The 60,948-nt window shown below is 40.6% G+C and overlaps 2 protein-coding genes, 1 long non-coding RNA gene and 1 pseudogene across 3 annotated transcripts; all 4 read right to left on the reverse strand.

Annotated features, from left to right (window-relative positions):
* Window positions 1-32,063: 32,063 nt before the first annotated feature.
* On the reverse strand, window positions 32,064-32,175 carry LOC149667032 (U2 spliceosomal RNA; annotated as a pseudogene).
* Window positions 32,176-35,322: 3,147 nt separating this feature from the next.
* On the reverse strand, window positions 35,323-36,921 carry LOC149667033 (uncharacterized). The gene is made up of 4 exons (XM_089841673.1): window positions 36,672-36,921; window positions 36,065-36,465; window positions 35,741-35,873; window positions 35,323-35,549 (listed from the first exon to the last, which is right to left on the reverse strand). Exons 1-4 carry the CDS (start codon window positions 36,919-36,921, stop codon window positions 35,323-35,325), a joined length of 1,011 nt encoding a protein of 336 aa, XP_089697799.1.
* A 16,780-nt stretch (window positions 36,922-53,701) lies between these two features.
* On the reverse strand, window positions 53,702-55,981 carry LOC149667034 (uncharacterized). The gene is made up of 3 exons (XR_016368256.1): window positions 55,506-55,981; window positions 55,311-55,416; window positions 53,702-54,010 (listed from the first exon to the last, which is right to left on the reverse strand). It is a non-coding gene; the product is annotated as an uncharacterized LOC149667034 (long non-coding RNA).
* Window positions 55,982-58,906: 2,925 nt separating this feature from the next.
* On the reverse strand, window positions 58,907-59,651 carry LOC149667035 (zinc finger and SCAN domain-containing protein 29-like). Its single transcript, XM_089841742.1, has 2 exons — window positions 59,166-59,651; window positions 58,907-59,081 (listed from the first exon to the last, which is right to left on the reverse strand). The coding sequence occupies exons 1-2, from the start codon at window positions 59,453-59,455 to the stop codon at window positions 58,943-58,945; spliced, it is 429 nt and encodes a 142-aa protein (XP_089697868.1). The 5' UTR covers window positions 59,456-59,651; the 3' UTR covers window positions 58,907-58,942.
* Between the last annotated feature and the right edge of the window lie 1,297 nt (window positions 59,652-60,948).

Below are 60,948 nucleotides of genomic sequence, written 5' to 3' on the forward strand. Positions count from 1 at the left end.
CTGCTTACATCACCATTTTATGAAAAACTAACTGATACCAAAATAGGAAATGCTCCTTTGTATTAACATAGCAGAGCGTGGTTTCGATCCACGGACCTCTGGGTTATGGGCCCAGCACGCTTCCACTGCGCCACTCTGCTTACATGATCATGGTATGAACAAACTAACTTATATCAGAATAGCAAGTGCTATTTTGCATTAATTTAGCAGAGCGTGGTTTCGATCCACGGACCTCTGGGTTATGGGCCCAGCACGCTTCCACTGCGCCACTCTGCTTACATCACCATTTTATGAAAAACTAACTGATACCAAAATAGCAAATGCTCCTTTGTATTAACATAGCAGAGCGTGGTTTCGATCCACGGACCTCTGGGTTATGGGCCCAGCACGCTTCCACTGCGCGACTCTGCTTACATCACCATTATTTGAAAAACTAACTGATACTAAAATAGCAAATGCTACTTTGCATTAACATAGCAGAGCGTGGTTTCGATCCACGGACCTCTGCGTTATGGGCCCAGCACGCTTCCACTGCGTCACTCGTCTTACATCACCATTTTATGAAAAACTAACTGATACCAAAATAGCAAAGGCTACTTCACATTAACATAGCAGAGCGTGGTTTCGATCCACGGACCCCTGGGTTATGGGCCCAGCACGCTTCCATTACGCCACTCTGCTTACATGATCATAGCATGAAAAACTAACTGATACCAAAATAGCAAATGCTACTTTGCATTAACATAGCAGAGCGTGGTTTCGATCCACGGACCTCTGGCTTATGGGCCCAGCACGCTTCCACTGCGCCACTCTGCTTACATGATCATGGTATAAACAAACTAAGTTATATCAATATAGCAAGTGCTATTTTGCATTAATTTAGCAGAGCGTGGTTTCGATCCACAGACCTCTGGGTTATGGGCCCAGCACGCTTCCACTGCGCCACTCTGCTTACATGATCATTGTATGAACAAACTAACTTATATCAGAATAGCAAGTGCTATTTTGCATTAATTTAGCAGAGCGTGGTTTCGATCCACGGACCTCTGGGTTATGGGCCCAACACGCTTCCACTGCGTCACTCTGCTTACATCACCATTATATGAAAATCTAACTGATACCAAAATAGCAAATGCTACTTTGCATTAACATAGCAGAGCGTGGTTTCGATCCACGGACCTCTGGTTTATGGGCCCAGCACGCTTCCCCTGCGGCACTCTGCTTACAAGATCATAGTATGAACAAACTAACTTTTATCAAAATAGCAAGTGCTATTTTGCATTAACATAGCAGAGCGTGGTTTCGATCCACGGACCTCTGGGTTATGGGCCCAGCACGCTTCCACTGCGCCACTCTGCTTACATGATCATAGCATGAAAAACTAACTGATACCAAAATAGCAAATGCTACTTTGCATTAATTTAGCATAGCGTGGTTTCGATCCACGGACCTCTAGAATATGGGCCCAGCACGCTTCCACTGCGCCACTCTGCTTACATCACCATTATATGAAAAACTAACTGATACCAAAATAGCAAATGCTACTTTGCATTAACATAGCAGAGCGTGGTTTCGATCCATGGACCTCTGGGTTATGGGCCCAGCACGCTTCCACTACGCCACTCTGCTTACATGATCATAGCATGAAAAACTAACTGATACCAAAATAGCAAATGCTACTTTGCATTAACATAGCAGGTCGTGGTTTCGATCCACTTTCCTCTGGGTTATGGGCCCAGCACGCTTCCACTGCGCCACTCTTCTTACATAATCATAGTATGAACAAACTAACTTATATCAAAATAGCAAGTGCTATTTTGCATTAATTTAGCATAGCGTGGTTTCGAACCACGGACCTCTGGGTTATGGGCCCAGCACGCTTCCACTGCGCCACTCTGCTTACATCACCATTATATGAAAAACTAACTGATACCAAAATAGCAAATGCTACTTTGCAATAACATAGCAGAGCGTGGTTTCGATCCACGGACCTCTGGGTTATGGGCCCAGCACGCTTCCACTGCGCCACTCTCCTTAACCCACCTTTATATGATAAACTAACTGATACCAAAATAGTAAATGCTACTTTGCATTAACATAGCAGAGCGTGGTTTCGATCCATGTACCTCTGGGTTATGGGCCCAGCACGCTTCCACTACGCCACTCTGCTTACATGATCATAGCATGAAAAACTAACTGATACCAAAATAGCAAATGCTACTTTGCATTAACATAACAGGGCGTGGTTTCGATCCACGGACCTCTGGGTTATGGGCCCAGCACGCTTCCACTGCGCCACTCTGCTTACATAATCATAGTATGAACAAACTAACTTACATCAAAATAGCAAGTGCTGTTTTGCATTAATTTAGCAGAGCGTGGTTTCGATCCACGGACCTCTGGGTTATGGGCCCAGCACGCTTCCACTGCGCCACTCTGCTTACATCACCATTATATGAAAAACTAACTGATACCAAAATAGCAAGTGCTATTTTGCATTAATTTAGCAGAGCGTGGTTTCGATCCACGGACCTCTGGGTTATGGGCCCAGCACGCTTCCACTGCGCCACTCTGCTTACATGACCATGGTATGAACAAACTAACTTATATCAGAATAGCAAGTGCTATTTTGCATTAATTTAGCAGAGCGTGGTTTCGATCCACAGACCTCTAGGTTATGGGCCCAGCACGCTTCCACTGCGCCACTCTGCTTACATGACCATTGTATGAACAAACTTTCTTATATCAGAATAGCAAGTGCTATTTTGCATTAATTTAGCAGAGCGTGGTTTCGATCCACGGACCTCTGGGTTATGGGCCCAGCACGCTTCCACTGCGCCACTCTGCTTACATCACCATTTTATGAAAAACTAACTGATACCAAAATAGCAAATGCTCCTTTGTATTAACATAGCAGAGCGTGGTTTCGATCCACGGACCTCTGGCTTATGGGCCCAGCACGCTTCCACTGCGCCACTCTGCTTACATCACCATTATATGAAAATCTAACTGATACCAAAATAGCAAATGCTACTTTGCGTTAACATAGCAGAGCGTGGTTTCTATCCACGGACCTCTGGGTTATGGGCCCAGCACGCTTCCACTGCGCCACTCTGCTTACATGACTATTGTATGAACAAACTATCTTATATCAGAATAGCAAGTGCTATTTTGCATTAATTTGGCAGAGCGTGGTTTCGATCCACGGACCTCTGGGTTATGGGCCCAGCACGCTTCCACTGCGCCACTCTGCTTACATCACCATTATTTGAAAAACTAACTGATACTAAAATAGCAAATGCTACTTTGCATTAACATAGCAGAGCGTGGTTTCGATCCACGGACCTCTGGGTTATGGGCACAGCACGCTTCCACTGCGCCACTCTGCTTACATCACCATTATGTGAAAAACTAACTGAAAGCAATATAGCAAATGCTACTTTGCATTCACATAGCAGAGCGTCTTTTCGATCCACGGACCTCTGGGTTATGGGTCCAGCACGTTTCCACTGCGCCACTCTGCTTACATGTTCATTGTATGAAGAAACTAACTTATATCAAAATAGCAAGTGTTATTTTGCATTAATTTAGCATAGCGTTGTTTCGATCCACGGACCTCTGGGTTATAGATCCAGCACGCTTCCTCAACGCCACTCTGCTTATATGATCATAGCATGAAAAACTAACTGATACCAAAATAGAAAATGCTATTTGCATTAACATAGCAGAGCGTGGTTTCGATCTACGGACCTCTGGGTTATGGGCCCAGCACGCTTCCACTGCGCCACTCTGCTTACATGACCATTGTATGAACAAACTATCTTATATCAGAATAGCAAGTGCTATTTTGCATTAATTTAGCAGAGCGTGGTTTCGATCCACGGACCTCTGGGTTATGGGCCCAGCACGCTTCCACTGCGCGACTCTGCTTACATCACCATTAGTTGAAAAACTAACTGATACTAAAATAGCAAATGCTACTTTGCATTAACATAGCAGAGCGTGGTTTCGATCCACGGACCTCTGCGTTATGGGCCCAGCACGCTTCCACTGCGTCACTCGTCTTACATCACCATTTTATGAAAAACTAACTGATACCAGAATAGCAAATGCTACTTTGCATTAACATAGCAGAGCGTGGTTTCGATCCACGGACCTCTGGCTTATGGGCCCAGCACGCTTCCACTGCGCCACTCTGCTTACATGATCATGGTATGAACAAACTAATTTATATCAATATAGCAAGTGCTATTTTGCATTAATTTAGCAGAGCGTGGTTTCGATCCACAGACCTCTGGGTTATGGGCCCAGCACGCTTCCCCTGCGGCACTCTGCTTACAAGATTATAGTATGAACAAACTAACTTTTATCAAAATAGCAAGTGCTATTTTGCATTAATTTAGCAGAGCGTGGTTTCGATCTACGGACCTTTGGGTTATGGGCCCAGCACGCTTCCACTGCGCCACTCTGCTTACATCACCATTATATGAAAAACTAACTGATACCAAAATAACAAATGCTACTTTGCATTAACATAGCAGAGCGTGGTTTCGATCCACGGACCTCTGGGTTATGGGCCCAGCACGCTTCCACTGCGCCACTCTGCTTACATGATCATAGCATGAAAAACTAACTGATACCAAAATAGCAAATGCTACTTTGCATTAATTTAGCATAGCGTGGTTTCGATCCACGGACCTCTAGAATATGGGCCCAGCACGCTTCCACTGCGCCACTCTGCTTACATCACCATTATATGAAAAACTAACTGATACCAAAATAGCAAATGCTACTTTGCATTAACATAGCAGAGCGTGGTTTCGATCCATGGACCTCTGGGTTATGGGCCCAGCACGCTTCCACTACGCCACTCTGCTTACACGATCATAGCATGAAAAACTAACTGATACCAAAATAGCAAATCTACTTTGCATTAACATAGCAGGGCGTGGTTTCGATCCACTGACCTCTGGGTTATGGGCCCAGCACGCTTCCACTGCGCCACTCTTCTTACATAATCATAGTATGAACAAACTAACTTATATCAAAATAGCAAGTGCTATTTTGCATTAATTTAGCATAGCGTGGTTTCGATCCACGGACCTCTGGGTTATGGGCCCAGCACGCTTCCACTGCGCCACTCTGCTTTCATCACCATAATATGAAAAACTAACTGATACCAAAATAGCAAATGCTACTTTGCAATAACATAGCAGAGCGTGGTTTCGATCCACGGACCTCTGGGTTATGGGCCCAGCACGCTTCCACTGCGCCACTCGGCTTACATTACCGTTTTATGAAAAACTAACTTATATCAAAATAGCAAGTGCTATTTTGCATTAATTTAGCATAGCGTGGTTTCGATCCACGGACCTCTGGGTTATGGATCCAGCACGCTTCCACTACGCCACTATGCTTACATAATCATAGCATGAAAAACTAACTGATACCAAAATAGCAAATGCTATTTGCATTAACATACCAGAGCGTGGTTTCGATCCACGGACCTCTGGGTTATGGGCCCAGCACGCTTCCACTGCGCCACTCTGCTTACATCACCATTTTATGAAAAACTAACTTATATCAATATAGCAAGTGCTATTTTGCATTAATTTAGCATAGCGTGGTTTCGATCCACGGACCTCTGGGTTATGGATCCAGCACGCTTCCACTACGCCACTATGCTTACATGATCATAGCATGAAAAATTAACTGATACCAAAATAGCAAATGCTATTTGCATTAACATACCAGAGTGTGGTTTCGATCCACGGACCTCTGGGTTATGGGCCCAGCACGCTTCCACTGCGCCACTCTGCTTACATCATCATTTTATGAAAAACTAACTTATATCAATATAGCAAGTGCTATTTTGCATTAATTTAGCAGTGCGTGGTTTCGATCCACAGACCTCTGGGTTATGGGCCCAGCACGCTTCCACTGCGCCACTCTGCTTACATGATCATTGTATGAACAAAGTAACTTATATCAGAATAGCAAGTGCTATTTTGCATTAATTTAGCAGAGCGTGGTTTCGATCCACGCTCCTCTGGGTTTTGGGCCCAGCACGCTTCCACTGCGCCACTCTGCTTACATGATCATAGTATGAACAAACTAACTGATACCAAAATAGCAAATGCTACTTTGCGTTAACATAGCAGAGCGTGGTTTCGAGCCACGGACCTCTGGGTTATGGGCCCAGCACGCTTCCACTGCGCCACTCTGCTTACATGATCATGGTATGAACAAACTGACTTATATCAATATAGCAAGTGCTATTTTGCATTAATTTAGCAGAGCGTGGTTTCGATCCACGGACCTCTGGGTTATGGGCCCAGCACGCTTCCACTGCGCCACTCTGCTTACATCACCATTTTATGAAAAACTAACTGATACCAAAATAGCAAATGCTCCTTTGTATTAACATAGCAGAGCGTGGTTTCGATCCACGGACCTCTGGGTTATGGGCCCAGCACGCTTCCACTGCGCCACTCTGCTTACATCACCATTTTATGAAAAACTAACTTATATCAATATAGCAAGTGCTATTTTGCATTAATTTAGCAGAGCGTGGTTTCGATCCACAGACCTCTGGGTTATGGGCCCAGCACGCTTCCACTGCGCCACTCTGCTTACATGATCATTGTATGAACAAACTAACTTATATCAGAATAGCAAGTGCTATTTTGCATTAATTTAGCAGAGCGTGGTTTCGATCCACGCTCCTCTGGGTTTTGGGCCCAACACGCTTCCACTGCGCCACTCTGCTTACATGATCATAGTATGAACAAACTAACTGATACCAAAATAGCAAATGCTACTTTGCGTTAACATAGCAGAGCGTGGTTTCGATCCACGGACCTCTGGGTTATGGGCCCAGCACGCTTCCACTGCGCCACTCTGCTTACATGATCATGGTATGAACAAACTGACTTATATCAATATAGCAAGTGCTATTTTGCATTAATTTAGCAGAGCGTGGTTTCGATCCACGGACCTCTGGGTTATGGGCCCAGCACGCTTCCACTGCGCCACTCTGCTTACATCACCATTTTATGAAAAACTAACTGATACCAAAATAGCAAATGCTCCTTTGTATTAACATAGCAGAGCGTGGTTTCGATCCACGGACCTCTGGGTTATGGCCCCAGCACGCTTCCACTGCGCGACTCTGCTTACATCACCATTATTTGAAAAACTAACTGATACTAAAATAGCAAATGCTACTTCACATTAACATAGCAGAGCGTGGTTTCGATCCACGGACCTCTGGGTTATGGGCCCAGCACGCTTCCATTACGCCACTCTGCTTACATGATCATAGCATGAAAAACTAACTGATACCAAAATAGCAAATGCTACTTTGCATTAACATAGCAGAGCGTGGTTTCGATCCACGGACCTCTGGCTTATGGGCCCAGCACGCTTCCACTGCGCCACTCTGCTTACATGATCATGGTATGAACAAACTAATTTATATCAATATAGCAAGTGCTATTTTGCATTAATTTAGCAGAGCGTGGTTTCGATCCACAGACCTCTGGGTTATGGGCCCAGCACGCTTCCCCTGCGGCACTCTGCTTACAAGATTATAGTATGAACAAACTAACTTTTATCAAAATAGCAAGTGCTATTTTGCATTAATTTAGCAGAGCGTGGTTTCGATCTACGGACCTTTGGGTTATGGGCCCAGCACGCTTCCACTGCGCCACTCTGCTTACATCACCGTTATATGAAAAACTAACTGATACCAAAATAACAAATGCTACTTTGTATTAACATAGCAGAGCGTGGTTTCGATCCACGGACCTCTGGGTTATGGGCCCAGCACGCTTCCACTGCGCCACTCTGCTTACATGATCATAGCATGAAAAACTAACTGATACCAAAATAGCAAATGCTACTTTGCATTAATTTAGCATAGCGTGGTTTCGATCCACGGACCTCTAGAATATGGGCCCAGCACGCTTCCACTGCGCCACTCTGCTTACATCACCATTATATGAAAAACTAACTGATACCAAAATAGCAAATGCTACTTTGCATTAACATAGCAGAGCGTGGTTTCGATCCATGGACCTCTGGGTTATGGGCCCAGCACGCTTCCACTACGCCACTCTGCTTACACGATCATAGCATGAAAAACTAACTGATACCAAAATAGCAAATGCTACTTTGCATTAACATAGCAGGGCGTGGTTTCGATCCACTGACCTCTGGGTTATGGGCCCAGCACGCTTCCACTGCGCCACTCTTCTTACATAATCATAGTATGAACAAACTAACTTATATCAAAATAGCAAGTGCTATTTTGCATTAATTTAGCATAGCGTGGTTTCGATCCACGGACCTCTGGGTTATGGGCCCAGCACGCTTCCACTGCGCCACTCTGCTTTCATCACCATAATATGAAAAACTAACTGATACCAAAATAGCAAATGCTACTTTGCAATAACATAGCAGAGCGTGGTTTCGATCCACGGACCTCTGGGTTATGGGCCCAGCACGCTTCCACTGCGCCACTCGGCTTACATTACCGTTTTATGAAAAACTAACTTATATCAAAATAGCAAGTGCTATTTTGCATTAATTTAGCATAGCGTGGTTTCGATCCACGGACCTCTGGGTTATGGATCCAGCACGCTTCCACTACGCCACTATGCTTACATAATCATAGCATGAAAAACTAACTGATACCAAAATAGCAAATGCTATTTGCATTAACATACCAGAGCGTGGTTTCGATCCACGGACCTCTGGGTTATGGGCCCAGCACGCTTCCACTGCGCCACTCTGCTTACATCACCATTTTATGAAAAACTAACTTATATCAATATAGCAAGTGCTATTTTGCATTAATTTAGCATAGCGTGGTTTCGATCCACGGACCTCTGGGTTATGGATCCAGCACGCTTCCACTACGCCACTATGCTTACATGATCATAGCATGAAAAATTAACTGATACCAAAATAGCAAATGCTATTTGCATTAACATACCAGAGTGTGGTTTCGATCCACGGACCTCTGGGTTATGGGCCCAGCACGCTTCCACTGCGCCACTCTGCTTACATCATCATTTTATGAAAAACTAACTTATATCAATATAGCAAGTGCTATTTTGCATTAATTTAGCAGTGCGTGGTTTCGATCCACAGACCTCTGGGTTATGGGCCCAGCACGCTTCCACTGCGCCACTCTGCTTACATGATCATTGTATGAACAAAGTAACTTATATCAGAATAGCAAGTGCTATTTTGCATTAATTTAGCAGAGCGTGGTTTCGATCCACGCTCCTCTGGGTTTTGGGCCCAGCACGCTTCCACTGCGCCACTCTGCTTACATGATCATAGTATGAACAAACTAACTGATACCAAAATAGCAAATGCTACTTTGCGTTAACATAGCAGAGCGTGGTTTCGAGCCACGGACCTCTGGGTTATGGGCCCAGCACGCTTCCACTGCGCCACTCTGCTTACATGATCATGGTATGAACAAACTGACTTATATCAATATAGCAAGTGCTATTTTGCATTAATTTAGCAGAGCGTGGTTTCGATCCACGGACCTCTGGGTTATGGGCCCAGCACGCTTCCACTGCGCCACTCTGCTTACATCACCATTTTATGAAAAACTAACTGATACCAAAATAGCAAATGCTCCTTTGTATTAACATAGCAGAGCGTGGTTTCGATCCACGGACCTCTGGGTTATGGGCCCAGCACGCTTCCACTGCGCCACTCTGCTTACATCACCATTTTATGAAAAACTAACTTATATCAATATAGCAAGTGCTATTTTGCATTAATTTAGCAGAGCGTGGTTTCGATCCACAGACCTCTGGGTTATGGGCCCAGCACGCTTCCACTGCGCCACTCTGCTTACATGATCATTGTATGAACAAACTAACTTATATCAGAATAGCAAGTGCTATTTTGCATTAATTTAGCAGAGCGTGGTTTCGATCCACGCTCCTCTGGGTTTTGGGCCCAACACGCTTCCACTGCGCCACTCTGCTTACATGATCATAGTATGAACAAACTAACTGATACCAAAATAGCAAATGCTCCTTTGTATTAACATAGCAGAGCGTGGTTTCGATCCACGGACCTCTGGGTTATGGCCCCAGCACGCTTCCACTGCGCGACTCTGCTTACATCACCATTATTTGAAAAACTAACTGATACTAAAATAGCAAATGCTACTTTGCATTAACATAGCAGAGCGTGGTTTCGATCCACGGACCTCTGGGTTATGGCCCCAGCACGCTTCCACTGCGCGACTCTGCTTACATCACCATTATTTGAAAAACTAACTGATACTAAAATAGCAAATGCTACTTTGCATTCAGATAGCAGAGCGTCTTTCGATCCACGGACCTCTGGGTTATGGGCCCAGCACGTTTCCACTGCGCCACTCTGCTTACATGTTCATTGTATGAAGAAACTAACTTATATCAAAATAGCAAGTGTTATTTTGCATTAATTTAGCATAGCGTTGTTTCGATCCACGGACCTCTGGGTTATAGATCCAGCACGCTTCCACAACGCCACTCTGCTTACATGATCATAGCATGAAAAACTAACTGATACCAAAATAGAAAATGCTATTTGCATTAACATAGCAGAGCGTGGTTTCGATCCACGGACCTCTGGTTTATGGGCCCAGCACGCTTCCCCTGCGGCACTCTGCTTACAAGATCATAGTATGAACAAACTAACTTTTATCAAAATAGCAAGTGCTATTTTGCATTAATTTAGCAGAGCGTGGTTTCGATCTACGGACCTCTGGGTTATGGGCCCAGCACGCTTCCACTGCGCCACTCTGCTTACATGACCATTGTATGAACAAACTATCTTATATCAGAATAGCAAGTGCTATTTTGCATTAATTTAGCAGAGCGTGGTTTCGATCCACGGACCTCTGGGTTATGGGCCCAGCACGCTTCCACTGCGCGACTCTGCTTACATCACCATTATTTGAAAAACTAACTGATACTAAAATAGCAAATGCTACTTTACATTAACATAGCAGAGCGTGGTTTCGATCCACGGACCTCTGGGTTATGGGCCCAGCACGCTTCCCCTGCGGCACTCTGCTTACAAGATCATAGTATGAACAAACTAACTTTTATCAAAATAGCAAGTGCTATTTTGCATTAATTTAGCAGAGCGTGGTTTCGATCTACGGACCTTTGGGTTATGGGCCCAGCACGCTTCCACTGCGCCACTCTGCTTACATCACCATTATATGAAAAACTAACTGATACCAAAATAACAAATGCTACTTTGCATTAACATAGCAGAGCGTGGTTTCGATCCACGGACCTCTGGGTTATGGGCCCAGCACGCTTCCACTGCGCCACTCTGCTTACATGATCATAGCATGAAAAACTAACTGATACCAAAATAGCAAATGCTACTTTGCATTAACATAACAGGGCGTGGTTTCGATCCACGGACCTCTGGGTTATGGGCCCAGCACGCTTCCACTGCGCCACTCTGCTTACATAATCATAGTATGAACAAACTAACTTACATCAAAATAGCAAGTGCTGTTTTGCATTAATTTAGCAGAGCGTGGTTTCGATCCACGGACCTCTGGGTTATGGGCCCAGCACGCTTCCACTGCGCCACTCTGCTTACATCACCATTATATGAAAAACTAACTGATACCAAAATAGCAAGTGCTATTTTGCATTAATTTAGCAGAGCGTGGTTTCGATCCACGGACCTCTGGGTTATGGGCCCAGCACGCTTCCACTGCGCCACTCTGCTTACATCACCATTACATGAAAATCTAACTGATACCAAAATAGCAAATGCTACTTTGCATTAACATAGCAGAGCGTGGTTTCGATCCACGGACCTCTGGGTTATGGGCCCAGCACGCTTCCACTGCGCCACTCTGCTTACATCACCGTTTTATGAAAAACTAACTGATACCAAAATAGCAAATGCTACTTTACATTAATTTAGCAGAGCGTGGTTTCGATCCACGGACCTCTGGGTTATGGGCCCAGCACGCTTCCACTGCGCCAATCTGCTTACATCACCATTACATGAAAAACTAACTGATACCAAAATAGCAAATGCTACTTTGCATTAACATAGCAGAGCGTGGTTTCGATCCACGGACCTCTGGGTTATGGGCCCAGCACGCTTCCACTGCGCCACTCTGCTTACATCACCGTTTTATGAAAAACTAACTTATATCAAAATAGCAAGTGCTATTTTGCATTAATTTAGCATAGCGTGGTTTCGATCCACGGACCTCTGGGTTATGGATCCAGCACGCTTCCACTACGCCACTATGCTTACATTATCATAGCATGAAAAACTAACTGATACCAAAATAGCAAATGCTCCTTTGTATTAACATAGCAGAGCGAGGTTTCGATCCACGGACCTCTGGGTTATGGGCCAAGCACGCTTCCACTGCGCGACTCTGCTTACATCACCATTATCTGAAAAACTAACTGATACTAAAATAGCAAATGCTACTTTGCATTAACATAGCTGAGCGTGGTTTCGATCCACGGACCTCTGGGTTATGGGCCCAGCACCCTTCCACTGCGCCACTCTGCTTACATCACCATTATGTGAAAAACTAACTGAAAGCAATATAGCAAATGCTACTTTGCATTCACATAGCAGAGCGTCTTTTCGATCCACGGACCTCTGGGTTATGGGCCCAGCACGTTTCCACTGCGCCACTCTGCTTACATGTTCATTGTATGAAGAAACTAACTTTTATCAAAATAGCAAGTGTTATTTTGCATTAATTTAGCATAGCGTTGTTTCGATCCACGGACCTCTGGGTTATAGATCCAGCACGCTTCCACAACGCCACTCTGCTTACATGATCATAGCATGAAAAACTAACTGATACCAAAATAGAAAATGCTATTTGCATTAACATAGCAGAGCGTGGTTTCGATCCACGGACCTCTGGTTTATGGGCCCAGCACGCTTCCCCTGCGGCACTCTGCTTACAAGATCATAGTATGAACAAACTAACTTTTATCAAAATAGCAAGTGCTATTTTGCATTAATTTAGCAGAGCGTGGTTTCGATCTACGGACCTTTGGGTTATGGGCCCAGCACGCTTCCACTGCGCCACTCTGCTTACATCACCATTATATGAAAAACTAACTGATACCAAAATAACAAATGCTACTTTGCATTAACATAGCAGAGCGTGGTTTCGATCCATGTACCTCTGGGTTATGGGCCCAGCACGCTTCCACTACGCCACTCTGCTTACATGATCATAGCATGAAAAACTAACTGATACCAAAATAGCAAATGCTACTTTGCATTAACATAACAGGGCGTGGTTTCGATCCACGGACCTCTGGGTTATGGGCCCAGCACGCTTCCACTGCGCCACTCTGCTTACATAATCATAGTATGAACAAACTAACTTACATCAAAATAGCAAGTGCTGTTTTGCATTAATTTAGCAGAGCGTGGTTTCGATCCACGGACCTCTGGGTTATGGGCCCAGCACCCTTCCACTGCGCCACTCTGCTTACATCACTATTATGTGAAAAACTAACTGAAAGCAATATAGCAAATGCTACTTTGCATTCACATAGCAGAGCGTCTTTTCGATCCACGGACCTCTGGGTTATGGGCCCAGCACGTTTCCACTGCGCCACTCTGCTTACATGTTCATTGTATGAAGAAACTAACTTTTATCAAAATAGCAAGTGTTATTTTGCATTAATTTAGCATAGCGTTGTTTCGATCCACGGACCTCTGGGTTATAGATCCAGCACGCTTCCACAACGCCACTCTGCTTACATGATCATAGCATGAAAAACTAACTGATACCAAAATAGAAAATGCTATTTGCATTAACATAGCAGAGCGTGGTTTCGATCCACGGACCTCTGGTTTATGGGCCCAGCACGCTTCCCCTGCGGCACTCTGCTTACAAGATCATAGTATGAACAAACTAACTTTTATCAAAATAGCAAGTGCTATTTTGCATTAATTTAGCAGAGCGTGGTTTCGATCTACGGACCTTTGGGTTATGGGCCCAGCACGCTTCCACTGCGCCACTCTGCTTACATCACTATTATATGAAAAACTAACTGATACCAAAATAACAAATGCTACTTTGCATTAACATAGCAGAGCGTGGTTTCGATCCATGTACCTCTGGGTTATGGGCCCAGCACGCTTCCACTACGCCACTCTGCTTACATGATCATAGCATGAAAAACTAACTGATACCAAAATAGCAAATGCTACTTTGCATTAACATAACAGGGCGTGGTTTCGATCCACGGACCTCTGGGTTATGGGCCCAGCACGCTTCCACTGCGCCACTCTGCTTACATAATCATAGTATGAACAAACTAACTTACATCAAAATAGCAAGTGCTGTTTTGCATTAATTTAGCAGAGCGTGGTTTCGATCCACGGACCTCTGGGTTATGGGCCCAGCACCCTTCCACTGCGCCACTCTGCTTACATCACCATTATGTGAAAAACTAACTGAAAGCAATATAGCAAATGCTACTTTGCATTCACATAGCAGAGCGTCTTTTCGATCCACGGACCTCTGGGTTATGGGCCCAGCACGTTTCCACTGCGCCACTCTTCTTACATGTTCATTGTATGAAGAAACTAACTTTTATCAAAATAGCAAGTGTTATTTTGCATTAATTTAGCATAGCGTTGTTTCGATCCACGGACCTCTGGGTTATAGATCCAGCACGCTTCCACAACGCCACTCTGCTTACATGATCATAGCATGAAAAACTAACTGATACCAAAATAGAAAATGCTATTTGCATTAACATAGCAGAGCGTGGTTTCGATCCACGGACCTCTGGTTTATGGGCCCAGCACGCTTCCCCTGCGGCACTCTGCTTACAAGATCATAGTATGAACAAACTAACTTTTATCAAAATAGCAAGTGCTATTTTGCATTAATTTAGCAGAGCGTGGTTTCGATCTACGGACCTTTGGGTTATGGGCCCAGCACGCTTCCACTGCGCCACTCTGCTTACATCACTATTATATGAAAAACTAACTGATACCAAAATAACAAATGCTACTTTGCATTAACAAAGCAGAGCGTGGTTTCGATCCATGTACCTCTGGGTTATGGGCCCAGCACGCTTCCACTACGCCACTCTGCTTACATGATCATAGCATGAAAAACTAACTGATACCAAAATAGCAAATGCTACTTTGCATTAACATAACAGGGCGTGGTTTCGATCCACGGACCTCTGGGTTATGGGCCCAGCACGCTTCCACTGCGCCACTCTGCTTACATAATCATAGTATGAACAAACTAACTTACATCAAAATAGCAAGTGCTGTTTTGCATTAATTTAGCAGAGCGTGGTTTCGATCCACGGACCTCTGGGTTATGGGCCCAGCACCCTTCCACTGCGCCACTCTGCTTACATCACCATTATGTGAAAAACTAACTGAAAGCAATATAGCAAATGCTACTTTGCATTCACATAGCAGAGCGTCTTTTCGATCCACGGACCTCTGGGTTATGGGCCCAGCACGTTTCCACTGCGCCACTCTTCTTACATGTTCATTGTATGAAGAAACTAACTTTTATCAAAATAGCAAGTGTTATTTTGCATTAATTTAGCATAGCGTTGTTTCGATCCACGGACCTCTGGGTTATAGATCCAGCATGCTTCCACAACGCCACTCTGCTTACATGATCATAGCATGAAAAACTAACTGATACCAAAATAGAAAATGCTATTTGCATTAACATAGCAGAGCGTGGTTTCGATCCACGGACCTCTGGTTTATGGGCCCAGCACGCTTCCCCTGCGGCACTCTGCTTACAAGATCATAGTATGAAGAAACTAACTTTTATCAAAATAGCAAGTGCTATTTTGCATTAATTTAGCAGAGCGTGGTTTCGATCTACGGACCTTTGGGTTATGGGCCCAGCACGCTTCCACTGCGCCACTCTGCTTACATCACTATTATATGAAAAACTAACTGATACCAAAATAACAAATGCTACTTTGCATTAACATAGCAGAGCGTGGTTTCGATCCATGTACCTCTGGGTTATGGGCCCAGCACGCTTCCACTACGCCACTCTGCTTACATGATCATAGCATGAAAAACTAACTGATACCAAAATAGCAAATGCTACTTTGCATTAACATAACAGGGCGTGGTTTCGATCCACGGACCTCTGGGTTATGGGCCCAGCACGCTTCCACTGCGCCACTCTGCTTACATAATCATAGTATGAACAAACTAACTTACATCAAAATAGCAAGTGCTGTTTTGCATTAATTTAGCAGAGCGTGGTTTCGATCCACGGACCTCTGGGTTATGGGCCCAGCACGCTTCCACTGCGCCACTCTGCTTACATCACCATTATATGAAAAACTAACTGATACCAAAATAGCAAGTGCTATTTTGCATTAATTTAGCAGAGCGTGGTTTCGATCCACGGACCTCTGGGTTATGGGCCCAGCACGCTTCCACTGCGCCACTCTGCTTACATCACCATTACATGAAAAACTAACTGATACCAAAATAGCAAATGCTACTTTGCATTAACATAGCAGAGCGTGGTTTCGATCCACGGACCTCTGGGTTATGGGCCCAGCACGCTTCCACTGCGCCACTCTGCTTACATGATCATTGTATGAACAAACTAACTTATATCAGAATAGCAAGTGCTATTTTGCATTAATTTAGCAGAGCGTGGTTTCGATCCACGCTCCTCTGGGTTTTGGGCCCAGCACGCTTCCACTGCGCCACTCTGCTTACATCACCGTTTTATGAAAAACTAACTTATATCAAAATAGCAAGTGCTATTTTGCATTAATTTAGCATAGCGTGGTTTCGATCCACGGACCTCTGGGTTATGGATCCAGCACGCTTCCACTACGCCACTATGCTTACATGATCATAGCATGAAAAACTAACTGATACCAAAATAGCAAATGCTATTTGCATTAACATACCAGAGCGTGGTTTCGATCCACGGACCTCTGGGTTATGGGCCCAGCACGCTTCCACTGCGCCACTCTGCTTACATGATCATTGTATGAACAAACTAACTTATATCAGAATAGCAAGTGCTATTTTGCATTAATTTAGCAGAGCGTGGTTTCGATCCACAGACCTCTGGGTTATGGGTCCAGCACGCTTCCACTGCGCCACTCTGCTTACATGATCATTGTATGAACAAACTAACTTATATCAGAATAGCAAGTGCTATTTTGCATTATTTTAGCAGAGCGTGGTTTCGATCCACGCTCCTCTGGGTTATGGGCCCAGCACGCTTCCACTGCGCCACTCTGCTTACATGATCATAGTATGAACAAACTAACTTATATCAAAATAGCACGTGCTATTTTGCATAAACGTAGCAGAGCGTGTTTTCGATCCACGGACCTCTGGGTTATGGGCCCAACACGCTTCCACTGCGCCACTCTGCTTGCATCACCATGATATGAAAAACTAACTGATACCAAAATAGCAAATGCTACTTTGCATTAACATAGCAGAGCATGGTTTCGATCCACGGACCTCTGCGTTATGGGCCCAGCACGCTTCCAATGCGCCACTCTGCTTACATCACCATTATATGAAAAACTAACTGATACTAAAATAGCAAATGCTACTTTGCATTAATTTAGCAGAGCGTGGTTTCGATCCACAGACCTCTGGGTTATGGGCCCAGCACGCTTCTACTGCGCCACTCTGCTTACATGATTATTGTATGAACAAACTAACTTATATCAGAATAGCAAGTGCTATTTTGCATTAATTTAGCAGAGCGTGGTTTCGATCCACGGACCTCTGGGTTATGGGCCCAACACGCTTCCACTGCACCACTCTGCTTACATCACCAATTTATGAAAAACTAACTGATACCAAAATAGCAAATGCTATTTTGCATTAACATAGCAGAGCGTGGTTTCGATCCACGGACCTCTGGGTTATGGGCCCAGCACGCTTCCACTGCGCCACTCTGCTTACATCACCACTATGTGAAAAACTAACTGAAAGCAATATAGCAAATGCTACTTTGCATTCAGATAGCAGAGCGTCTTTTCGATCCACGGACCTCTGGGTTATGGGCCCAGCACGTTTCCACTGCGCCACTCTGCTTACATGTTCATTGTATGAAGAAACTAACTTATATCAAAATAGCAAGTGCTATTTTGCATTAATTTAGCAGAGCGTGGTTTCGATCTACGGACCCTTGGGTTATGGGCCCAGCACGCTTCCACTGCGCCACTCTGCTTACATCACCATTATATGAAAAACTAACTGATACCAAAATAACAAATGCTATTTGCATTAACATAGCAGAGCGTGGTTTCGATCCACGGACCTCTGGTTTATGGGCCCATCACGCTTCCCCTGCGGCACTCTGCTTACAAGATCATAGTATGAACAAACTAACTTTTATCAAAATAGCAAGTGCTATTTTGCATTAATTTAGCAGAGCGTGGTTTCGATCTACGGACCTCTGGGTTATGGGCCCAGCACGCTTCCACTGCGCCACTCTGCTTACATGACCATTGTATGAACAAACTATCTTATATCAGAATAGCAAGTGCTATTTTGCATTACTTTAGCAGAGCGTGGTTTCGATCCACGGACCTCTGGGTTATGGGCCCAGCACGCTTCCACTGCGCGACTCTGCTTACATCACCATTATTTGAAAAACTAACTGATACTAAAATAGCAAATGCTACTTTGCATTAACATAGCAGAGCGTGGTTTCGATCCACGGACCTCTGGGTTATGGGCCCAGCACGCTTCCACTGCGCCACTCGTCTTACATCACCATTTTATGAAAAACTAACTGATACCAAAATAGCAAATGCTACTTTACATTAACATAGCAGAGCGTGGTTTCGATCCACGGACCTCTGGGTTATGGGCCCAGCACGCTTCCACTACGCCACTCTGCTTACATGATCATAGCATGAAAAACTAACTGATACCAAAATAGCAAATGCTACTTTGCATTAACATAGCAGAGCGTGGTTTCGATCCACGGACCTCTGGCTTATGGGCCCAGCACGCTTCCACTGCGCCACTCTGCTTACATGATCATGGTATGAACAAACTAATTTATATCAATATAGCAAGTGCTATTTTGCATTAATTTAGCAGAGCGTGGTTTCGATCCACAGACCTCTGGGTTATGGGCCCAGCACGCTTCCACTGCGCCACTCTGCTTACATGATCATTGTATGAACAAACTAACTTATATCAGAATAGCAAGTGCTATTTTGCATTAATTTAGCAGAGCGTGGTTTCGATCTACGGACCTCTGGGTTATGGGCCCAGCACGCTTCCACTGCGCCACTCTGCTTACATGACCATTGTATGAACAAACTATCTTATATCAGAATAGCAAGTGCTATTTTGCATTAATTTAGCAGAGCGTGGTTTCGATCCACGGACCTCTGGGTTATGGGCCCAGCACGCTTCCACTGCGCGACTCTGCTTACATCACCATTATTTGAAAAACTAACTGATACTAAAATAGCAAATGCTACTTTGCATTAACATAGCAGAGCGTGGTTTCGATCCACGGACCTCTGGGTTATGGGCCCAGCACGCTTCCACTGCGCCACTCGTCTTACATCACCATTTTATGAAAAACTAACTGATACCAAAATAGCAAATGCTACTTTACATTAACATAGCAGAGCGTGGTTTCGATCCACGGACCTCTGGGTTATGGGCCCAGCACGCTTCCACTACGCCACTCTGCTTACATGATCATAGCATGAAAAACTAACTGATACCAAAATAGCAAATGCTACTTTGCATTAACATAGCAGAGCGTGGTTTCGATCCACGGACCTCTGGCTTATGGGCCCAGCACGCTTCCACTGCGCCACTCTGCTTACATGATCATGGTATGAACAAACTAATTTATATCAATATAGCAAGTGCTATTTTGCATTAATTTAGCAGAGCGTGGTTTCGATCCACAGACCTCTGGGTTATGGGCCAAGCACGCTTCCACTGCGCCACTCTGCTTACATGATCATTGTATGAACAAACTAACTTATATCAGAATAGCAAGTGCTATTTTGCATTAATTTAGCAGAGCGTGGTTTCGATCTACGGACCTCTGGGTTATGGGCCCAGCACGCTTCCACTGCGCCACTCTGCTTACATGACCATTGTATGAACAAACTATCTTATATCAGAATAGCAAGTGCTATTTTGCATTAATTTAGCAGAGCGTGGTTTCGATCCACGGACCTCTGGGTTATGGGCCCAGCACGCTTCCACTGCGCGACTCTGCTTACATCACCATTATTTGAAAAACTAACTGATACTAAAATAGCAAATGCTACTTTGCATTAACATAGCAGAGCGTGGTTTCGATCCACGGACCTCTGGCTTATGGGCCCAGCACGCTTCCACTGCGCCACTCTGCTTACATGATCATTGTATGAACAAACTAACTTATATCAGAATAGCAAGTGCTATTTTGCATTAATTTAGCAGAGCGTGGTTTCGATCCACGGACCTCTGGGTTATGGGCCCAACACGCTTCCACTGCGCCACTCTGCTTACATCACCATTATATGAAAATCTAACTGATACCAAAATAGCAAATGCTACTTTGCATTAACATAGCAGAGCGTGGTTTCGATCCACGGACCTCTGGGTTATGGGCCCAGCACGCTTCCACTGCGCCACTCTGCTTACATGATCATGGTATGAACAAACTAACTTATATCAGAATAGCAAGTGCTATTTTGCATTAATTTAGCAGAGCGTGGTTTCGATCCACAGACCTCTGGGTTATGGGCCCAGCACGCTTCCACTGCGCCACTCTGCTTACATGACCATTGTATGAACAAACTATCTTATATCAGAATAGCAAGTGCTATTTTGCATTAATTTAGCAGAGCGTGGTTTCGATCCACGGACCTCTGGGTTATGGGGCCAGCACGCTTCCACTGCGCCACTCTGCTTACATGACCATTGTATGAACAAACTATCTTATATCAGAATAGCAAGTGCTATTTTGCATTAATTTAGCAGAGCGTGGTTTCGATCCACGGACCTCTGGGTTATGGGCCCAGCACGCTTCCACTGCGCGACTCTGCTTACATCACCATTATTTGAAAAACTAACTGATACTAAAATAGCAAATGCTACTTTGCATTAACATAGCAGAGCGTGGTTTCGATCCACGGACCTCTGGGTTATGGGCCCAGCACGCTTCCACTGCGCCACTCTGCTTACATGATCATGGTATGAACAAACTAACTTATATCAGAATAGCAAGTGCTATTTTGCATTAATTTAGCAGAGCGTGGTTTCGATCCACAGACCTCTGGGTTATGGGCCCAGCACGCTTCCACTGCGCCACTCTGCTTACATGACCATTGTATGAACAAACTAACTTATATCAGAATAGCAAGTGCTATTTTGCATTAATTTAGCAGAGCGTGGTTTCGATCTACGGACCTCTGGGTTATGGGCCCAGCACGCTTCCACTGCGCCACTCTGCTTACATGACCATTGTATGAACAAACTATCTTATATCAGAATAGCAAGTGCTATTTTAAATTAATTTAGCAGAGCGTGGTTTCGATCCACGGACCTCTGGGTTATGGGCCCAGCACGCTTCCACTGCGCGACTCTGCTTACATCACCATTATTTGAAAAACTAACTGATACTAAAATAGCAAATGCTACTTTGCATTAACATAGCAGAGCGTGGTTTCGATCCACGGACCTCTGGCTTATGGGCCCAGCACGCTTCCACTGCGCCACTCTGCTTACATGATCATTGTATGAACAAACTAACTTATATCAGAATAGCAAGTGCTATTTTGCATTAATTTAGCAGAGCGTGGTTTCGATCCACGGACCTCTGGGTTATGGGCCCAACACGCTTCCACTGCGCCACTCTGCTTACATCACCATTATATGAAAATCTAACTGATACCAAAATAGCAAATGCTACTTTGCATTAACATAGCAGAGCGTGGTTTCGATCCACGGACCTCTGGGTTATGGGCCCAGCACGCTTCCACTGCGCCACTCTGCTTACATGATCATGGTATGAACAAACTAACTTATATCAGAATAGCAAGTGCTATTTTGCATTAATTTAGCAGAGCGTGGTTCCGATCCACAGACCTCTGGGTTATGGGCCCAGCACGCTTCCACTGCGCCACTCTGCTTACATGACCATTGTATGAACAAACTATCTTATATCAGAATAGCAAGTGCTATTTTGCATTAATTTAGCAGAGCGTGGTTTCGATCCACGGACCTCTGGGTTATGGGCCCAGCACGCTTCCACTGCGCGACTCTGCTTACATCACCATTATTTGAAAAACTAACTGATACTAAAATAGCAAATGCTACTTTGCATTAACATAGCAGAGCGTGGTTTCGATCCACGGACCTCTGGGTTATGGGCCCAGCACGCTTCCACTGCGCCACTCGTCTTACATCACCATTTTATGAAAAACTAACTGATACCAAAATAGCAAATGCTACTTTACATTAACATAGCAGAGCGTGGTTTCGATCCACGGACCTCTGGGTTATGGGCCCAGCACGCTTCCACTACGCCACTCTGCTTACATGATCATAGCATGAAAAACTAACTGATACCAAAATAGCAAATGCTACTTTGCATTAACATAGCAGAGCGTGGTTTCGATCCACGGACCTCTGGCTTATGGGCCCAGCACGCTTCCACTGCGCCACTCTGCTTACATGATCATGGTATGAACAAACTAATTTATATCAATATAGCAAGTGCTATTTTGCATTAATTTAGCAGAGCGTGGTTTCGATCCACAGACCTCTGGGTTATGGGCCCAGCACGCTTCCACTGCGCCACTCTGCTTACATGATCATTGTATGAACAAACTAACTTATATCAGAATAGCAAGTGCTATTTTGCATTAATTTAGCAGAGCGTGGTTTCGATCTACGGACCTCTGGGTTATGGGCCCAGCACGCTTCCACTGCGCCACTCTGCTTACATGACCATTGTATGAACAAACTATCTTATATCAGAATAGCAAGTGCTATTTTGCATTAATTTAGCAGAGCGTGGTTTCGATCCACGGACCTCTGGGTTATGGGCCCAGCACGCTTCCACTGCGCGACTCTGCTTACATCACCATTATTTGAAAAACTAACTGATACTAAAATAGCAAATGCTACTTTGCATTAACATAGCAGAGCGTGGTTTCGATCCACGGACCTCTGGCTTATGGGCCCAGCACGCTTCCACTGCGCCACTTTGCTTACATGATCATTGTATGAACAAACTAACTTATATCAGAATAGCAAGTGCTATTTTGCATTAATTTAGCAGAGCGTGGTTTCGATCCACGGACCTCTGGGTTATGGGCCCAACACGCTTCCACTGCGCCACTCTGCTTACATCACCATTATATAAAAATCTAACTGATACCAAAATAGCAAATGCTACTTTGCATTAACATAGCAGAGCGTGGTTTCGATCCACGGACCTCTGGCTTATGGGCCCAGCACGCTTCCACTGCGCCACTCTGCTTACATGATCATGGTATGAACAAACTAACTTATATCAGAATAGCAAGTGCTATTTTGCATTAATTTAGCAGAGCGTGGTTTCGATCCACAGACCTCTGGGTTATGGGCCCAGCACGCTTCCACTGCGCCACTCTGCTTACATGACCATTGTATGAACAAACTATCTTATATCAGAATAGCAAGTTCTATTTTGCATTAATTTAGCAGAGCGTGGTTTCGATCCACGGACCTCTGGGTTATGGGCCCAGCACGCTTCCACTGCGCCACTCTGCTTACATCACCATTTTATGAAAAACTAACTGATACCAAAATAGCAAATGCTCCTTTGTATTAACATAGCAGAGCGAGGTTTCGATCCACGGACCTCTGGGTTATGGGCCCAGCACGCTTCCACTGCGCGACTCTGCTTACATCACCATTATTTGAAAAACTAACTGATACTAAAATAGCAAATGCTACTTTGCATTAACATAGCAGAGCGTGGTTTCGATCCACGGACCTCTGGGTTATGGGCCCAGCACGCTTCCACTGCGCCACTCTGCTTACATCACCATTATGTGAAAAACTAACTGAAAGCAATATAGCAAATGCTACTTTGCATTCACATAGCAGAGCGTCTTTTCGATCCACGCACCTCTGGGTTATGGGCCCAGCACGTTTCCACTGCGCCACTCTAGTAGGGGTGTTTTGCCATTTCTGCGGCAGTGGAATCGATGGAATCGATGGAATCAATGAAGTCGACTTCATTCGCCATTTCTGCGGCAGTGGAATCGATGGAATCAATGAAGTCGACGGTATCACTCCTCCTTATCTATATCAGTGGAATCAATGGAGTCGTTTTTATCAGTGAAGAGTTAAAACTCTTATCACTACGTCTCCTATCATATCCTCATTTTTTTTGTTCTTGAGCTTATCGATTATTTTGGAGTGAAATGCAGCATTATCCAAAACTTGTTGACTGCGTAGTGTTCAAATTCCCCGCCAAAGATCAGATGGTCTATGTCATATATATTTCTTTGTTCTGTAGCGAGTAAAAGCAAATATTACATTCCATTTATTCAGCAGTGGAATCAACGACCAACAAATTCAATTCGAGGATGATTCCATTATCACTTTCACCCATATCTTGTGTACTTTATATTACTCCAAACATAGGTCATTAACCTCTAGTCGAGGATGTTGAAGATTGTCCTATCAGATCGATATATCTCATTTATTTTTAATTTAGTGATTAAGAAATACAAATTTATCAACACTGTAATTGTATCTAAAACCCACGATTCTGATATTAGATGTTAGTTATCGGATATGTTGAAAACCAATTGATTTGTTTAAGACTCTGAAATATTCAAACGCGAACTGCATTCCTCCATTCAAAATATCACTACCATACCACAAGTTTTCCATCAATTTAATTTGATTGAATGTAATCGGAATTATAAGCTTCCAATGAAAAACCGGAGAACCAATCAAAGTGCACACATTCAGTCGCGTGTTTAATCAATAAACAAATAATGGAATCAAGTTTAGTAAGATAACGATTAGTATAACAGAGACTGACATGAGTTTCATCATTTCATTCTTCAATTTCTCTCGAATTGAACAGTACTGGAACAATTTACTACCATCATTGTGCAAGTATAAAGCTTTATAATATAGAAAACAGCCTCTAACTAGTTACAATGTTTACGTGTGAGGTATGCAATTCTGCATACACCAAGAAATATAACCTTCTAAGACATGTTCGCGAAAAACATGGGAAAATTAGTTTCCCGTGTACAGAATGTGGTAAAGTTTATATAAGGCGCGACGCACTAAAACTACATTTACGTCTTCACAATGGAAACGACGGTAACACCGACAATGTACCACAACCTTCGCACTCAAAACGGTGTGCTACCGATGAACCCACACCGTCTAAGAAGACCAAAGCCATGCATCACCCCGACCAGCCTACGTCTTCCACTTCATCCCACGGCACCGAAGGAATGCAAGACCCCATAATGGAGAGTGATAACTCGATGGACAGTCTGTCCGACCGAGAAAACTCTATGCTACATGAACTCATGGATCAGGAGGAAAACACTACCAAAACCATTTCCGAACCAGAGGTGTCATCCACCCCGGATTTCCATAACCAAGACGAGTTGGAAGAACTGAATGCGTTGGGAAATGTAATATTTTGTGCGCGTTTCACGGCAGGATCTATAGTTACTGACGTGGAAGAATACGTTAATCGTCACAGGTGCGCGATAGAAAAGTATTTAAGCAACAAACTAACCGAGAAAAGTGGTATTAAATGGTACAGACTGTTAAAAAAGTCTTTGCGCGTTGCAGTTTTCGCACATATTTCACTATATTTCAAAAACTATTCAAGCTAGCGCTCTGGAATAAAGTGCGTTATAAAGGTTTTGCATTTCTCTTTCATATTTTACCCGTTCCACAGTTGCCCTTTGCATACTTATACCGGAAACCGGAAATGTCAAAATTATCAACTTTGAAAATATTGGATTCTCGAGGATATAAATGCGATTTTCGGATTCCTTGGGGTCGATTCATATTTGATAAGTTTTCACCAAATTCAATTCGGATGAATAGGTCACGAGTAATCAGCCTTTATTCAAAATCTGGCAACTTCGATTTAAATGGCGATAATACATAATCGAGTATCGAATCTTTGTCGTAATAATGCTTGTTAGATGTTATGGCACTTTATGCATATATATATGATTGGTCTTGTGGCGCGATACTTTGAAACAATTCATACGCTCGTTAAAGGGATGGTGAAGTGGAAAATTAAGTAATTTTTTATTGATTCTTCTATAAGACCAATCTGCATAGTGAATTATCCAGGAAATAACACCGAACGATTTTTATACGTCAATTAGTTTGAAATTTCATGGATACTTTTAAATAAGGATCTCCGACCAATCGCGTAGAGCCCTGTCCTTTTATAAACAATTTTCTCGTGGCACGTTCCGTGTTGAATCAATTTATTGCGAGATTTGAAACAATTTGCGTAATGTGATAATTGTGGCGCGAGACATGGAGCGTGCCACGAGAATATTGTTAACAAAAAGGCACGGCGTTACGCGATTGGTCGGAGGTCCTTATTTAAAATTATTCTTAAAATCTAAGCCTAATTTGAATATTAAAATCAATGGAAGGTATTTGCTAAATTTTTCATTATGCAGACTGGTCTTATAAGAACCGATAAAAAATCACTTTAATTTCCACTTCCCCCTCCCTTTAAGAGAAAACTCGCGTCTTTTGAAGAGGAGAAGCGGTTTGAAAATATTGTTATTTGGGCCATGATATCATAATATTTAGAACTCATATTAATTACGTCTAGGTCTTCAGCCCGACTCATTGCAGCCTAGTGAAAATCTCATTCATGATGGCATATGCGCTTCACGAGATCCCTACAAATAGACATATTCAACTACTCCATTAAGAAACAACTTCAGAGGAGATGGCTTCTATGCTAGGAAGGTTCGCTACGCGATTGAGCTTCGCTAAACGGAGCCTGGGGTTGCCTATAGCCTCCCGCGTATAGAGCAAATGTCAGGCCATTGAAAGATTTTATTTTAGAGGTAGGAATAGGGAACAGAGTAATCTAGGCGCGCGTCAAAGTCCCGGACCCCCTTCGTCGGGACGGTGGGATATGAAAGAAGAGGCGGGTCATAGCGACAGAGGTAAAAAGGAATTACGTATTTTTCGCCGTCCCAGTCAGTAACGTCATAAAAACCTAGTTTAAGTGAGCCAATCTGAAATTTTAAACTTTTAATTACGTGTTGGAGGGAGGGGCTCTATACTGGGCTATGAGTCGGACTGAATTAAACACTAACCGTTCTCTATTCCTACTTCTAAAATTAAATATATCTCTGGTGAGGCTTAATAATAAAGACGACCGCAACCAAAGCATGGGAAAGGCGTATTTCAAAACTGACGTTCAAAGCTACCGATGGAAAAGCCAAAAAATTAAATGAAAAAAAAATGAAAGCCGGTAACAATGATCACAACTGAAAATAACAGCTAACAGCTAAAACGAGCCCGAACGGTAAAAACTTGAAGTTAGTCTCAACGCTGTTGGTCTGCTACTCCTTTCGTTTAGTTTCTATGGCAAGATCACTAGCTTTGAGAGGTATTGGGATATTAGGCCATTTTGTGTTTTAAGACTTTTATTGTGAAGGATAGAAAACAAACCTGTTTAAAGATATTTCGAATAACTTTTAATATCTTTATAAGTTTAAAATTATCCATAAAATTATTTGGACGAAAATTTTCAAATAACAAGATTTCCTTCGAGTTTCAAAGTGAAGAATGTTCGTGTGCTTTATTGAACTATTCTTTTACAAACAAGGCAGTCACTTTCAGTTTTAAATGTTGCTTGATTTTTTATTGGACCTACCCTAGCCCTTAAAGGGAGGATGAAGAGGAAAACAAAGTGATTTTTAATCGATTCTTCTTCTAATTATAAGTTCATTTTGCATAGTGAAACCTCCAGGAAATAAAGTCTCCAAATGATATTAAAATTCCAATTAGGCTCAGATTTTATAGATAATTTGAAATAAGCAAGTCTTACCAATCGCTTAACACCCTGCCATCCTGTTAACAAAATTTCCGTTGCCCGCTCTATATCACACACCACGATTGTCACATCGTGAGAAACTTTTATTAAATCTCGCGATAAATTCCATTGGGCATGGAGCGTTCCACGAGAATTTTGTAAACAGGTAGGCAGGGCGTTACGCGATCGGTCGGAGGTTATTACTTTAAATTATCCATAAAATCCAAACCGAATTTGAATTTTAAAATCATTCTGAGATATTTCCTGGATGTTTCACTATGCAGAATAGTCTCATAATTAGTAGAAGAATCGATAAAAACACATGTTTTTCACTTCACCCTCAATTTAAAAACATTCTTAGTCTTATTCTTAAAGACAGAAATAAAGTCTAATGAAATTAGGAGGTAAAGCATTGTAATATTCAACAGATCCGCCCGGTTCGCTGGTATTCTTTTCTGCGTAAGATTAACCAGCCCTAATCGTGACCGGTATTAATATAATTAATAAGCTAACAATTATTCTTATCTAACATGAAAAATAGTTTTAGTGTATGGTTTCAGGCTCTGAAGGACAATTGGCCAGCCCATGCGTCCCGACTCGTTGCAAGATTTCGGGCGAACGAAGAAAGTGACGCTTTTCACGGGGCCGTTCTTTCGCCCGACTTGAACCCTATTTAGCGTTTATGTCTCTCATTAAATAAAAAAAAGTGTTTAAGGGCTAGGGGAGGTTAAGTAAAAAATTAAGCAACAATTGAAACTGAAAGTGACAGTCTTGTTTGTAATAAATAGTTCAATAAAGCAAACGAACTATCTTTAATTTAAAACTCGAAGGAAGTCTTGTAATTTGAAACTCGTAGGAAGTATTGTTATTTGAAAATTTTTCTCCAAATTTTATTAATATTTGTCAGCTTTTTACTAATTATTAATAAAGATAATAAAAGTTTTCGAAAAATTCTTCAAAAAAGGCATGTTTTCTTTCCCTCATAATAAAAGTCTTAAAACACAAAATTCCCTAATATCCCCATTACTCCCTAACCGCATTTATCACGCCCGAAGTAATATATTTATATAAATGATCGAGCAAGTAACTGCATTGATGTTTTTTTTTTCACTACCCCTCGATGCCCAATAATAGTATTTTTGCCTTGAAAATAAACAAAAGGAGTGGCAGGACTAGGGTAGGTCCAATAAAAAATCAAGCAACATTTAAAACTGAAAGTGACTGCCTTGTTTGTAAAAGAATAGTTCAATTAAGCACACGAACATTCTACAATTTGAAACTCGAAGGCAATCTTGTTATTTGAAAATTTTCGTCCAAATAATTTTATAGATAATTTTAAACTTATAAAGATATTAAAAGTTAGGTAAAATAGCAGTATTCCCCCTCCACGGATTTTTAAAAGTTTGTACTCATTTCTGATAGTAAATGAGGTGAGGAACACGATGCCGTTAAAAATTTCCACCGCAAATGATTTCGAATTTTTTTTTATGAAAATTGCAATATATTGGAAAAGGAGAAATCTAATAGAAACTGAACCTAACCTAACCTAACCTGAACCTAACATGAATCTAACCTAACCTGAACCTAACCTAACCTAACCTAACCTAACCTAACCTAACCTGAACCTAACCTAACCTGAACCTAAAATATCCCAAACATAATCTAAACAAGTGTATGCGCCCCAAATATCAAATATACAAACAACCATAAGTAATATGTGCTACCTTTTTTTTTAAAAAAAAATCATTTGCGGTGAAAAATTTTGATGGCATCGTGTTCCCCACCTCATTTACTATCAGAAATGAGTACAAACTTTTAAAAATCCGTGGAGGGGGAATACTACCATTTGGCCAAAAGTTATTCGAAATATCTTTAAACAGGTTTGTTTTCTTTCCTTCACAATAAAAGTCTTAAAACACAAAATGGCCTAATATCCCAATACCTCTCAAAGCTAGTGATCTTGCCATAGAAACTAAACGAAAGGAGTAGCAGACCAGCAGCGCAGAGACTAACTTCAAGTTTTTACCGTTCGGGCTCGTTTTAGCTGTTAGCTGTTATTTTCAGTTGTGATCATTGTTACCGGCTTTCATTTTTTTTTCATTTAATTTTTTGGCTTTTCCATCGGTAGCTTTGAACGTCAGTTTTGAAATACGCCTTTCCCATGCTTTGGTTGCGGTCGGCTTTATTATTAAGCCTCACCAGAGATATATTTAATTTTAGAAGTAGGAATAGAGAACGGTTAGTGTTTAATTCAGTCCGACTCATAGCCCAGTATACAGCTCCTACCTCCAACACGTAATTAGAAGTTTAAAATTTCAGATTGGCTCACTTAAACTAGGTTTTTATGACGTAACTGACTGGGACGGCGAAAAATACGTAATTCCTTTTTAGGGGGGTCCGGGACTTAGACGCGTGCCTAGATTACTCTGTTCCCTATTCCTATCTCTAAAATAAAATCTTTCAATGGCCTGACATTTGCTCTATACGCGGGAGGCTATAGGCAACCCCAGGCTCCGTTTAGCGAAGCTCAATCGCATAGCGAACCTTCCTAGCATAGAAGCCATCTCCTCTGAAGTTGTTTCTTAATGGAGTAGTTGAATATGTCTATTTGTAGGGATCTCGTGAAGCGCATATGCCATCATGAATGAGATTTTCACTAGGCTGCAATGAGTCGGGCTGAAGACCTAGACGTAATTAATATGAGTTCTAAATATTATGATATCATGGCCCAAATAACAATATTTTCAAACCGCTTCTCCTCTTCAAAAGACGCGAGTTTTCTCTTAAAGGGAGGGGGAAGTGGAAATTAAAGTGATTTTTTATCGGTTCTTATAAGACCAGTCTGCATAATGAAAAATTTAGCAAATACCTTCCATTGATTTTAATATTCAAATTAGGCTAAGATTTTAAGAATAATTTTAAATAAGGACCTCCGACCAATCCCTTAACGCCGTGCCTTTTTGTTAACAATATTCTCGTGGCACGCTCCATGTCTCGCGCCACAATTATCACATTACGCAAATTGTTTCAAATCTCGCAATAAATTGATTCAACACGGAACGTGCCACGAGAAAATTGTTTATAAAAGGACAGGGCTCTACGCGATTGGTCGGAGATCCTTATTTAAAATTATCCATGAAATTTCAAACTAATTGACGTATAAAAATCGTTCGGTGTTATTTCCTGGATAATTCACTATGCAGATTGGTCTTATAGAAGAATCAATAAAAAATTACTTAATTTTCCACTTCACCATCCCTTTAACGAGCGTCTGAATTGTTTCAAAGTATCGCGCCACAAGACCAATCATATTATATATGCATAAAGTGCCATAACATCTAACAAGCATTATTACGACAAAGATTCGATACTCGATTATGAATTATCGCCATTTAAATCGAAGTTGCCAGATTTTGAATAAAGGCTGATTACTCGTGACCCATTCATCCGAATTGAATTTGGTGAAAACTTTTCAAATATGAATCGACCCCAAGGAATCCGAAAATCGCATTTATATCCTCGAGAATCCAATATTTTCAAAGTTGATAATTTTGACATTTCCGGTTTCCGGTATAAGTATGCAAAGGGCAACTGTGGAACGGGTAAAATATGAAAGAGAAATGCAAAACTTTTATAACGCACTTTATTCCAGAGCGCTAGCTTGAATAGTTTTTGAAATATAGTGAAATATGTGCGAAAACTGCAACGCGCAAAGACTTTTTTAACAGTCTGTACGGCGTTAAGCCTAAAGGGCGGGGGATGTTCGGTTCGACTCAGGGCTCGGTCTTTTCGACCGTAGTCTCTCTGAGCTTTACTGGGAGGGAGCTTGGCTTTTTCAGCCAGTGTCTACCCTCTATTAGCGGTGGCTAAGAACGACCCTCGTTCCTTCTCTACGGCGAGCTTTTATACTCTCCGGGTATGGCAGAGACACCAGCGCCTTCTAGACTACCCGGCCGTGACAATATCGAAGTGTCCCAATGGAACCCGATCAGATATTAAGCTGATCAGAACAGATACTACACGTGATCTTAGCCAAAAGGCCGAGAAGCGATACTAATTGCACGGTTAATTAAGCTTAAATATTTCATTAATTAACGCTAATTAATTAATTAAATTAAGAACCTAATTACTCGAAATTATACAAAAAAAGCTATTTATTGGATGAAAAATTGCTCTAGAATAGTCTATGCACTGCGGACAGAAGTACCACATACCCAATCTTAATTATTTATCAACCCTATATTGATTAATTTAATAATATTACATCAATTAGTTTTAATTGCTGCCTTAGTGGACACATTTCCTTGAACATCTGTGTTCGGCAGAGTAAACATCTTTACAGGCGCTCAATGAAAACCACTGGGATTTCAAAAGCATATAGGATGGCTAGATTTATCTTGATTTCCCAATACACCATTTTCAAAAGTCTGGATGTAAAATAGAGTCTGATGTCTTGAGTACCTTGTTTTCTTACGCGGACAACAAATTAATTAAGATTTAATTGAGACAAGTCTTCTTACAATACGTAACAAATTTTGACTGGTGACATTTAAGCCCTATTTAACGTCTTTGCGTCCACATAAATATTCAATGTTTCGTCTAAACTCTATATATAAGCAGACGACACTGCGATCGACTTCGCCCCATTTTGAAAACAGTAGACCTATTTGATATCGTCGGATTAATCAACTTTTGTTGGGTAATGCATAAAGGGTATCGAGGAAGTGGGCTTATGAAGGAATAAAAGGCTTGTCAATAAGTGTATCTAGGCTTCTCTGCACGCGCTCTGCCATATTTCGAAGTTGGGTAATCTGCAGCTGGTAACCAATGGCAACCGAAGCGACCGGTTCGGAAGGTCCTTGAAAACAGCTTTCAGCTCTCTTTCTCTATTTTTTAACCCCGAATCAGCCTTTTGGTTCGGCCTTCCTTGGTTCTCAGGACTGTTATTGTTTGAAAATTTAATGACTCCATTAGGGCTTTTCTCTCCCCTAAGTAACTATAGTTTTTTTGATTTCATTTCCAAGAAGAATTCGTCATCCCTCCCAAAGTTCATCACATTTAATCACAGATTTATCAACTTGTAATCTTATTTCAGATTGTTTTTTCTTCATGACCTACACAGTTGCAATTGGTTACAGAATATAATTGGTCAAACTGTATCAAGGACAACCATAAGTTCATAACATATGTTCCATAATAAGTTTTCAAACTCCTGGTTACAAACTGGAGTTTGACATGAAGTGATTGAAGTAGGTCATAGATTGGAGGTAAAGCAACATACGCCTGATGAGGCGCTGTCAAAGGCTTAGCAATTCAGACTAAATAGGAAGATGGAAGTCCTGCAAAATAAACCACCGAATGTAGGACTGCAATACTCGCTTCTGTCGTTCTCGAACTAGCTCGAGCTGTACGCCTGTAGCACTACGAAGTATGGGTAGTCTCATACTTTTGGAACATATCTTATTAACTTATGATATCAGTAACACTAGGGAAATCAAGTTCATTAGAAGTAGTTTGGTTCAGTTCTTTACAAGGGTTGGGACTTGTGCTAACACCTAGCCATTAAGCCTATTAAGAACTTCTTATTGTTACAGAGCTGTGCTAATTAGCTGACAACTAATTGAATTAGAATTAGCAATTAGGGAAATATTTATGAACTAATTAATTAGCCAATTAGCAATTAGACATAGAAACTAATTCAATTCAATTAGAAATTAGGCATTTATTTATCAAACTAATTAATTAGAATTACTAATTTCTAATTAATTACTTGTCTAATTAAGGTAAAAAAGAGACCATAAGTAAACATAAAAGTTTAAAAGTGCCCATGGATTTAGTACTTTGGTAATGCAAAGTTTAATGTTTTAATGTCATTGAAAAACGGGTACGGAAGCCATGAATTATTCTCGAAAAATGAGACAAGCCTCGAGCCTTCCGTCATGTTAAAATTTGTCTCATTTCTTCATTTTCTTCCCACAGTTCCTATAATGGACCCCTGAGTAGTAAATACATGCGCACTGCTATTAATTCGAGTAGGTAAAACAGTCGAAATTTCGAAATGGGGCAGTTGCGAACTACGAAATTTTCTACTAGTACTAGTATTCTCTCATGCTTGAGGAGCTGAAAAATTTAGAGTAGCACTAAGGTTTCCTCATCGATATAATAAGGCTTTTTCATATTCAAATAGATGAATCAAGAGTTAATTCCTCGATTTTTTACAACAAATTGGCGTAAAAGATTAATTGAAAATTCAATTAGCTAATTAGTTAATCCTAAATCTAATTAAATTTTAATTAGATAATTACCTTTCCGATTCATACTAATTAATTAGAATTACTTCTCAATTAGCACTAAGGTAATTAAAATACAATTACCATTTTCAATTAGTAAATTTTGCTAATTAATTAGGAATTCAATTAGCTAACTAATTAATTAGCACAGCTCTGTTATTGTATACCTGTAACCTTTATAATTAACTTCTAATTGAGCATCGTTTAATTAAAATTGATAGTTGCAATACAACTGGTTAAAAAGAAATGCCTTCAAGGAGATGTTTTACTTGAGTGGGCATCTACATAGACTTCAGATCCTTAAAACATCCCGGGCAACGCCGAGTTTCTTGGCTAATATAGATTTAATAGGAAACACAGATTTGTTTATATCTTAGTTACGCTTAATATTGTGTAGTTATTTTATCTTGGGAGAACTACCTAATCCAAACACTAAAAAACTAATTTTGTCACAGGCTGGATTCGAGTCTGTGCAAAAACCTGGAGCTGATCTACTGCAAATCGCTTACTGGCCACTTTAAATTAAATATGTTTATTTGTATCAATGGAAATAGAGATAAAATGGAGTGAGATAGTATGGACATATGTCAGCAAAGAAGGTACAAAGAGGCTACCCTCTTAGCTTGGCTGGAGTGTTCTCGCTTTGGAAGTCTTTCTCTGCTTTCTTATTGGTTGAAATGCGGTGAACCGGATTAGAGGTGGGAACCCGAATACCAGAAAAATACCATTACCAACCCACAAAATGAAAACACAGTTCGGATATGCCCACCCACTCCGTAACAGTCAGAACTCAACCCAAACCCGCCTAAATCCATACCCAACCGTTGCGTACCCATGAATGCCCACTCAATTTTTGAGAAATAATATAAATGAGTGGTTTGGATCTGAAAAACACATGTTTTATTGTCACTATTGAGTATAACTGAGGTAGTTTTTGTGTACATATGTTAGATCCGATAAGGTTGAACCACTGAGTTCAGTACGTCTAATGTTTAACGTTGTCCCAGCGCTGGAAAACGTTCTTTCGTCAGTTGCCTCTGACGCAGGAATGGCCAGTACCCACGAAGCTACTCTTCCCAGTTTTGGGAACTGAGTCGATTTCCTCCAAAAATCCAAGAGATCATACTCTTCACCAGCTATATAATACGGGAAAAGAAAGAATCAGCATGGTAAATGTACAAGTATGCTCAAACAGCTTGTGTATTTATGCCATTTAACTGCCGAGGCAATTGAGCATCGTTAAAAAAGGCAGCATAGCACTGGTCTAGTGGATTACAGAAGCATTCAACTGAGAGGTAGTTGTACGGCAACGCTTTATTGCTTTAACCTGAACGTGGTAGCGAGCGTCCAATATAAATGCTGACTTCATCGTCGTCTTCGTTATCTTCAAATCTTTCCAGTAAAGATAAATCTCCATCCAGGAGTTTAATATATTCTTCGCCGCTTTCCGTTGAGCATCGCTGGCAAATTTTAACTTTTTATATCTAGAAAAGGAACACATCATGTAATACTTTCTTACTAAATTTAACCCGGTGGCTCACAACGATTAACTTTCAGCTAAGTACATCTGACCTTAATATGGTGGACAACAGCCAAACGGCAAAACGTAAAGCTGAAGCTTACATTTGTGGCCATCGTAAATGAGTTTTACTTTGGGTGTAACATGCATGCAGCGTAGTAGATATCGTTCAATCAAGGTTGAATCTCTCTCTTTTGGAATTAATTCTTGCCGTAAAACCTCGTACCAAATGGCAACAATGTTAATAGTCGGGATTTTTTCGGCGCTCATCTTCATTGAACAGGTTAAGAAGGGACGTAGAATTTGCACAAGTTCATCAACGAGGGTATCATTGACTTCTGTAATTCTATGCAATTGATTGTGCTTCAAAAGAATTTCTTTCACCGGTATGGAATTTTTCTGGTACGATTCCAGCATAATTAATTTGCTGTTCCAACGGGTAGTCACGTCTTGTTTCCATGTATTTGGAAGATTCGAATTTAAGCCTGATTTTTTAGATAAGTAACTAGAGCCTTTATACCATCGATCGCACTCTTAATAGCCGGAAAGTGTTCGACCAGAACTTTATCTTTAAAAGAATGTTCCAGTACCAAATTCAAAATGTGGCATTGGCAAGGTTAACGATGTGGGAAAACACCAACCATATTTGACCCACCGTCAGTAACCGACATAGAATTGGCAAGAATCTTACTCACGTCATGCGAGGGAAAATAGGTTTGCAAGATTCTTGCGCACTCACCTCTGATATTTATGGTAGACTTTTTCTCGCCCGGAAATTCCTCTACCGCTAAAAGTTTGCTGTTGAGCGCAAAGTGTTCATCAATAAAGTGAACATTCAAAGAGAGGAAATGTAGTTGCTTATATTTTTCAGTCCACATGTCAGTAGTAAAAGCAAATCTTGGGTAAGATAGAGATTTCTCTAAGGATTCCATTATGTTACTTTTGATGGTTGTGTAACCACGCTTGCGAGATTTGTAAACTCCCCCCATTTGCACGTGGCCATAAATGCCTTGGCTAATACTAAGAATAACTACTAAGGTTCCTTAGGTTCAATCATACTTTATTAAACTAACTAAATTAATTAAATGATAATTAAATGCCACTTGCATTATACAAATAAAGAACTTATAATAATTACTGTTGACGGATGAAGTCCAATCCTAGGGCAAAGCCCTTCACTCGAGCGACTACTACATCTCAGTAGTAAAGGAGAACTGACTTTATGTCATAAGCAGACGATGCTTATATAGTACGGGGAAAGGTCAGAGGTAACTCGGTGTGTTAATCCTCTATGTAACCGCACACCCCTGGAGTGGAAACCCAGGAGGTCCCTTGATTATTACGGGAGGTTACATCCCCCCAGACGACAGAGATTGGACTTCATCGGTAGAAAATTTAAATATATAAATCTTTCAAAGTTAAACATAATATAAGAATAGTAATTAACTTTAAATAATGTAACAGATAGTTAAAAGATTCCAGTTAACTAGCATACTAGGTTAATCATTTAAAGTTATAAATAAATTGACGAAAGCAGGAACTGTAGCATCGGTTGGCTCGTCCTAGCTTTCTCATCCTCGCATGGTAGAATACGTCCAGTCAGATCTGAAGCAGCCGTATCAGACGATATTGTTGAGGAAGTCTCCGCAGATTGGTGGTGCATGCTTCCACCGTTCGTTGAAGAACTTGACTCAGGATCGTCCTCTGTAGGCGTTGACTGCTGACTGTAGTTTCTTCTCTTAAGGGAATGTCCCGTTGAGATAAGCCAAGTAATTAAACTTGCTTCTGAAGAAGTTCAGTATGAGTTGAACATTGTGATCGTAGTGAATTGTTGTAAAGGAAGGTTTTGAGCGACCATCAAACTCAATAGTGCATGTCACGGCTAGTCCAATCCGCAGTGCGGAACCGCAACGTTACTACCCTAACTTTACTCTAACAACTAATTACTACAAACTCCGATCACACTAAGGCTTAGCATAGCCAAAGCAAAGTTACAATAACCTAGGACCCGTCGGTCCTGGCAAGCTCGCCATTTATGTAACCACGCTTGCGAGATTTATAAACTCGCCCCATTTGCACGTGGCCATAAAAGCCTTGGCTATAACTAAGAATAACTACACTGTTCCTTAGATTCAATCATACTTTATTAAACTAACTGAATTATAAATAATAATTAAATGCCACTTGCATTATACAATTAAAGAACTTAACATAATTATTGATAATAAGGATGAAGTCCAATCCTAGGGCAAAGCCCTTCACTCGAGCGACTACTACATCTTAGTAGTAAAGGAGAACTGACTTTATGTCATAAGCAGACAATGCTTATATAGTACTGGGAAAGGTCAGAGGTAACTCGGTGTGTTAATCCTCTATGTAACCGCACACCCCTGGAGTAGAAACCCAGGAGGTCCCTTGATTATTTCGGGAGGTTACATCCCCCCAGACGACAAGAGTTGGACTTCATCGGCAGAAAACTTAATTACATAAATCTTCTAATTTTAACATAACAAATTAATAAGTAACTTTAAACAATGTAACAGATAATTAAAAGATTCCAGTTAATTATCATACTAGGTTAATTATTTTAAAGTTATAAGGAAAATGATGAAAGCAGGAACTGTAGCAACGGTTGGCTCGTCCTGTCTTTCTTCCTCCCATTTAGTCAGATCTGGAGCTGCCGTATCAGACGATGTGGTTGAGGAAGTCTCCGTAGTAGGGTGGCCTGCAGTTCCACCGTTCGTTGAAGAACTTGACTCATGATCGTCCTCTGTAGGCGTTGATTGCTGACTGTAATTTCTTCTCGTTAGGGAATGTCCCTTTGAGATAAGCCAAGTAATAACTTGCTTCTGAAGAAGTTGAGTATGAGTTGAACTTTGTGATCGCAGTGAATTGTTGTAAAGGAAGGTTTTGAGCGACCCTCAGACTCAATAGTGCATGTCACGGCTAGTCCAATCCGCAGTGCGGAACCGCAACGTCACTACCCTAACTTTACTCTAACAACTAATTACTACAAACTCCGCTCACTCTAAGGCTTAGCATAGCCAAAGCAAGTTACAATAAACTAGAACCCGTCGATCGGTCCTGGCAAGCTCGCCATTTATGTAACCACGCTTGCGAGATTTGTAAACTCCCCCCATTTGCACGTGGCCATAAATGCCTTGGCTAATACTAAGAATAACTACTAAGGTTCCTTAGGTTCAATCATACTTTATTAAACTAACTAAATTAATTAAATGATAATTAAATGCCACTTGCATTATACAAATAAAGAACTTATAATAATTACTGTTGACGGATGAAGTCCAATCCTAGGGCAAAGCCCTTCACTCGAGCGACTACTACATCTCAGTAGTAAAGGAGAACTGACTTTATGTCATAAGCAGACGATGCTTATATAGTACGGGGAAAGGTCAGAGGTAACTCGGTGTGTTAATCCTCTATGTAACCGCACACCCCTGGAGTGGAAACCCAGGAGGTCCCTTGATTATTACGGGAGGTTACATCTGTGACTACGCCATCAAGGTGTTTTCCCTTTAACGTTTTACGGTTTTGCATGACCTTTTGTACATCAAGAGTTCCATGATCAGCTCCGAAATCGGCGAAAGCTTGAGCAATGCGTAGGAACCCTTTTAATTCTACACTGTATAGTGGTCGTAAATCTTGAGCCAACCCTATTACGACGTTCTTATTGAGTTCTTCAATCGCACACTCTGATATTGGTGTCCTCGGAACGTACGTCAGGATAGCACTGATGACCTTGACAGGGCTCGCAATACTGGACGTTGGGTTCCACAACCATTTAAATCGCGTAACAAAGAATGTGTGCCATTCTTTGCTTCCCAGGACAAAAGATGACCACATTTTTGACATTGAACGTAACTCGTTGCTTCTCCATCCACGAAAATAATCCGGAATGATGTCCACACAACAGATTTTCCTCTTTCATTAACATTAAACGTAACGCGCTTAGTTACCGAATTGTTCGCGATTACATTCTTGATTTCTTCTTTAGTCCATTTTTCTTCACGCTGGGCCTGAGCCATATGAATATAAGAGACAAATAACTAATACAAAACACGATCAAGAACCACTTACGGTCACTGGGCAATAAATAATACTAAATATACCCGCACTAATTGTAATGTGGTCACACAACGCTTGTTGTTCGTACTATTCTGATGCAATTCAAACGTTATCTTTAAATGCTAATAGGCCTACTTCGTAACTAAAAAACATTATAATTGAAAAGGATAGATAACATATTGGGTAGGAAAGATTACAACAGAAACTACCCACGCCGGGCACGCCAACCGTTAAAACTGACCAAAACCAGTCAGACTACCCACCCGCGCATTCCGATATCCATCCACACACACCTGCCGATGGGTGGGTTTTTTATGGGTAACCCATATTTTTCACTTTGGGTTCCCACCCCTACTTACGTGACGTTTTTAATATTTGGAAAAATGTACGAACTAAACAACCAAAGGTCATCCCAATACGGGTAAAGTTTTCGATTAAGAATATTCTTTTCGAATTGTTCATTTTCCTGCGTAAAAAAGGAAACAGCATTAAAGCAACGTTATTTTCAATTCACTACAATATTGTTAACGTGAAATACTGGGAAAGAACAACAATGCCAGTCAATCATTTCTCTGGTTTTATCATGAGCTAATATTAAGCTACTAATAAGCTCCCCATAAGTTACTCGAGCAGTTCTTTTTAATACACTCGCGCTTTATTCCACGCGCTTTTCCTAAGGGTTTCGATCCGTTTAAATGAAATGATGTAAAATATTAGTGATGATCAATTGGCCGATATCGCAAATTAATCGATACCAATACCCATTTTTTAAATCAATTAAACTAAAATATCAATATCAAACAATTAGGTACGGGAAAAGATATCAAGCTATCCTTTAATTTAAATTTCTCATGTTAAAATTTAAAAGAAGATAAATTTTATTATTTTCTGACACAAAAACTGGCAGCTTCTTTGCTTAATTCCCGAAGTTTTTTTCTACTCTAAAATTGAATTATTGACGTGTTTTGATATTAAAGGAGAAATATAAATATAGTTTTCGTTTCATTTGAACTAGTTTATGTAGGGGAAATGAGCACATTTACCGATAATTGATCTTACTAATCGAGACGATTACTGAGTCTATGCATTAATATTTTATAAATACTTGCTGAATATTTTTAAATATTAAAGTTTATACTGTTATATCAGATTCATTGAGTTAAATGACTTCGTATCGTTATTTCAGTTAAGCTTTGATATGGACATTGGTTAATTTACGATATCGGCTAACGTATATAATCTCTTTATAACATTAAATCGAAACTTCAAGTGTCCAACATTAATTTTCGAGACAGGGACTTGCAAAACATAAAATGCGAAGCCATTGCCAGGGAAATGAAATTGACAGATAATTAATATAATATTAAATGATAACGTCGATACTAGTCCCACCGCCATTTTGTATGCTTACCTTCTCGGCTGCTCGCAAGAGTACCCAAACCGCGCTTACTTGAAGCGCCTATGTGAACGATAGACCTCGCGTAGAGAACAAGCTTACTCCGAAACCGATTTTTTGCGCGAGATACGACTTCATACTTCGGAACCTACTTTACGCTTCAGCTCGAGAACCTCGCGCTTGTGTAAACGAGCCTTAAGCGATTATTTTATGAGAACTACTATTTAAACCAGGCTGGTTTCGGATCCATTCCTGTTTATCGGGATGACTGTGAAAGTAGCATCGAAATTGTGTTAAAGTTTTGGAAAAGGAATGAAAATTCTCGGACGTATGTTTTAGCAAAAGCGGATCCGCTTATGGTTTTAGTAAATTAGTGAAAGGAAAAAGTCAGATGACATAACATTATACCTTAATGGGATGTACAATCCGTTATGTATGGGCGGGGCCTATATCAAACTTATCTTCCATCAAATATAGCTCTACTGAGCATGCGTGAAGTTCGTAGCATTATCAGTGCATTGGGAATGGGCATCTACCGTAGAAACAGACGTTCAAGCAGACGACAGCCTAATCACTACTACAGGAAATAGTAACACTACTACTAAAAAATATAGTTCTTGAGTCTTATAGACACGCCCATACATAACGGATTGTACATCCCTTTAAAAGAACGGCCTTTTTCTAAATATAAAAGGAAAAATAGGATGAAAACAAATAAATGATCTCTTATTACAAAATAATTGCCATTGAGTTAGTTTTAAAAACGAGGACTACTGCGCCATCCGCCATTGCGTTAGTGGCATCCGATGAATCGAACCTCTTAAGCGCGTGATCGAGTGGGCTATGCCCTTACCTGTCTCAGCCTGTGAGAATTCAAGCAATCCCGTAGGGGTAAGACAGGTCTGGATCTAGCCAGTGCGGGGCCTAGGGCAGATTGCAAACGCGAGGCCCCTAATTTTTTAGTATAGGTTAAAAATTCCATATTTATTCATTAATATCGAAATCATTGACAAATTCTTCGAGGCTCGAGGACTTTATATCAGAATGTTGTCAGTTTATATTTTGGTTCCACCCACAATTGTGGCATGGCCTAATAGATCACGCATTCCCGCTTCACAAAACTGCTAGCGCATGGTCTGCATGGGTTATGACCATTCATGAACGCGCGTAATTCTCGTTCTTGGGAAAGTTTTTATGTGGCCTTTACACGCTCAATTTTTTGCGCAAATTAAATGGGGAACATCTATAAATTAATCATCTTAAAAATTATTCGCAAGACTTTTCACTAATTGTGCAATTCAAAATCCATCAAGATGTTTAAAGCTCAATATTTAGAAAAAAACCTTATAATTTAATTGGACAAATATATTGATGGAATTCAACATGATATATTCAATTGTATTGAATATATTTTGATCACAATAAAATTGTTGATGCTGAGTCCGGGTACAATTTTATCGTCCAAACATTACATATAAAGCGTCAAATACACAAACTTTAATGTTATTCGAAAACGAAATATTGTTCAATTGTTTGAAAAACATTTTGCGCGATAAAAACTCATTCAGATTTTTTACGCAAATATTGTCCAAAATTTACCGCAAATGATGTTCAATTTCCAAAAAAATATTGTGGCATTATATTTGAACTTTGCACAAATGTTAGTCTGGATAGCATTTTATTTATACTTCGTAACTTAAACAACGAGCCGTACGTTCTTTTTGCCAATTATTGAGCGTGTAGGGTCCCCAGTTTTATTGCAACATGGGCTTTCTATTATGTTCCCAGTGGTATGTTAATGTAAAGCGAACCCTACACGCAAAAAACGTGCGGCCCGTTGTTTTAGTTACAAAGTATAAATAAACGTTATCCAGACTAACTTTTCTGCAAAGTTCAAAGCCACAATATATTTTAGGAAATGGAGCATCATTTGCAATAAATTTTGCACAATATTTCCATATAAAACTGCTCAATGTTAATTAAACAATTGAAAGATATTTCGCATTTGAATAACATTGAACTCTGTGTTTTTGACACCTTATATGTAATGTTTGGACAATAAAATTGTACCCGGTCTATGAACTCAACATGAACAGTTTTTTTGAGACAATAATAAATTCAATATAATTGAAACTATCATGTGGAATTTAATTAATATACTTGTCCAAGTTTTAAGGTTTTTTTTCTAAATATTGGCCATTCAACATAATTTTGGATTTTAATTTGCACAACAAAGGAAAAATTTTGGAATAATCTATAAGATGATGAGTTTTTTAGATGCGCCCCCCGTTTAACTTGTGTAAAATATTGAGCGTGTAAAGGCCGCATAATCTGAATTCTCGAACAGTTCGATTTATTAAAATATGTTGAAACGAAACATTTTGCAATTCTGAAACGGCCCGGGGGCCTTTGATATTTAGTGGGGCCCCTCCCAACAGCGGGGCCCTGGGCAGCTGCCCGGTCTGCCTTATGGGCGATCCGGGCCTGGGGTAAGAGATTGACGTCGCTAAACTAATGGCGGCGCAGTAGTCCTCGTTTTTAAGACTAATTAAATGGCAATTTTCTTGTAATAGAACATTGACGTTGGTTGGGGCTAAAGGAAGTCACGTGACTCTGACGTCATGGATATACGTCTAAATATTTTTTGGAGGACAAGCAAAGATTTTTGGAGGAAGCTTTAGAGCTCTGTCACTTCTCTCTTTGGCTTATTTAATCAGTTATATTTTAAGTTAATTGCAATTCAGTGTTCCAAAATGGTTAGTTTTTGTTCAGTGTACGGTTGTTCAAAAAGGGCGGATAGAGACGGTGCACATTTATCGTTTTATCGATTTCCCGGGCTGAAAGAAAAAAGTAAAAATAGGGCCTTGGTCAACCTGGCCAAATTAAGAAGAAAACGGTGGATTGAAGCTTTAAAAAGGAAAGATTTAACTACAAAAAAGATTAAATATGCGAGAAAATGTTCTTTGCATTTCATTTCTGGTAAGAATAATGCATTTACCTATAACTCAGTTGACGATATAATTATACATAACGAGAGTATGTATTTCAGGTAAACCTGCTGCCTTGAAAGATGATAAAAATCCAGACTGGGTGCCAAATTTAAATCTGGGCTATGATAAATATGAGGGGCAAGATAAAGTATCTCTTGAAAGAAAACAACGCGCATTGAAAAGATTGCAAACGGAACCATTTCCATCTCATTCAAGAGTTTCTAATCCAGACTCGTCTTCGAATGAGAGCGAACCTGATGTTAACATTTCTGATTTACCTGATGATGTAGAAGATTTAATGGATGATCCCACATATTTGGACAAATCCATACAAGCTTCTCAAAGTGTAGAGACCAAAGAATGCCAAACTTCTCAAAATATCGAGACGAAAGAGTGCCAAACTGACTTACAGGTGGAAAAATTAGAACAAGACTTAATTGAAGCTCATATTGAGTTGGAAAAATTACAAAGCAAATTAAATTTAGTCTCTGTTTGTCCCGAAAGTTTTAAAGATGATGCTAAAGTAAAATATTATACGGGTTTAGTTTCATTCGAAGCTTTAATGGTTGTATATAACATTGTTGAGCCCTTCATACCTTTTAGAAAACTAAAATCTTCCCCACTGACAAAGTTTCAGAAGATGATAATGTTTTTGATGAAACTAAGGCTAAACGTAGATTTCTTAGATTTAGGTTATAGGTTTAATGTTTCAAATAAAACAGCATCTCGCGTGTTTTATTCATGCTTACACATTTTTTATTCTCGACTTGGACACTTAGTCACTTGGCCTTCTCGAGATGATTTGCATAAAACAATGCCAAGTTCCTTTAAAGAAGTCTTTGATAAAAAGGTAACTGTAATTATAGACTGCTTTGAAGTGTTTACTGAAAAACCATCTAACCTATTAGCCAGAGGTCAGCTTTGGTCTCAATATAAACATCACCACACCGTAAAATTTTTAAACGGCATTACACCACAGTGTTCAGTTTCTTTCCTTTCTGAAGCTTGGGGTGGCAGAGTATCTGATAAACATATTACTGAAAACTGTGGGTTATTAGATAAACTTCTTCCCGGTGATATGATACTAGCGGATAGGGGATTTAATATAGCGGATTCAGTTGGGTTTCACTGTGCTGAAGTTAAGTTACCTGCATTCAAAAAAGGGAAGAAGCAGCTATCTCCATATGAAATCGAAGATACACGAAAAACAGCTAGTATAAGGATTCATGTGGAAAGGGTTATTGGATGTGTAAGACAAAAGTATACCATCCTTGAAGGACCAGTTCCGTTAGAAATGTTAAATGATCAGGATGATGATGAAAAAAAAGTAGCTACTATCGACAAGATTGCTCAAGTTTGCTGTGCGTTATTTAACGTATGTCCAGCAATTATTAAAGAATAGATTTATTTTGAAATTGTAACTTTATTTCAAAATAGGTCATCTTTTCAAAAACCTTGTTAACATTATCATTAAAATTTAAGTAATAAAAGTATGTCAGATTCAATGTGTCATTTAAAATAGGAACTTCATGACCATTTGTTTACTTGACGCGACAAGTTTTACATTTCCAAGATCCTTTAGGAACTCTCTTAATTTTGAGGCATTTGGTATGGTACCAAATAATTTTACAGTTAGTGGCTTCGCAGAATATCATTCGCTGGTCGTCACTAACTTTCCCATCGCAAATGCACCACTTTTTTGGATTCTGTGCATGGCTAGGTGTATCATCTGTATGTTGCAGTGATGAGCCACTACGATTACTATTTGTAAAAAATCTTCCTAAAAGTTCCACCATGACAGCAGCTTGGAAAAACTGAGTGGCTTTGGCTAAATTTGCTTCCCAGAAATTTTTATCTGGCTCAATTCTTTGCATAAATATTTCCCCTTCTTCGGCCCAAACAACAAAATCACAGAACGCTTTATCACAAATGAAAATCTGTGCTTGACACTGGTAATAATACGCATGTTGCTTATCAAGGACTAACGCTCCTCCCATTTGGACTAGGCAATTTTTTTTACTCGTGAGATCAGCAACGGATCCTCCCTTCACGCAATAAGGGCATTTAATTTCAACACAACCTTTTTGATCTTTATCACATTCGCAACTGACTAGGGCATCCGGAGAAGCACCCAAATAAGGGTATTTGGAGTTAATCATCAAACCCGCACGAGTAATTGTAAGGTTGCATGACTTATGATTGTGTTGTAGTTTCTTCTCATATGCTTTTAAAGCTACATTTTCATGGCTACATCCCCATTCCGTTGCTATAGTTTTGAATTTGTACTTCTCAGGATAACAAATTGATTTAACGAGACTGGGACTAGACAGAGCTGATTTTGTATTGCAGGCTGCTTTGAATTTAGAAGCAGTTATTCTTCCAGCTCGGAATTCAAACCATAGTTTAGATTTTGCCTCATTTCTAGTGTTCTTCTCAATTTCAATGGCCTCATCTTCGGTAATGCTGATAGTGGTTTTCTTACTTAGTTCAAGAAGATCTTTGTAACAAAGCTTCATGTGGTCATCAGAAAAAAGAGATATTAAACAATTAGTTGGTAATGGTTTTGGTATGAAATGGTCCGAATACGATGGTATGGAGGCTAATACAACTGGTTTTGGATTTAGAGTACATAGCTGAGCATAGATCTCTTCCTTCTCCGCAGCAGATGGAACTGGGATAACTTTTTTCTTTACTTCTCTTGGGGTTTGTTCGCTTTCCAAAGCTAGGCATTTTCTTTTCGATGATGAAAGATCTATCTCCCGCACTCTAGCATATTTAACCTCTCTATCGCTAGGTGCTTTCCACTGGCATAGTAGCTCAGTGCATGTCATGGGACCTTCTCGTTGCCTTACCGCATATTCAATAAAAAAGAGAATGGCTCCAACATGGGAACAGACTTCGCCTAACCCAGCAACACACGTACAGTGACCTGAGAGAATGGTACCATGTTCATCGGATATAATCCACGGCTGTGTTGGTGTCTCATCAAAACTTGGAGAATGCTTAACCTAAGACGAATTTATGTGTATTTTAATCATGGTGTATGGCTATTGTAGCCACCCAAAAAGAACCTTACTTTTCCCAAGAAGACAAAGTGGTTGTTGACATGTTTTACTATCAGCTGACGAACAAAACCAGATGTGAAGAATTTATATGATTCAAGGCTTTTATACGCCTTTAATTCTTCTAGACTGTAGGAACTTTTCGTGTGGATCAGATATGTAAAAATATCTGGATAGGAAATGTCTGGCCAAAACCTCAGTTCTACACCAGTCTCTTTGGGGTTAATTAAATAAGGGTCTAAGTCATTGATAACCTTAATTTTTTCACTATAGCGTATGGCAACATCTTTATTTGTTTTAGATAACTCTTTAAAATACTCACTAACGTTAGTAGCCATTAAAAATTAGAAAATAAACTCAAATTAATGAGACACTAGACCGAACTATAACATGTTTCTATGGCATTCTGTCGTCTGATAAAATCTGCTTGTCCTCCAAAAATTCAAACCAAACCGCCAGTCGAGGACGCTACTTGGTTGCCGTAGCAACGGAGGCGGGGCTTAGGTTAAGCGTCAATGCTCTATAAGAGATCGTTTATTTGTTGTTTTTGTTTTTTTTTAAATATTTTTCCTTTTAGATTTAGAAAAAATGCCGTTCTTTTAAGGTATAATGTTATGTTATACTCCATTTTCCTTAAGCATTTTGTCAATTTTAGTAATTAATGATGACTTTTATAGGTATAGCCTGAACACTACTGTTCTTTTACCTCATAACCAGAGAGTCAATTCATTAATTTTTCATCCCAATGAACCAATGGTAGTTTCCACTAGCAATGATGGAAAGTTTCAAGTTTGGGCTTTAGATGACAGAGATGAAACTGATGGAAATGAATCTAAATCAACCTGGCAATGTGTCACCATGGGTTTTTATCGAAATGAACCCGCTGGCGATGCGGATTTTAGTGAAGATGGTTCAGTGGTGGCTGTTTCTTTTAGTCACGCAGCCTTATTATGGATCCCTGATAACGCTTGCTTGAAAGCTATTCTTTCAGTTCCAAATTCTGATCTTAAACGGGATAAAATCTCGTAAGTTTCAATTAAACCTTTGTAAATTTAATACTTTCATTCATTTTAAATACTTTAATTAATTTATTGTAGCCAAGTTAAGTTTGGAATTGGAAACTGCGCTCATCTTTTAGTAACTACAACTGAAACTAGTTTAAATGTCTGGAATGTTGAAACAGTTCCAAGAGGTTTGCATCCATTATTTAGCATTTCTAAATATTACTACAATTTTTATTGTTTTTCTTTATTAAGTGAAGTATTCCTTCGCATGTTGTACCATCAGTTACCACTTTGTGTTTGGATTGTTGATAGAAAGACAAGATTTAGAAACATGATTAAATTTGTAAATTGGAATAAAAAAAATTCAATAAAATGCTAACTTTTGATTAGGGGTAATTATTTAAGTCATATTAAAAAGTTTTATTTTCTTCACGTTAAAAATAGTTTCAAATTTCGCGGGTTTTTAAGGGTTCTAGCGCCATCTCTTGCCTATTTCGAAGTGGCTATATAGGCCCAAATTTTGGGCGTAAATAGTCCCGGTCTATTTAAGCCCAAAATTTGGGCCTAAATAGCCGGTCTCCAACGTCTTACTATTTAGGCCCAAATGTTGGGCTTAAATAGCCTCTATAATGCAGACAGCTATTTAGGCCCAAAAATGTTAGCCATACAATTTTGGGCGTAAATAGCAAGGGCCGCGCGGCGACGACTAAAATTTTGGGCGAAAATAGTATGATGGGTGCAAGCTAGTTAGTTAGGCCTAAGTAGTCTTCGCCGCGCGGCCCTTCCTATTTAGGCCCAAAAAATTGGGTAGATATAATTTTGGGCCTAAATAGCCAACGTTCTTAAGGCAGATATTTAGGACCAATTTTTTCTGCGAATATACTTTTTGGGCCTAAATAGTCGTCGCCGCGCGGCCGTTGCTATTTAGGCCCAAAATTATATAAACCCAATTTTTGGGCCTAAATAGCCAACGTTCTTAGGGTTGCTATTTTGGCCCAAAATATTAACGCTCTAAAATTAGGTGTCTTATGAGTTGCTTAGGTGATGTCCGTCGTTCAAAAATCTTTATCCCATATGCATAAAAATTATTTAAATTTTGCGAAATCGTAGGTGTTGTCGCGATGTCGGGAACAATTAAACGAGTCGTCGCGATATCGGGAACAGTTAAACGGGTCGTCGCGATATCGGGAACAATTAAACGAGTCGTCGCGATGTCGGGAACAATTAAACGAGTCGTCGCGATGTCGGGAACAATTAAACGAGTCGTCGCGATGTCGGGAACAGTTAAACGAGTCGTCGCGATGTCGGGAACAGTTAAACGAGTCGTCGCGATGTCGGGAACAGTTAAACGAGCCGCCGCAATTAAAAACTTTCTCTCTCGCGACGTCTTGTTTCAACAATAAGCCGCAAATTATTGATCTGATGCAATTGATAAAAACTTATCTTTTACTGTTGTTTTAATAAAGTTTTTAGAATGCTTTTTTTTTAAACTGGCCACTTTCCCTTTCCAACTGCTAAATAGGGGGTTTTGAATGATTGGGATGATTTTAAAGAGAAGGTGAGCAGTTGAACCATGCATGTTCATAATTAAGAATAAATGTTCGATAGTAATTAGCAAAGTGTTTTAATTCTTTTTTAACTTGTTATTTTGGATGGGTTGTTCTCAGTAAAAGATATACACACTCTGCACTGCATCCTTACTTAACCTTGAAAGATGTTATACTTCGTGCAGCTCAGCAAAATCCATTGATTGTCAAAAAGACCATAATATGCCATCGGATACACTGCTAAGACTAGTGGAACTTTATTATAATACTAATTTCGCATTGTAAATATGAGTGTTCCTTGAGAAAGGTTCGTCATCTTGTTTATGGCGAACCCCAATTTGCTGAATACAGTGAACACAACCACTTTCTCAAATGTAGGTACCATTTTGTGAGCCATGCTATACTTTGAATGTGGGTATTCTCCTTTTCAGTAAACCTTTATTTCCGCCAAGCGGGTTTCAATGGGTTTCATATTGAGGCAATAGGTTGGCCATTGAATTTCTAGATGGTTCTCTCCGAAACGCGCCGTTTCCAACCGAACGTTCGTGCAGACTTATGTTGAAACTGACATCAAGAATCGCCCACTAATCTAGATAGAAATCTTTCTCCAACCCCGGTATTTTTAAACCATAGTGGAACAGAATGTCGCGCCCGTGGCCATATCTTCGCCGGAGGAAGATTCGAAGGTTCATCGAATCATTCCACTTATAATAATAATAGTCTAGGCTTTGTCTAGGCCTATTTATTTGTGCAACATTAAAGGATATCTCTATCCATAAGAATATGGCTCAAGACATTGATTCCGTGGTAGACGTGTATTCAAATCATTGCAGTTAACATCAATGTCTCTTTATTGGACGAGCTATGCTCAACTGTTCACCTTCTCTTTAAAATCACCCAATCATTCAAAACCCCCTATTTAGCAGTTGGAAATGGAAAGTGGCGAGTTTGGAAAAATGCTTGGTAAAAACTTTATTAAAACAAAAATATACGATAAGTTATTTTTTATCAATTGCATCAGATCAATAATTTGCGGCTTTTGTTGAAACAAGACGTCGCGAGAGAAAGTTTTTAATTGCGGCGACTGTACCACCATAGAGACTAGACCCCAAGGAGTGGCAGGTCCCCCGCTCTACAAGCGCAAATAATGATGTTGCTCCTAAATTGGTACATGAGACCTTCCGGCCCGTTTAATTTTACTTAGCGGAAGTCGCCCTGTACCTGGAAAAACCAGGAAAAAGGGGCAACAAGTTGAGGCATTCCTTCCACTCCTTGGGGTCTAGTCTCTATGGTACCACGTGCCTCAATTGGCCAATGGTGGCTGATGTACATATTTCAAATTAAACGTACACGCCCCCTGAAGGTCTCGCCATCTAGCGTTAAAAATCCGTAGTTTACGGGGGAGAGTATTCCTTGAAATGACCTCATCTCCGAGTACCTAAATTTTAGTTATTCGAGTTTTTTAAATTATAGATAGATTTTTAGACTATTTTAAGTCATATTTAAACCGAAAATAACGGTTTAATTAATATATAATATGGCTGCAGGCTGTTAAAATTAAGGATTAGGCTTCATATTGTACGAATATATCAAAGATATTAGGTTTAAAATAGGCTATACATGTAATTTTTTGTCTTGTTAAAAAACGGAGGGGAACGTTAACCCAGGCCGAAGTGAAAAAACGGCGGGAAAAGTCACGCGGGCTGATACTACATGGCGCTATTTCTCGGTCACCCGATTTTTTGGGTCAACTTGTCGCGTTCCCCAGCCTTCCCATAATTATTTTGTTACTGCGGTCGACGGTGTGGGAGCGTTAATTCTTGGCTCCGTCAAATTGTTGTATTTCTTAAATACCCGCTCCTAAATGCCCAATAAAGATATGGTATGCGCCGTCTGCGCTGATTCGGCTAAAGGGAAGTTTTATAGCGCAATATGTTGCGAAGCATGTAAAGGTTTTTTCAAACGCGCCTTAGAAAATCATACAAAGTACGTGTGCATGCGCGAGTCTCGGGACTGTGAAATTGCAAAAACAGAATAAAATAATTGCCAACTTTGCCGTTTCGAAAAGTGCATAAAAGTGGGGATGAAAAAAATAAGTGACTCCAATAGACGCAGTCCTAGTCCTAATCTGGTGTTGAGGAAGGCGACTGGCAGAGTTTCAAGCCCTACTACTTTCTCTGACTTTGTTGCAAGTTCTAATACTTCCTCTGGCCGGATGTCAAGTCCGAATTCACAGGCCGGCCCTCTTCCAAGGCCGAATTTCGGGTCGCTCCTGACGCTTGATGATCGAATCCAAGACCTTCGAACTCCGTAAGTCCCCCCAACACCTTTTTAATATATATATAGTCATGAGTGAATCATATAGAGTAATTTCTTTCCCATATAGGGCAACGTCATAACCCTCTATCTCTTACCTTAGTGATACCCCCCCTCCCCTTCCCTTCCGGGGAAAATAGTATTCTCTAGTACAAAGTTGCCCCTAACGTAGGGGATACACAGTTCACTCCCCCTCTCAACCGAAATTACTCTATACTAGCTCCCTAGTATAGTTTAGGGAGCTATTATATGATTCACTCATGATATCGTCCTAATCTGGTGTTTAGGAAGGCGACTGGCCCAATTTCAAGTCCTAATACTTTCTCTGGCCCTGTTGGAACTTGGAAGTCCTCATTCTCTCTTCGGACCTCTTTCAAGTTCTTATCCTCCCTCTGGCACGATATCAAGTCCTAATCCACAGGCTAGCCCTCTTTCAAGGCCGAATTCCAGGCCGCTCCTGACGCTTGATGATCGAATCCAAGACCTTCGAACTCCGTAAGTTCCCCCCCACACCTTTTTAATATATATATATATATATATATATATATATATATATATATATATATATATACAGGGTGTTTCTGAAAAGTCCATCACAAATTAAGGGGCGTGTTTATGGGACCAAACTGAGCGGAAAGTACCAAAGAACATGGGGTGTACAACATTTTGTTACGGAGATATGGCCTTCCAAACATTCGCCCCTAAAACAAGGAAATATCCAAAAATGAGGAGTAACACTTAAGACCGACTAACCAGCTTGTTTAAAACTACTAGACAATTTCAATAGCCTTTAATCGAACAATTGATTTCTACCTTTACTAATCAGAAGCGTATAAATGAGTAGAAGTATGCCTACGGTGGTAATGTAAAATTAATCCCAAGTGACATGATGTTTCAAGATCTTCCCAGCACCAAGTAAAATGGTTCTGATTGAAGGGACTTTTATTAGCACAGCGTAAACAACGTTATTTTCAGGAATTAGTCCAAATGTCCACGGGCGGCATTACAAAAACGAGGCAGTCTTTCGAATGATACTTGGACATGTTGGAAGATCCCTGGCTTGTTCCTGTTATCTCAAACCGTAAAAAGCTACGCAAATCTTCATCATCACGGACAACACTCTTGTACGTTAGGTATGACCTTGAGAAAACCTAAAAGGACATCTCGAATGTATTTGAAAAACCCATCTCCAATTAAGGGGCGTGTTGTTTGTTTCCAACAGAGTAAACTCGCCCAGAGAACAATTACAATGCAGAGCCACGTTTCGGCGTTAATGGCCCACAAAGGTGGTCCCAAAAACAAGAACAAACTTTAATTTGTTTCGTTCAGTAAGTGTTTCATGTGTCATAGATAAAACGCCATGATTAATGCACGAAGAAAATGAATTTATTGACAAGTTTTAACATTTAATTGCAACTAGTTACAAAAATTGTTCAAAGTGTTCACCACCCGCGTTAAGGCACACATTAGCACGTCTTACAAATGATTCCCTTACACGTTGAAAAATGCCTGGAGTTTCGCGAATTGTTTGACAGCCGTGAATTATTCGTCGACGTAGCTCTTCAACATCGGGCACTTCAGTCTGATAAACTAAGTCTTTCAGGTGGCCCCAAAGAAAGAAATCACAAGGGTTCAGATCGGGTGATCGAGCAGGCCACTCCACAGGTCCACCTCGACCTAACCACCGCAAAGGGAAGGTCGCGTTAAGATAATTTCGGACCGCGATGCTGAAATGTGGTGGTGCACCATCGTGCATGAACCACATTCTGTTTACCAAACCTAAGGGTACGTCTTCGAGTAGTTCCGGTAAATCGTCCCGTAAGAACTGCAAGTAAGCCACACCGTTTAACCTGGGCTCTAGGAAATATGGCCCAATTAAATTGTCACCCACAATACCACACCACACGTTTAAACTGAATTGTACTTGGTGACTTCTAACGCAAGTTGCGTGGGGGTTTAGCTGGGACCATTGATGTTTATTATGTAAGTTAATAATACCATCCCGTGAAAAGTTAGCTTCGTCAGTAACCAACAAATCCCGTGGGAAATCGATATCGTTTACTTTAGCCAGAAACCACTGACAAAACGCCGTGCGTCGTGGGTAGTCCGCTGGATTCAAACCTTGAACTTTTTGAACATGGAAAGGATGAAACCGGTGGCTTCTGAGGATTTTCCACACGAGCGTGTGGTTTACGCCTAATCGGCGACCAACTTGGCGGGTACTTGATTCAGGCTCGTCCTCGAAAATGGTGAGAACTTCGTCTTCTACGGCCTCTGGGATGGCTCTCGCTCTAGGTTGAGGTCCAGCCGGTTGGATTCGTCCATCTTGCCTCAAACGTCTGTCCACAGCCTCGAACGTCAGTCGATTTGGTAGTCGCCTCTGCGGAAATCTTTCCTGATACAAGCGTACAGCTGCAGCGGCATTCCCCTCGGCTAGTCCATACATTAGGTGCATATCCGCATATTCGGCATTTGTGAAGAAAGGCATTGTAACAGACTTCGTTTAATAAAACAAACACATGTACGTGAAACCTCTTTTATTCCTTTCATAAAAAACATAGTGCTCTGTTTTAGTGCTCTGTTTTTTAAGAATAGGCGAAGTTCTCACTATTTTCGAGGACGATCCAAAAACAAGCAGCCGGCAATTGGTTTGCTGATTAAGAAAAAACCACACGCAACTTGCGTTAGAATTCACAAAGTACAATTCAGCTTAAACGTGTGGTGTAGTATTGTGGGTGACAATTTAATTGGGCCATATTTCCTAGAGCCCAGGTTAAACGGTGTGGCTTACTTGTAGTTCTTACGGGACGATTTACCAGAACTACTCGAAGACGTACCCTTAGGTTTAATAAACAGAATGTGGTTCATGCACGATGGTGCACCACCACATTTCAGCATCGCGGTCCGAAAACTTGTCAATAACATTTTCTTTGTGCATTAATCATGGCGTTTTATCTATGACACATGAAACACTTACTGAACGAAACAAATTAAAGTTTGTTCTTTTGTTTGGGACCACCTTTGTGGGCCATTAACGCCGAAACGTGGCTCTGCATTGTAATTGTTCTCTGGGCGAGTTTACTCTGTTGGAAACAAACAACACGCCCCTTAATTGGAGATGGGTTTTTCAAATACTTTCGAGATGTCCTTTTAGGTTTTCTCAAGGTCATACCTAACGTACAAGAGTGTTGTCCGTGATGATGAAGATTTGCGTAGCTTTTTACGGTTTGAGATAACAGGAACAAGCCAGGGATCTTCCAACATGTCCAAGTATCATTCGAAAGACTGCCTCGTTTTTGTAATGCCGCCCGTGGACATTTGGACTAATTCCTGAAAATAACGTTGTTTACGCTGTGCTAATAAAAGTCCCTTCAATCAGAACCATTTTACTTGGTGCTGGGAAGATCTTGAAACATCATGTCACTTGGGATTAATTTTACATTACCACCGTAGGCATACTTCTACTCATTTATACGCTTCTGATTAGTAAAGGTAGAAATCAATTGTTCGATTAAAGGCTATTGAAATTGTCTAGTAATTTTAAACAAGCTGGTTAGTCGGTCTTAAGTGTTACTCCTCATTTTTGGATATTTCCTTGTTTTAGGGGCGAATGTTTGGAAGGCCATATCTCCGTAACAAAATGTTGTACACCCCATGTTCTTTGATACTTTCCGCTCAGTTTGGTCCCATAAACACGCCCCTTAATTTGTGATGGACTTTTCAGAAACACCCTGTATATATATATATATATATATATATATATATATATTAAAGTTAGTATGGACCCAAATGTAGATTATAGAAAGATTTTTAGTTTCAGGGTTCGTACAGAACCAGGATAAGTCAAGGATATGGAAAATGGGGGGGGGAAAGTCTGGGATTTGAAGCTTTTTTTTTAAAAAATAAAAAAGTCAGGGATAGGTCAGGGATTTCGTTTGGTATGTCATACTACGATTGCTTTGAGTAATGCTAAATAAATATGGGCCCAGGAGACGTGTGAACATGAAGTGGGCTCTGGTAAACGCGTATTTAAAATGGTTCCAGGCATATTGGCAAAATTTCGTCTGGGATAAGCTGCGTGAAAAGTGGGCGATTTTCCATATAAAGATTTTGTCCGAACCCCGAGTCTGCCCTAAGACCATTAAAGACGGATGGACTGGAATGGAGATACGGGTGGCACGTGCTTCTTTTAGGGCAGCGTCTCTCTAGCGCTGCGCTGCTCCGCGCCGCGCCGCGACCGATATTTAAACTTTTTCCATTAAAACCATGGCCATAACTAAAGACTTAGGAGTCGAATTAAGTTACGGGACTCTCCCGCTAGGGGCGCTGCTGACAGCCGATGCCATTATTTTTCCAGTCCATCTGTGTTAAATAGGTACTTCTAAGGAATTCAAATGATATTAGCTTCTAGTTTCATCTAAGCGTTATACATTAATTAAAATATTTCTTTAATTAAATAAAGAGTGAAGGAACTTGTCGACAAGGTGGCGAGGTATGAGGAATTGGATTCCTTTCAGAAAGAAAAGATATCTTTCTACGAAAGAAAGATTGCCGAGTAAGTGCGCTTTATCTTAATTTGAATCGGAATTCATAAAATTAATGAGTTTGAAATTGATGATATTTAATATAATGGATTTTAGAAAACATCAATTTGCTTTAGGTTGATTGTAGCTTGGGGTTTTTTTTATATATAGTTAGAAAGTAATTGGCTTTTTAAAGGGGCTCGGCGGCGCTGTTGGGGGGAGACCACCCTTAGTTCAGGGGGAAAACACCCAGCTCTTTGGCCATAAGAAATGGCGCCACCGTCGCGGTGGGCGGGTAAGCAAGAGAGCTATTTCAGTGGGGGAAAAATTTCGTCTGCTTCGAAAATTGGGCCTGCCTTTGAGTGAAGGGCGGCCGGCCATTTTATGAGGGTTTTCTCTATGGGCAAATAGCATTGGTGACGTAGCCATTACCCCCTCTGAAATAGCTCTATATGCTAACCAACAGTTTGACTCCCCCTTCACCCCAACAGCTCCGGCCAGCCCCTTTAAATACCTGAAAAGTGAAATAATGGCTTAAAACATAAGTTTATATGATTAAGTATGACACTTCCTATACTTCGTAATGCTAGAGCTTAAAGCATGGTTTTCACTTGACTGAAAAAAATTGGTTTTGCGTCAAATGTCAGATACGTTTTTTAAGTTGTCGCCCAGCGGCAGCGTTATAGCGTTTTCACTTGGCGTAGCTCCCGCGTGTAACAGAACCAATTAAGGCTCACCAGATAAACTGAACATTGCACTAATTGCGGCCCATCTATTGCCTTTCTTTTTTGGTCTTTTTAATAATATTTGTGTCCCATATCATAAAGATAAGGATGGTTCCGAACCTCTTCGATAAAACCATAAGCATATGAAACCACCCGTAAGCGTGAATTCACAATAATACCACGGGTAATCACCATTGTACAGGGGCGCCAGAGAGAAATTTGAGGTTCTACGCCACCTAGAGGGAAAACGAAGCAAATCTCTCCTTCCCGACTCCCCCTACCACCTTATAACGCGGAAATCTAAGCAGTCGTCTGCTTCTGCAATAAATGGCAGCGGTAATCGGTTTAGTACGGGCTTTTAAGACTTAAGTTGTTAGGAACAGCAAATTATCTCGAATTTTTAAAGAAAATGGGAAGAACTCTTAGTGATAAGTGTACACAGTACAACTGGTTTCTTATGAATAGGATAAGTACAAAAGATAAAAGTGTAGGTTGCCGCATCCCTTCAAATCCACGTTTTAGCCCCACTAGCAGACGACAATGTTTGTTATGATTACAAGTATTAATAGAGGTAGAGCTTATAATAGGTAAGTTTAAGATATATATTAATCCTTGTATTTATTCACAAGCTTCCGGTAGCATCCCTTGCGCGATTTGAATAAAGTTTCCCTTTTGTGCCACCAGGAAGACTTGTGTCGCGAGTTTTACCTAGACAATGCCTGTGGCTAATTTCCCGCCGATTCACGCTTACGGGTGGTTTGATATGCTTATGATAAAACGTTTAGCCAAAAACGGATTTATGTAAGAAGAACGTTGAACGTAGCTAATTCACTACCCATCCTCGCATACTTTATTGAGAAACTTCGTCTGCTTATATTTTGACTCCACCCACAAATTCCGTATATAGCTACTTGAATGCCTACTTCTAGAGATCGAATTTGTGGGTGGAGTCAAAATATAAGCAGACGAAGTTTCTCAATAAAGTATGCGAGGATGGTACTAGAGGCTAAAGCTACGATCCGACGTTCTTAGTACATAAATCCGTTTTTTGTTTAGCATTGAACTTCGGCATTCTCAAGGATAGTAACTGACTCAATTTGGAACTAGATAAATAAAAACATGGCGGACCGCGGACGTCCTCTTATGAACACGCGTGGCTGAAAATGACGTCACGAATCAAGCTTATTGCTGATTGCTTGCGCAGAGCGTTAACCTTGAACGCGGCCGAAAAAACAGAGAGCTAATATGGCCACACTCAACGTAATTTCTGTACAGCGTAACTATATGTTTTCTTTTTTCGGTTGTCGCTTGACGTCGGGCACCTAGTCAAAACATACTTCATTAATTTACAGCCTGAAAATTTATCGTGTTCTACTGTATGATCGGATGATGTAGGTAATTGAATATAGCTTACTACTACACGATGTGACGGACTCTTCGTCTATTAGCCAATCCTCACCAACACCCGAGTCTATTATAAGTGGTGGTTGCGCAGCTGGTCTGAAATAATTTACGAAATATATTAAAGTCAACCCCATGCCTGCAGGTATCCACAAGTTCCACATAAAATATTTTTAAACATACCTATTACCCCATAGTTCGTCCATATCGTCGTAATATTTACAAGTTTCGCGACTTCGACCACTTTTGGTATTGTTGTCACGTATAGATTTCCATAACTGCTTCAACGATTTCACTTTATTTCTTACTTGTTGCAGAGTAAAACAAATTCCACAAACTTTTTGTAGCTCCTCTGCGACTTCTTTATAAATAGCGTCATTTCTCTTCACCTTATCAAGTTGTGAAATAATATTTTTTTCTTTTAAAATAATCAATAAAGAGCGAACAATCTCGTCACGCCAAACCGCCGCCATTTTTATTTATAAAGAAACCTTTAAAAAATCACGTGATCTCAAATGTCAAAACGCTTTAAACCGTACTCATATCGCTCCATCTATCGGTTTGGATAATGCGATTCGGAATCGGTTCGGTTAAAAACGGTTGTGTTTACACGTGGTTTCAAATCGTTTCCGATGCGTTGGCAACGGTTCGAGAAGCTCGTGTAAACGCGGCTTATGTTATTTTTACCTTGGCGTTGTGAGGAAACCGAATTGCTAGAAGCTAACGTAGAAGAAATTTACGAAGCCCATAAGCAGGAAATATCTGAAGCTACCCCAGTAGCACAAGCCTTCCGCATAACAGTCGGTTAAAGGTCGAATAGTCGGTTTACGGTCCAGTCAGCTGTACCATGCTTATTCCGACACTTTTCCGACTCATGAAGCCGACTACTTCTTTTAGTTGGCAATGCCGAGATCTATCTGACAGTTGGAACAGAGATGGTTTAAAGTAGGCTTGCCTACCGTCTAGAAAATTCCAACTTATTTTTTGCCAATTGATTACCGACTCTCTCGCGCTAGTCGGTATTGCGACGTTTAAGAAGAGTAAAATAAAAAGCAAAGTTATGCTTAGGCCGTTTAGTAACCGACATTTATCCAACAGTTGGAACTGAGATGGTTTAAAGTAGGCTTGCCTACTGTCTAGAAAATTCCAACACATTTTTTGCCAATTGATTACCAACTCCCTCGCGCTAGTCGTTATTGCGAGTTTAAGAAGAGTAAAATTAAAAGCAAAGTTATTCTTAGGCCGTTTAGTAACCGACATTTATCCGACAGTTGGAACTGTGGTGGTTTGAAGTAGGCTTGCCTACCGTCCTAAACATGTAACCCATTTTAGCCAATTGATTACCAACTTCTTCCCGCTAGTCGGTATGGTCACGTTTTAAAAGAGTAAAATGAAAAACGAAGTTGTTGTATAGGCCTTCTTTTTCCGTGGGACGGTTTTTTTGACTTTTACTATTCCGCATATTCCACCAAAATTTTTTTTGTTATAAATTTAACTTATACTATATTTCGACCCACAAGCAGAAGTTGATAATACTATATTTTTGGAAACACTAGAAACATAACGTTACAAAAAAACTGCAAAGCAAGAAAACACATCTGATTTTCTAGTTTGAATTTTCCAACCTGTAATTTCTTGGGTCAGGTGACACGCCTCTGTTCTATTGGCGTAACTAAGGTAACGCCATGCACGCCATCATCGAAGAGGGCGCTGCTAGTGCGAAAGCAAGTCAGCCTTTCCAGTATCTCTGACGCGGCTGGGTCGTTAGAAGGTTTAAACGAGATTTTTGTGGTCGAAAATGATTAGTTCTAGGCTTGCTAACTTTTAATTTCATCGCTAAGGTTCTTTGTCACACTATATAAACTAGAAACGTTTTCGTTCGTCACGTAAGGTTTGAATTTTGTTATTGAATTATCAATTTATCTTAGAGCCAGTTTTATGCATAAGACTTTGCTTTTTTACCTAG

Source organism: Phalangium opilio, unplaced genomic scaffold (assembly GCF_054372755.1).
Source record: "Phalangium opilio isolate 3A_F unplaced genomic scaffold, DU_Popi_V2 ptg000060l_1, whole genome shotgun sequence".
Taxonomy (NCBI): Eukaryota; Metazoa; Arthropoda; class Arachnida; order Opiliones; family Phalangiidae; genus Phalangium; species Phalangium opilio.

Excerpts from the sequence above, each read along its gene's own strand:
- LOC149667035 (XM_089841742.1), bottom strand. The coding sequence starts at position 59,455 with ATGGCGGCGGTTTGGCGTGACGAGATTGTTCGCTCTTTATTGATTATT. Across the intron at positions 59,082-59,165 it reads GACGAACTATGGGGTAATAG|ACCAGCTGCGCAACCACCAC; the intron begins GTATGTTTAAAA and ends AAATTATTTCAG.
- LOC149667033 (XM_089841673.1), bottom strand. The coding sequence starts at position 36,921 with ATGGGGGGAGTTTACAAATCTCGCAAGCGTGGTTACACAACCATCAAA. Across the intron at positions 36,466-36,671 it reads GTCTACCATAAATATCAGAG|AGTGCGATCGATGGTATAAA; the intron begins GTGAGTGCGCAA and ends CCGGCTATTAAG. Across the intron at positions 35,550-35,740 it reads ACGCTCGCTACCACGTTCAG|CTGGTGAAGAGTATGATCTC; the intron begins GTTAAAGCAATA and ends CGTATTATATAG.